The sequence below is a fragment of the Ovis aries genome, chromosome 7 (genome assembly GCF_016772045.2).
Source record: "Ovis aries strain OAR_USU_Benz2616 breed Rambouillet chromosome 7, ARS-UI_Ramb_v3.0, whole genome shotgun sequence".
Taxonomy (NCBI): domain Eukaryota; kingdom Metazoa; phylum Chordata; class Mammalia; order Artiodactyla; family Bovidae; genus Ovis; species Ovis aries.
In genome coordinates, this window is record NC_056060.1 from 78,866,276 (window position 1) to 78,924,145 (window position 57,870).

General features: G+C 43.7%; 2 non-coding genes across 2 annotated transcripts; one reads left to right on the forward strand and one right to left on the reverse strand.

Annotated features, from left to right (window-relative positions):
- Positions 1-5,691: 5,691 nt before the first annotated feature.
- Positions 5,692-5,796, reverse strand: LOC114115909 (U6 spliceosomal RNA). Its single transcript, XR_003590018.2, has one exon. It is a non-coding gene; the product is annotated as a U6 spliceosomal RNA (small nuclear RNA).
- Positions 5,797-17,722: 11,926 nt separating this feature from the next.
- On the forward strand, positions 17,723-17,794 carry TRNAC-ACA (transfer RNA cysteine (anticodon ACA)). Its single transcript has one exon. It is a non-coding gene; the product is annotated as a tRNA-Cys (tRNA).
- The last annotated feature ends 40,076 nt before the right edge of the window (positions 17,795-57,870 follow it).

The following is a 57,870-nucleotide window of genomic DNA, read 5'->3' on the forward strand; positions in this document are numbered from 1 at the left end:
GTATGAACGGGTAAAGGAGCTGTGGTGTGATGTATGCACCCATCTTCACCCATTCATCTATTGATGGACATCTAGGTTGCTTCCATATCTTGGCTATTGTAAATGGTATTGCAATGAACACTGGGGTGCATGTATCTTTTCATGCCATATTTTTCTCTGGATATACGCCCAGGAGTGGGATTTCAGAGTCATATGATAGCTCTATTTTTAGTTATTTTAAGGAACCTCCATACATCCTCCATAAAACTTCATCATCAAACATACACAGTCCCTGTGAGGTTAGATTATAAGCTTAGATTGAATTAAATTAGATGAGGATGCAAAGTCCTTCTTATCAGAAGCTAGCCAGCCACAGAGGCAGCCTCACTCCACAAGCTTCCTCAAAATTCTGGAAGCGGTGTACAGGGCACCTGCCTCAATCCCTGGGAGGCAGGATCTCCTAGAAGGTTGGATTTCTCACTCCATTATAGTAGGGCTGGGGTCATGGTTCCAGAAGCATGTACTTCTGACAATGTAAGTGCAAGTCGAGAGAAATATTCACAAACATGAACGGGCCTCTCCTGGTTCTGGACCAGACTCCACAGCCCCAAGGACACGTCCTCATGTGGAGCTGAGCAGAGTCAACACCCAGGAATCCTCAGGCATCACCTGTGCCCGGCTTGCCAGCATTCCTTTTGTCACAAGAAATCATACAGTACTGTGGGTGGAGACTTGCCTGGTGATCCAGTGGTTAAGAGTCCGCCTTCAGTGCAGAGGGCTGCAGGGGGGACATAGGATGGATCCCTGATCAGGAGCTAGGACCCCACATGCCCCGGGGCAAGTAAGCCTGTGCACCACAACTAGAAAAGCTCCTGTACACTTCAGCTAGAGAAAAGTCCCGGCATGCTGCAACAAAGACCCAGTGTAGCAAAAAAAAAAAGAAGAAGAATTTACTGTGGGTGATGAGCAATGCTTTGAGAACTGGGCAGAATGCAAAGACTCATTCCCCTGCTGTCCCTGCTGGGACCCCACACTCAGGAAAGCCATCTGGGTGAGGTCAGATGAGCATGACCAGAGGAAGCAAGGGGCAGGTGGGCAGGGGCTTAACACTCAGCTCTAGAGTATGATTCCTGTGCCACCCTGGGCTAGTTACCCAGCCTCTCTGGGTCTAATTCATCCTCTCTTCTGAAGACAACCCTTCTCATCCTTGGCTAAAATCACTTGATGAACTTCAAAAAGACAACCATACCTGGACCCCGAGCCAGATGGACAAAATTAGACTCTCTGGCGGTAGAACCCATGAACCGGTAAGTTAGAAACATTCCAGGTGATTCTAATGTGCACGCCTATCTTTTCGCTTTCCCCGTTTCTAATCCACTGGTTTGGCAATCAGATAGCCAAGCTTCTAGGATGGAGTGGCATGGAGACCGGTAGTGATGAGACCGATTTACGTGGTTCCAGAATTCAAATTGGAGTCACAGGAGCAAATTACAAGGAGGCAGATTTAGGATGAGACTCAGAAGAAATTTCTGACCATTCCTGAAATGCCTTTTCTGGAATTGGCTTCATGATGATCAGTCTATGAACCATATAAGATGATTCACTGTGTATAAATTTATATTGAACATGCCTGATTTTGTAGAGATAGATAAATTACCTAGCTTAGCAGACTTTACTCCAAATAGCTTTTGATTGTTTCCCAAAATCAAACCCATCCCCAAGAGCGATCACAGAGTCACTTCCCACAAGTTCCTTAACCTCCGAGTGTCCGGGACTCCCTGCCCTAAGACAACTGGGAGGCTCACCCACTTGCCTCACCTGGGTGAGATTTCAGTGAAATAAGAAAGGAATGTGAATGCTCCAGATTCTGCTGGTTGAAACTAAATGAAGGTGAATCCTCATGCCGTTGGCGAGGATCTGAAAAATGGCATTCATTCCTGGTTCTGAAAGTAGTTATAAGCCTGGACTGGAGAGCTCTCGGCCTAGGCTGGACTCTAGCATCATCACCCAGTACTGACCTGACTTGACCTCCCTGGATCGCAGTTTCCTCATCTATTAATGGAATTGGGAGGGTCAACTGGGAAGTACTTACACAGATCTTAGCACAGAGTCTGAAATTTGGCAAATGCTCCATACACACTGATACCTTGTTAATCATTATCACCCTTGAAGTAAATCCCTACATTTTGACTGTTTTGAAGGGGACCAGGCTTACATGGATGTGTAAGTCTTGGAATGTTTGTTAGAAAACCTGCCCCACCTCTCTGTTGTCACAGCTTCAGAAAGTGTGTTGATTTCCATTCAAGTCCCAGGCCTTTGGCTCAGGAGCTCCACTCCTGTATATCTTGTCTGAGCGCGAGAACAGAAGCCAAGGCAAGTGTTTGCTTTGGAACAAAGAAGGAACAAGGATGGGTTTCTGGAGGCACTCGCCATTCCGAGGAAGGAGTCATTAGTTTCTCATAAGGTGAAGTGGTGAAGCGGAGTCCATTTTCCTCAGCTTTCTTGCACAGCTCCTGTGGGTCAGGAGAGGGGTGGAGGGAGGACCAGGGCCCTCCACAACCAGGCCTAGATTTTGAAAATGGACTTGCATATCTTTTGTGTTTTCCAAGGTTAGGCTAAAAACATATCCAGGTTGCTTGCTCCCGTCTTCTTCTTCATAACTGGATGAGTGCGTGCGTGTGTGCATGTGTGTGTGTATGAGTGAAACACAGTATGTGTGTAGGGCAAATACTGCTGGGGAAGGTGTCCAGGTGAGCAATCCTGAGTCATTGGCTCTGGAAAATACCACCAGCGCCCGGATATAACTTTCTAAAGGCTCCTCTCCCTCACTGTGGGATTCAAGAAACTGCTTTCCTGATGGAGCTAAAAGTATCAGCCTGGTTGCAGAAACCCACACACAGAACCACCCCCCGAACACACTCAGCCATCACTGAGAAGGGATAGCTGATTTTCCACAGGCGTTTTGTTTCCCCTCCTTCAGCATTCAGATTCACGTTTTGCTTCTAGAACCACCATCATTTCATTAAACTTCACTCAAAAACAAGGGGGCAGGCACCCACAGCTCAGAATTTTGTTTTGAATTAGTTTTCTTATTTTGTTGTTGTTAGAGTCAAAGCACAGACCAAGTGAGATTCAGAGGTGCTGCTGCATGTTGATATCCCCAAAGGTTTCCTTCGTGCCACTTGGCACCAAGAGGCAAGAGTAGCTTCCTCCCAGCACCCCCACGCCCACTCCCATCTCTCCCCTTCTCCCTGCTGTGGATGGAGGCTGCTGGTGGCAATGGTTCAGGGAGCGTGGAGTTGTCACAGCCTGTTGTAAGCAGAAGGTGGATGCCAGGGGCTGTCAATGCTTTATCTCTCAACAAACACACGTTACCGCCCTAGGATTTCCATGGAAAGAACTGGGAAGTGTGGAGAACTCATAATACATAATACCTGCTGCTGAATAAGGATTGTGTGCTTCCATGAGAAACTACTAATATCACTGCTATGCTCCAGAGGTCCATGGGAAGGTCTAGTCAGGTAGCCTTGTGTGATTTTGCCAAGAATAATCATCTTGCTAGGGGTGGGCAAGAATCAAACATTTAGAGAGTCCCTTCCAGGAGCCAACATTGAGCTAACAACTTGACACAAGTTCTGTTATTAAATCTTCGCCACAGCCAGGTGAGACAGGGGAGGGGAAACCGAGACTCATATTGCATTTCGGTCAGGAGAGGTGAGGCTGTGCTGTAGTAACAAACAGTTTGAAGAATCTCAGTGGTTCTATGCAATTAGAGTGTACTTGCCACTCACAGAAGCCTTCCATGCAGTTACTCCAAAACGCTGGCTACTTTGACCTTTTGGCCCACCATGCCAACTCAAGGCCTCCACTGCCATTGCCACGGCAGGGGAAGAGAGACACTGGAAGATTGTGCCTGAGTTTCTCCTTCAGCCCAGAAGTGAACTGCTGCTGCCAGTTCAGTTGCCAGAACTAGTACTATGTCCCCACACGCCTATTGAGTCTTCCATGTGCCAGGAAGGGCACAGGATATCGGTGAGCGTAGGCGATACTGACCACAGGGAGGTTTAATACCTAGCAGGAAGTAGTGGGATTTCCCTGATGTCTCAACAGATGAAGAATTTGCCTGCAATGCAGGAGACACAGGAGATGCGGGTTTGACCCCTGGGTCAGAAAGATCCCCTGGAGGAGGAAATGGCAAACCCACTCCAGTATTCTTGCCTGGGAAATCCTATGAACATGGGAGCCTGGTGGCTGCAGTCAGAAGGGTCACAAAGAGTTGGACACGACTGGGCAACCAAGCACAAGGTAGCAGCTGGCAGAACTAAGGTATCAAGTGAGCTCTGCCTGGAATCAAAGCTCAAACTCTGTCCACGACACTGGGAGCCAGTAAGAGGACTCTTTCCCTCCAGGCTCAGTTAGCAAGCAGGTCTGTGTGAGCATCCTTGCATAACCTGCTGGGGAGGAAAGTGAAAGTGAAAGTCACTCAGTTGTGTCCAGCTCTTTGTGACTCCATGGACTACAGTCCATGGAATTCTCCAGGCCAGAATACTGGAGTGGGGAGCCTTTCCCTTCTCCCAACTCAGGGATCTTCTTCCCAACTCAGGGATCGAATCCAGGTCTCCCTCATTGCACGCAGATTCTTTACCAGCTGAGCCACAAGGGTGCCCAAAGGTAGTCATTAAATAGCAGTAATAAGTCCTTGTATTTGTACAAAGCCTCCCTGGTTTTCAAGGCTTCTTAAAGTATGTTGGGTCACCAAATCCTTAAAACAACATAACCAAACAAAAAGGGAAAATTTTCAAACTGAACATAGCAGAGCTAGTCATTGAATAACGCAGACTAGAACTTAATTTATATACAACCTCATTTGAAGCTCTTCCCAGCCCATCCTACTCTCTGTAAGTTCAGTCTGGAAAGAGCCTTCCTTTCTACCCAGACTGTCACCCCTCCTCTAAAACGCCACTCTCAGGACACCACACCCTCGCTGGATCCTCTTCTGGGGGATGTCATCATTAGCGCATGCAAAGCAATTAATGTGTCACACTGTACAGACTTAGGTTTAAGAACATTTGAGATAGAATTAACTTTTTAATTTTTATTGGATTATAGTTGTTTTCAGATGTTGTGTTAGTTTCTGCTGCACAGCAAGGTGAATCAACTGTATGTATACACAGGTCCTCTCTTTTTTGGACTCCCTTCCCATTTAGGTCACCACAGAGCACTGAGTAGAGTGCCCTGTGCTATACAGCATGTTCTCATTAATTATCTATTTTATGCATAGTATCAACAGTGTATGTATGTCAATCCCAATTGCCCAATTCCTCCTACTCCCCCTTTCCTCTTTTTTTAAAAAAATTTAATTTATTTAAATTGGAGGCTAATTACTTTACAATATTGTAGTGGTTTTTGCCATATATTGACATGAATCAGCCATGGGGTTACATGTGTTCCCCATCCTGAACCCCCACTCCCACCTCCCTCCCCATCCCATCCCTCTGGGTCATCCCAGGGCACCAGCCCTGAGCACCCTGTCTCATTCATCAAACCTGGACTGGCGATCTGATTCACATATGATAATACACATGTTTCAGTGCTATTCTCTCAAATCATCCCACCCTTGCCTTCTCCCACAGAATCCAAAAGACTGTTCTTTACATCTGTGTCTCTTTTGCTGTCTCTCATGCAGGGCCCTCTTCCCTCTTGATGCCCATAAAAATCACGGAACACTTGACAGACTTGCACGTCATCCTTGCGCAGGGGCCATGCTCATCTTCTCTATGTTATTCCAATTTTAGTATATGTGCTGCTGAAGTGAGCTACATTTGAGACAAAATATAGATAACAGGCAGAGTAGGGTGAATGAGAGAGTCTAGAAAATCTGTCTTGAGAAGCCACTAGCTTGTTGAGATGTGAATAAAGAGGGAATTCATTTCAGATGGAAATTCTTTCTTTTAATTCTCATTCCTTTGTTCTAATCCATCGCATTTTTGTTTTGCTTTCTGACCAAGTTGCACAGCTTGTGGGATCTTGGTTCCCTGACCAGAGATCGAACACAGGCCCTCAGCAGTGAAACCATGAAGTCTTAACCACTGGACCACCAGGGAATTCACTAGTCTATTACATTAAAAAATTTGCTAAGTGCCTTTGCATGTACTATTTCATTTAACTTCCTGAACAATTCTGTTAGGGAATTGAGAACTTAGTCAGATCTTTCTTCTCACTGGACAAAAAACTGAAACCTACAGAAGATGAATGACTAGTCAAACGTCAGAGCAGGCCAGAGCCTGAACTCAAACAAAGAGGCAAAATTGTTAACGAGGAATAATGGTCGATATTGATGCAACAGTGGTGAAACTATTACATTTAGAGCTAGCTGGCAGTCTATAAATTAATACATTTTATAAAAACCAGGTTTTTAGTATGAAATACTTCATACATACAATGGAGCTTAAATACACATATATGATATTTAGAATAATAAAACACTATATCTACCACCCTGCTTATGTCCAGTGTTCTAAAACAATAGGTCACTTCAAGCTATAAAAATGACATACTCAGGGACTTCCCTGGTGGTCAAGCGGTTAAGAATCTGCTTTACAATGCAGGGGATATGGGTTTGACCCCTGGTCAGAGAACTAAGATCCCACATGGCACTTAAGCCAGTGTCTTCTAGGGCCTGCATGCCACAATGAAAGATCCTACCTGCCACAACCTAAGACCTGATGCAGCCAAATAAATGAATATTAAAAAAAAAAAAATGACATACTCTTGGCTCAAAATTCAAATCACCCAGAAGATGGAAACTTTAAGTCTCTTTTCTCATCCTGTCAACCTCTGAATCCCACTCTCCAAGGATAACTGCTGTCAACAATTGGACCCAAAATCTTAATTACATTCATTCTGGAAACAATCCAGATATATACATATCAAGAGTCATAAAAATGTCTAACTTTTGGTCCCATCACCCCACTGTAGGCATTTATCTCAGGAAAAGACCTCTCAGGATGCCCTTCTCATGGCCAAGCTCATTCCCACACAAGTCTGTGCCCTTGTTATTTTCTCTGTCTGGAAGCCTGTCCCTCCAGATTTGCTCATGGTTGGAAGCCCTTCAAGTCTCAGCTCAGGTGTCAATGCCTCTGACAGGTTGCTGGTGGTCACCTCTCTAGACTGGCTCCATTGGAACCAAGTGGCACAGAGTGGGAACATACATTTCGAGTTGAGAGGATAAATGTCCTCTCAAAACCACCACCAGACTACTCAGATAAGGAGTATACTTGACTCACTTTGGAACCCAGAAGCTACTTCTGCAAAGAAACAGTCCTTGCAGGGGGTTTCAAGACTTTTAAGTAGCCGGCAGTGTGGGAAGCACCAGCCAGGGGCCATCCTGTCGTTTCTTCCCGCATCAGAAAGGCTGCCTTTCAGATGTAGATAGCGCATGGTGGGCCATCTGCCCTCCCTCTCCACCCTGTTCATTCTTGGCTTCTAAAACAAACAAGTGGTGAAGAAAATCTGCTGGGTGAGAGTCTCTGTCAAAACAACACCTAGTCCTACTTAATTAAGATGAATAATTTGAGCACTCTCAAATCAGACAAGGGAAACATGAAGATTTTCCACAAAAACAGAAATGTGGCCAAGTGGGAGGGATCCTCAGAAGCCTCCACATTCTGAGTTGGGGGTGGGGGTGGAATGTCTTGCTTAGCCTGGGGGTAGAGAGGTGGGAGAAGAGGTGAGAAAGGGAAGCCTAGATCTTAATCTAGTACCCAAACCCTCTTTTTTTCCTCACAGCAAAGTAAAACATATTTACTATAGAGGAGTCAAAAGAAAAATCAAACCTCACATAATCGGGCCATCCAGAAAGGCAGTATTTTGTAATGTGCGGTGTTTTGTTTTGTTTTTTTTTTTGTTTTTTCTTTAGCATAATTATATTTTGAAAAAACAAATGTGGTTATGCTATATACTTACTGCCTTTAAACTGCTTTTTTCACTTAATAATATACTGTGAACATTTTCCCATGACATCCAATACTACTCAATGCTGTTTTGTTTTTTTTTTTAAACAGCTATTTAGTATCTCCTTGTATGGCTGTATCATCAACCAGCACCCTGTCACTGGAGATTTAGGTTGTCCCCTGTTTTTATAGGCGGCTTGTTAATGGCTGTTTTTCAAATGCATCCTTGGTTATTTCCTTCAGGACTAATTCCCAGAAGTGTTAAAGGGTGTGTAAAATTCTAAGAGTTTTTATATACAACTGCTGTGGACAGTACATTCATATGTTGAAGAGCATTAATAAATGTGGTTGCCTACCTTATTTTTGGTCTCTTCACCTCTATTTTTACAGAATGTAGTGACAGTGAGCTAGGAATAATACACAAAGTTTACATTCAGATGGGAATTTCTGTCTTCAAAGGAACTTATATTTTAAAGAAAACCTCATTTTTGATCTGGACAAATATGAAGCAAATCAATTAAACATAAAAAAATGATTTATTAATTGATCAGATAAAGATAGAAAATTAATGGGAGACCCTGATCTTCCTTGTTTTCTCTCATTACTAAACTAATTACTTAATTATTTAATGTGTTAACTTTGCCATGTGTACATTTCTGTTCCATGTTTGCCTTTTATGGCAACGCTAATGACTGGTTGCCCAGTAGCCCTTTCCAACCTCCTTTTCTATTTTCTGCTTCCTACTATGGAAAATGAAAAAGCCAAAACATCCCAGACTCCCTAGCAGGAGAGGGTGACAAATTTTTGCCCAGTAAGAACCGAGGGGACATCTCTTGCAGGGATCTGGGAAAGTTTTTCCCCTGTTTGACAAAAGGAGAGAGTTCACAAAACAAGTTCTTATCACCTTGCCCCTGAACCCCATTCCCAGTCATTGAATATTGTCATGTTGGTGCATAAGACTCTAGGAGCTGTGGCAGCCATTTTATAACCATGAGGCAATACGTGTCAGAATAAAAAAAAAAACAAAACTCGAATAATGGTTGGTCCTCAATTATATCAGGGAGGCTGTTGAATATACCCTAGATTTAGCTCTCCAAATACGTATCTTCATGGCTTAAGTTAGTGGTTCTCAACATTAGTGGTTAGATTAGCACATCAGAATTAGTTGGGAATTTTGTTAAAGTAAGACTGATTCCTTAGGTTTGAGGTTCTATATTTTTATCAAGATCCCAGTGATGCTGCTGGTTCATGGACCACACTTTGAGTAGCATCATTTTATTGGCATTAGGCTTCTTAGTTGGTACATCCTTTTTCTGGGTTCAAAGATCACCCTTATTATTTCACAGGTGTGGCTTTGGAAACAATGAAATGGAAGGAAGAAGTCTTTCCTGATGAGGGTCCATTCAGTTCAGCTCAGTTCAGCTCAGTTCATTTCAGTCGCTCAGTCGTGTCCGACTCTTTGCAGCCCCATGAATCGCAGCACGCCAGGCCTCCCTGTCCATCACCAACTCCCGGAGTTCACTCAGACAGTGTCAGACTTTATTTTGGGGGGCTCCAAAATCACTACAGATGGTGACTTCAGCCATGAGATTAAAAGACGCTTGCTCCTTGGAAGAAAAGTTATGACCAACCTGGATAGCATATTGAAAAGCAGAGACATTACTTTGCCAACAAAGGTCCATCTAGTCAAGGCTATGGTTTTTCCAGCGGTCATGTATGGATGCGAGGGTCCATTAGCCCCTCTGAATCACCAGCTCCCCAGTCAGGACTGGAGGATTCCTAAATTAATGCAGCATCCAGGAGTGAAGTCCTGGGTCCTGAAGTTGTAGACTGTTTTCAGATGTGCTGTCTTGCACTTGCTGTCCTGGTCAGATAGGCTCTTCTGACCAGACCCCCCTAGACAGATTCAGCCTTAGAAAGAGGGGCTGTAACTAGAGCTCACGCTTTCTTTCAGGACCTTCCTCAACCTGCTGCCATCCTGGCTCTGCCGTTCAGGTAGCATCTTTCTCTTTGGTTGCTAAAGTCAGACTTCTGAAAACAGTGATGGTGAAAGTCCAGGCCACAGAGAAAGAAGGCTGGCAGAAGCCCTCCATCTCCTTCAGGTTATCTATGTGTTTACCCTCTCCTCCCTCTTTCCTTCCAGTCTCAGGGAAGACATGCCAGCCTCCTGCCTGACACAGCATTCCCCAGTCTGTCACCTCTGCTGTGCTGAAACCTCTCAGCAAGGTCATCCGTGACCGTTCCCGTTCTCCTCCCTGCAGGCCCAGTGGGCTAGTTTCTCACCCTGTTTCTCTATTTCCTTCTACAGGAAAATCCCTAGGGTATATTGGCTTGCCCTTGACCTCCACTTCTTCCCAGCTCACTTTTGTGAGGCCTAAGTCCCCATCACTCCTCTCAGCTCTCTTGCCAAGGTTGCCCATGACCTGCAATTTAGCAATCTAGGAATTTTAGGTTGGTCCCTATCTTACCGGCCAATCATCACAGTTTGTGGCACAGTTAAGCCCTCCCTCTTTCCTGCCTGTCTGAGCTTGCTCACGTCAGCACACCCCACTTACCTGACTTCACCTTTATCGGCTCCTCTTTTACAGTCTCCCAGACTGGTTCAGCCTCCTCTTCCTGAAGACCTCTCCGTGGTAGAAGCCTGGGCCCTGGTCCTCACTCCCCTTCTCTCCTTTCTAAGTTTCTCCAGGATCCCACCTCTTCCATGGCTGTCAGTTCCATCTACAGCTGATGAAATTTATCTCCAGCCTTACCTCCCAACCCTGGCCCCGCCCCTGGTCCAGACTCATAGCCTTATATCTTCAATTGCCCACTCAACATCTCCACTAGGGTAGCTAGCTAATGGGCATCTCAAACTTTATGTGTGCCAAACAGAGTTCTTTTTTGTTTTAATTTTTTTTTTTGGACCATTTTTAAAGTCTTTATTGACTTTGTTACAACATTGCTTCTGTTTTTCGTTTTTGATTTTTTGGTCATGAGGCATGTGGAATCTTAGCTCCAAGACCTCCTGCATTGAAAGGTGAAGTTTTAAACTCTGGACTGCCAGAGAAACCCCCCAAACAGAATTTTTAACTTCCCTTCACCTGCAGCATTGACTTAGAAGCTCATGTGGCAGATCTAGGAATTACATTGCCTTCTCTTTGTTCATTTGTTATCGTTCAGTAGCTTAGTTGTGTCTGACTCTTTGCAAACCCATGAACTGCAGCATGCCAATCTTCCCTACCATTCACTCTCTCCAGAATTTGCTCAAACTCATATCCTTTGAATCGGTAATGCTATCCAACTCTCTCATCCTCTACCACCCATTTCTTTTGCCTTCAATCTTTCCCAGTATCTGGGTCTTTTCCAATGAGTCGGCTCTTCTCATCAGGTGGCCAAGGTACTGGAGGTCCAGCTTCAGTATCAGTCCTTCCATTGAGTATTCAGGATTGATTTCCTTTAGGATGACTGGTTTGATGTTCTTGTTGTCCAAGGGACTCTCAAGAGTTTTCTCCAACACCACAGTTCGAAAGCATCTAGTCTTTGGCACTCAGCCTTCTTTATGGTCCAACTCTCACATCCATACATGACTACTGGAAAACCATAGCTTTGACTGCTACTGCTGCTGCTGCTACTGGCACTTCAGTTCAGTTCAGTTCAGTTCAGTCGCTCAGTTGTGCCCGACTCTTTGCGACCCCATGAATCGCAGCACGCCAGGCCTCCCTGTCCATCACCAGCTCCCGGAGTTCACTCAGACTCACGTCCATCAAGTCCGTGATGCCATCCAGCCATCTCATCCTCTGTCGTCCCCTTCTCCTCCTGCCCCCAATCCCTCCCAGCATCAAAGTCTTTTCCATGAGTCAACTCTTCTCATGAGGCGGCCAAAGTACTGGAGTTTCAGCTTTAGCATCATTCCTTCCAAAGAAATCCCAGGGCTGATCTCTTTCAGAATGGACTGGTTGGATCTCCTTGCAGTCCAAGGGACTCTCAAGAGTCTTCTCCAACACCACAGGTCAAAAGCATCAATTCTTCGGCGCTCAGCCTTCTTCACAGTCCAACTCTCACAGCCATACATGCAGGACCAGAGGAAAAACCATAGCCTTGACTAGACAGACATTTGATGGCAAAGTAATGTCTCTGCTTTTCAACATGTTATCTAGGTTGGTCATAACTTTTCTTCCAAGGGGCAAGTGTCTTTTAATTTCATGGCTGCAGTCACCATCTGCAGTGATTTTGGAGCCCCCCAAAATAAAGTCTGACACTGTTTCCACTGTTTCCCCATCTATTTCCCATGAAGTGATGGGACCAGATGCCATGATCTTCGTTTTCTGAATGTTGAGCTTTAAGCCAACTTTTTCACTCTCTTCTTTCACTTTCATCAAGAGGCTTTTTAGTTCCTCTTCACTTTCTGCCATAAGGGTGGTGTCATCTGCATATCTGAGGTTATTGATATTTTACCTGCCAATCTTAATTCCAGCTTGTGCTTCTTCCAGCCCAGTGTTTCTCTTGATGTACTCTGCATAGAAGTTAAATAAGCAGGGTGACAATATACAGCCTTGACGTACTCCTTTTCCTATTTGGAACCAGTCTGTTGTTCCATGTCCAGTTCTAACTGTTGCTTCCTGACCTGCATACAGATTTCTCAAGAGGCAGGTCAGGTGGTCTGGTATTCCCATCTCTTTCAGAATTTTCCACAGTTGATTGTGATCCACGCAGTCAAAGGCTTTGGCATAGTCAATAAAGCAGAAATAGATGTTTTTCTGGAACTCTCTTGCTTTATCCATGATCCAGCAGATGTTGGCAATTTGATCTCTGGTTCCTCTGCCTTTTCTAAAACCAGCTTGAACATCTGGAAGTTCACAGTTCACATATTGCTGAAGCCTGGCTTGGAGAATTTTGAGCATTACTTTACTAGCGTGTGAGATGAGTGCAATTGTGCGGTAGATTGAGCATTCTTTGGCATTGCCTTTCTTTGGAATTGGAATGAAAACTGACCTTTTCCAGCCCTGTGGCCACTCCTGAGTTTTCCAAATTTGCTGGCATATTGAGTGTAGCACTTTCACAGCATCATCTTTCAGGATTTGAAGTAGCTCAACTGGAATTCCATCACCTCCACTAGCTTTGTTCATAGTGATGCTTTCTAAGGCCCACTTGACCTCACATTCCAGGATGTTTGGCTCTAGGTGAGTGATCACACCATCATGATTATCTTGGTCGTGAAGATCTTTTTCGCACAGTTCTTCTGTGTATTCTTGCCACCTCTTCTTAATATCTTCTGCTTCTGTTAGGTCCAGACCATTTCTATCCTTTATTGAGCCCATCTTTGCATGAAATGTTCCCTTGGTATCTCTAATTTTCTTGAAGAGATCTCTAGTCTTTCCCATTCTGTTGTTTTCCTCTACTTCTTTGCATTGATCGCTGAAGAAGGCTTTCTTATCTCTTCTTGCTATTCTTTGGAACTCTGCATTCAGATGCTTATATCTTTCCTTTTCTCCTTTGCTTTTCACTTCTCTTCTTTTCACAGCTATTTGTAAGGCCTCCCCAGACAGCCATTTTGCTTTTTTGCATTTCTTTTCCATGGAGATGGTCTTGACCCCTGTCTCCTGTACAATGTCATGAACCTCATTCCATAGTTCATCAGGCACTCTATCTATCAGATCTAGGCCCTTAAATCTATTTCTCACTTCCATTGTATAACCGTGAGGGACTTGATTTAGGTCATACCTGAATGGTCTAGTGGTTTTCCCTTCTTTCTTCAATTTAAGTCTGAATTTGGTAATAAGGAGTTCATGATCTGAGCCACAGTCAGCTCCTGGTCTTGTTTTTGTTGACTGTATAGAGCTTCTCCATCTTTGGCTGCAAAGAATATAATCAATCTGATTTCGGTGTTGACCATCTGGTGATGTCCATGTGTAGAGTCTTCTCTTGTGTTGTTGGAAGAAGGTGTTTGCTATGACCAGTGCATTTTCTTGGCAAAACTCTATTAGTCTTTGCCCTGCTTCATTCCGCATTCCAAGGCCAAATTTGCCTGTTACTCCAGGTGTTTCTTGACTTCCTACTGTTGCATTCCAGTCCCCTATAATGAAAAGGATATCTTTTTGGGTGTTAGTTCTAAAAGGTCTTATAGGTCTTCATAAAACCGTTCAACTTCAGCTTTTTCAGTGTTGCTGGTTGGGGCATAGACTTGGATAACTGACATTCAATGGTTTGCCTTGGGGAGGAACAGAGATCATTCTGTCATTTTTGAGATTGCATCCAAGTAATGTATTTTGGACTCTTTTGTTGACCATGATGGCTACTGCATTTCTTCTAAGGGATTCCTGCCTTCAGTAGTAGATATAATGGTCATCTGAGTTAAATTCACCCATTCCAGTCCATTTTAGTTAGCTGATTCCTAGAATGTCGACGTTCACTCTTGCCATCTCCTCTTTGACCAATTTTCCTTGATTCATGGACCTAACATTCCAGGTTCCTATGCAATACTGCTCGTTACAGCATCGGACCTTGCTTCTATCACCAGTCACATCCACAACTGGGTATTGTTTTTGCTTTGGCTCCATCCCTTCATTCTTTCTGGAGTTATTTCTCCACTGATCTCCAGTAGCATATTGGGCACCTACTGACCTGGGGAGTTCCTCTTTCAGTATTCTATCATTTTGCCTTTTCACAATCTTCATGGGGTTCTCAAGGCAAGAATAGTGAAGTGTTTTGCCATTCCCTTCTCCAGTGGACCACATTCTTTCAGGTCTCTCCACCATGACCTGCCCGTCTTGGGTGGCCCCATGGACATGGCTTAGTTTCATTGAGTTAGACAAAGCTGTGGTCCTAGTGTGATTAGATTGACTAGTTTTCTGTGATTATGGTTTCACTATGTCTGCCCTCTGATGCCCTCTTGCAATACCTACCGTCTTACTTGGGTTTCTCTTACCTTGGATGTGGGGTATCTCTTCACGGCTATTCCAGCAAAGTGCAGCAAACCATGCAAAACTCGGTAGGATGGAGGAACTAGGGGGAAAAACAGGAGTGTTAGTAAGACTGGACCTGCCCTCAGAGGGTGGAAGAACTGAAGCAGGGGTCTGATCCCTACATCGGGACAACTGTCTGAGTTAAAGGAGAAACATTTAAGGCTGAGAGTGAAACAGTTGATCTGTGGCAGCCTAAATGGAATGAGAATCAGACAGTCCTTGCCACAGCCATACATACCCCAGACAGGGACACTAGTCCCCTGGAACTTTCAGTGGCTGGGAGCTGGAGTTTAGGAATTGTGGAGCGATCCCAGGGCGAGGGCTGCTGTTGACCGTGGAGAGATGGATTTAGGGGATGTGAGGGAGGCGATGATGGTGGGAAATATCTGGGGAGAAAAGTTCAGCAGCCATGGAAGCAAGGCGATACTGCTGAGTCACGTGTTGGGGGTGGAGCCACCACCATAGTCTCTCTCTCCCCACACCACCAGCATCAGTAGCTGAACAGTAGAGAGGCTGGCCCATCAAACACCTGATGCACTGAATTACAGAGCAGGACTCCACCCAGGGTGCCCCTTTAAGTGCCTGACCTGCCAATTTACAGAGTAGGACCCCAGCCAGGGGGGCCCCTCTATGTGCCTGATGTGCAGAACAACAGAGAAAGATCCCAAGCAAGGGAGCCCTCTAAGTACCTGAATAGGTGGAGCTATGGAGAAAGGCTGGCCAAAGAGGCCTTCTAATCACCAGCTACAAGAGGCTCATAAAAAGACTCTGATAGAGCCACAACTCCTGCGGTGGAGGCAGTCTGTGTCCCTGCACAGTAGGTGCCACCAGAGTCCCCACAAGCCAAGCAGCTTGAGCCATCTTTATGCTCAACTCTCACTGGGGCGAGCTGCCACAAGCAAAAATAGTCTTGCATCTAGGCATGCAGGGTCACTTCGGTATTGTCTGACTCTGCAACCCTGTAGACTGTGGTCTTCCAGGATTCTCTGTCAAGGTGGGAGGTTCTCCAGGCAAGGAAACTGGAGCATATTGGCCACTACTGGTTGCCATACCCTTCTAGAGCCCTATATTTCCTGCTGCCCTAGCTGCCAACTCCCCTGAGTATCTGGTGCTGCCAGAACCCCTGCAACCCAAGCAACTGCATCACCTCTAAACCTGGCCCTCACAGGGGCAAACCCAAGTCATCCAGGGCAGCCTCAGGAGCAAACCCCAGTGGACGACCCACATGCAGAGGTGGAAATAAAACTACAATTGAAATCCAGGGGCAGTGTGGCAAAGGAAGAAGACCCAAAACCTTCCTACCAACTGTACAAGCTGCAGTTAAATCCATATGATCAACTAGGCACTCTTTGTCTATGGAATATATAAAAGGTCATTGAGAGCTCCCACAAAAGAAAATGCACTAGTTCTGATAGCTGTGGACATTGGAGGCAAGAACACACAGGAGTAGGACCAGATTAGAATCTGAGCTGCCCCCACACCAGGTCCAGAGATCAGCACAGTTTTGGAGGGCATCCTTAGGAGGTGAGGTGGACTGTGACTCCCAGGGAGGGAAAGGACTCTGACAGCAGTGACTCAAGAAAAACATTCATTACTCTTATGTTTTAACTTGTTCTGTAGATTCTTTTGGATTTTTTTTTTCTTTTTTTGTTCCCTGCTCTATTGAAGTTGTCAATTTTATTGGCACTATGAAATCTAATTAAGCTTTTTTTTCCCCTCAGTCACATTTTCTTTTCCACATTTTTTATTGTTGTTATAAATAGAGGTTTCTGCCTCTGCGTTGGGCTTTTGAAACTCTGTGGAGTTTTCCTTTTTTTTTAATTTTAAATTTTTAAGCCTATTATATCTTTTCTACATTTATTCCTTTGTTTGCTTTTCTTACTGTTATTTTCCTCTTGCATAATCTTTAATGTATATAAATCTTCTTTATCTACCTCTATTTAACTTTGCATATGTATTCTTTATTTCTTTTCTTTCTTTCCTTTTCTCTCAACATATTTGTTAGCTTTATTTTCACTGCTTTATTCACCAGTTGGCACCTTGCTTCAGTTTTGTTCTCCACTTTGTGCTTTAGTTAGTTTTGTTCTTAACTGTTAAATATAATTTTTTATTTCCTTTGTTCGCTGGGTCAATCTACTGCACTTTATTTTTGTTGGCATGTTTTGACTTTGCTCATGGGTGCATATGTATATGGGAGAAGGCAATGGCACCCCACTCCAGCACTCTTGCCTGGAGAATCCTACAGACGGAGGAGCCTGGTGGGCCGCAGTCCATGGGGTCTCTAGGAGTCGGACACAACTGAGCGACTTCACTTTCACTTTTCACTTTCATGCAGTGGAGAAGGAAATGGCAGCCCACTCCAGTGTTCTTGCCTGGAGAATCCCAGGGACTGGGGAGCTTGGTGGGCTGCCATCTATGGGGCTGCACAGAGTCTGACACGACTGAAGTGACTTAGCAGCAGCAGCAGCATATGTATGTATGTATATTCCATTATTTTAATTATTATTTGCCTGATTTTGTTAGTGTCATTTGTCTGGGGTTCATCTTTGGTTTCTTGTTTTTGGATGTTTATTTTAATCTTACTTAATGCCATAACAAACCACTTGTGGAATCTTCATTCCTGACCAGAGATCAAACCCTGAGCCTTTGGAGTGGGAGCACTGACTCCAAGACCCCAGACTACCAGAGAAATAACCCTAGGGGTTATCAAATAGTGAGAACTCGCACAAAGGAAACCACTTGAATACAAGAGCCAGCATCACCCAACCACCAGTAGCACCCTGTGCAGGATGCCTCATCTAAACAATGAACAAAACAAAAATACAAACCCAATCTTCAGCAAAGACTTCCCTGGTAGCTCAGATGGTAAAGCATCTGCCTACAATGCAGGAGACCCAGGTTCGATCCCTGGGTCGGGAAGATCCCCTGGAGAAGGAAATGGCAACCCACTCCAGTGTTCTTGCTTGGAAAGTCCCATGGACTGAGGAGCCTGGTAGGCTACAGCCCATGGGGTTGCAAAGGATTGGACACGACTGAGTGACTTCACTTAATCATCAGCAGACAAGATTACCACTTCACTCAGCCTTGCCTATCAGAGGAAAAACAAACAAACAAACAAAAACTCAGCACAAATCTCAACCTATATGAAGCTTACACAAACCACTGGACCAACCTTAGGAGGGCAGAAACCAAAAGGAAGAAGGAATTCAACCTTGAAGCCTGGGAAAAGGAGACTGCAAGCACAATAAGATAATAATAATGAAAAGGCAGAGAAATACTACACAAATGAAGGAAAAAATGGAAACCCAGAAGTCCAAATAAATGAAGAAGAACTAGGCAAACTACCTGAAAGAGAATTCAGAGTAATGATAGTAAAGATGATCAAAAACCTTGAAAACAAAATGGAGAAAATGCAAGAATCAATTAAAAAAGACCTAGAAGAATTAAAGAATAAACATAGAAAAACCACAATTACTGAAATTAAAAATACTCTGGAAGGAATGAATAGCAGAATATCTGAAGCAGAAGAATGAATCAGTGAGCTGGAAGATAAATGGTGGGAAAACCTTTTGAAGAGCAGAATAAAGTAAAGAGAATGAAAAGAACTGAGGATAGACTCAGAGACCTCTGGGACAACACCAAATGCACCAACACTCAAATTATAGGGGTCCCAGAAGAGGAAGAAAAATAAAAAGGGCATGAGAAAATATTTGAGGAGATTATAGTTGAAAATTTCCCCAAGAAGAAAAGGAAATAGTCAATCAAGTCCAAGAGGCATAAAGAGTCCCATACAGGATAAACCCAAGGAGAAACACACCAAGACACATACTAATCAAACTAACAAAAACTAAACACAAAGAAAGAATATTAAAAGCAGCAGTGGAGAAACAACAAGTGATATACAAGGGAAACCCCATAGGCTTAACAGCTGATCTTTCAGCAGAAACTCTATGGGCCAGAAGGGAATGGCAGGATATATTTAAAGTACTGAAAAAAAAATCTACAACCAAGATTACTGTACCTGGCAAGGATCTCATTCAAAATTGGTGGAGAAATAACAACTTTACAGACAAACAAAAGTTAAGAGAATTTAGTACCATCAAACCAGCTTTACAACAAATGTTAAAGGGATTTATACAGTCAAGAAATTCAAGAGAAGGAAAAAGATCTATAAAATCAACCCCAAACAATTCAGAAAATGGCAATAGGAACATATATATCAATAATTACTTTAAATGTAAATGGATTAAATGCTCCAACAAAGACACAGACTAGTTGAATGGATACAAAAACAAGACCTATGTATATATATGCTGTCTACAAGAAGCCCACTTCAGACCTCAAGACACATATAGATTGAAAGTGAGAGGATGGAAAAATATATCCCATGCAAATGGGAAGCAAAAGAAAGCTGGAGTAGCAATCCTTATACCAGATGAAATAGACCTTAAAATAAAGAATATTACAAGAGATAAGGAAGGACACTACATAATGATCAAGGGATCAATCCTAGAGGAAGACATAATAATTATAAATATCTATGACCCAACACAGAAGCACCTCAGTGCATAAGACAAACATTAATAGACATTAGGAGAAATGGACAGTAACACAACAATAGTAAGAGACTTTAACACCCCACTCACACCAATGGACAGATCATCAAAACAAAAAATTAATAAGGAAGCACAAGTCTTAAATGATACATTAGATGAGATGGATCTCACTGATATCCTTAGGACATCCCATCCAAATGCAGAAGAATACACCTTCTTCTCAAGTGCACATAGAATATTCTCCAGGATAGACCACATCTTGGGTCACAAATCAAACCTCAGTAAATTTAAGAAAATTGAAATTGTATCAAGCATCTTCTCTGACCACAATGCTGTGAGACTAGAAATCAATTACAAGAAAGAAAAAAAAAACTGTAAGAAACATAAACACATGGAGATTAAATAACATGTTTCTAAAAAACAAACAGGTTACTGAAGAAATCAAAAGGGAAATAAAAATATTTATAGAAACAAATGACAGTGAAAACATGACAGCTCAAAACCTATGGGAGGCAGTGAAAGCAGTTCTACGAGGGAAGTTTATAGCAGTACAAGCCTACCTCAAGAAACAAGAAAAACATTGAATAGACAACCTGACTTTACACCTAAAACAACTGGAAAAACAAGAACCAAACCCCCCCCCCCCAGAATTAGTAGAAGGAAAGACATCATAAAGATCCAAGTGGAAATAAATGGAAAAGAAATGAAAGAAACAATAGTGAAGATTAGTAAAACTGAAATCTCTTTCTTTGAGAAGATAAACAAAATTGACAAACCTTTAGCCAGACTCATCAAGAAAAAAAGAGAGAAGAATCAAATGAACAAAGTTAGAAATGAAAAAGGAGAGGTTACAACAGACAATGCAAAAATACAAAGGATTATAAGAGACTATTATGAACAAATATATGGCAATAAAATAGATAACCTGCAAGGATGGACAGATTCTTAGAAAAGTTCTATCTTCCAAAACTGAACCAGGAGGAAAGAGAAATTATGAACAACCCAATCACAAGCACTGAAATTGAAGCTGTGATCCAAAATCTCCCAAAAAACAAAAGCCCAGGACCAGATAGCTTCACAGGAGAATTATATCAAACATTTAGAGAAGGGCTAATGCCTATCCTTCTAAAACTCTTTCCAAAAAATTGCAGAGGAAGGAGCACTTCCAAACTCATTCTATGAGGCCACCATCACCCTGATACCAAAACCAGATGAAGACAACACACAAAAAGAAAACTACAGGCCAATATCACTGATGAACATAGATGCAAAAATCTTCAACAAAATTTTAGCAAACAGAATTCAGTAACACATCAAAAAGTTCATACACCATGATCAAGTTGGGTTCATCCCAGGAATGCAAGGATTCTTCAGTATATGCAAATCAATCAATGTGATATACCACATTAACAGATTGAAAGATAAAAACCATATGATAATCTCAATAGATGCAGGAAAAGCCTTTGACAAAATTCAGCACTCATTTATGATTAAAACGCTTCAAAAAAACGGGCATAGAAGGAACCTACCTCGGCATAGTAAAGGCCATATATTGTTAAGCCTATAGTGAAAATGAAAGTGAAGTCGATCAGTCGTGTCCGACTCTTTGCGACCCCGTGGACTGTAGCCTACCAGGTTCCTCCATCCATGCGATTCTCCAGGCAAGAGTACTGCAGTGGGATGCCATTTCCTTCTCTAGGAGGTCTTCCCAACCCAGGGATTGAACCCGGGTCTCCTGCATTGCAGGCAGATGCTTTACCATCTGAGCCACCAGAGAAGACTGGTAAGCCTATAGTAAACATTATTCTCAATGGTGAAAACCTGAAAGCATTCCTCCTAAGATCAGGAACAGGACAAATGTGTCCACTTTCACCACTATTATTCAACATAGATCTGGAAGTCCTAGCTACAGCAATCAAAGAAGAGAAAGAAATAAAGGGAATCCAGATCAGAAGAGAAGTAAAGTTCTCACTGTTCACAGAGGACATGATACTATACACAGAAAACCCTAAAGATAGTATCAGAAAATTACTAGAGCTAATCAGTGAATTTAGCAAAGTGGCAGGATGCAAAATCAATACACAGAAATCACTTGCATTTCTATGTACTAACAGTGAAAAATCAGAAAGAGAAATTAAGGAATCAATCCCACTCACCATTACAACAAAGAGAATTAAATGTCTATGAATAAACTTTCCTAAGGAGACAAGAGAACTGTACACAGAAAATTATAAGACACTAATGAAAGAATCAAAGATAACATAAAAAGATGGAGATATATTCCAGTTCCTGGGTAGGAAAAATCAATATTGTGAAAATGACTATAGTGCCAAATACAATCTACAGATACAATGTGACCCCTATCAAATTACCAATGGCATTTTTCACAGAACTAGAACAAAAAATTTCATAATTCATATGGAAACACAAAAGACCCCCGAATAGCCAAAGCAGTCTTGAGAAAGAAGAATGGAGCTGGAGGAATCAACCTACCTGACTTCAGATTATACTACAAAGCTTCAGTCATCAAGACAGTACGGTACTGGCACAAAAACCGAAATATAGACCAATGGAACAAGATAGAAAGCCCAGAAATAAACCATGAACCTATGGGTACCTTATTTTTGACGAAGAAGGCAGGAATATACAATGGGGCAAAGACAGCCTCTTCAATAAATGGTGCTGGGAAAACTGGGACAGCTACATGTAAAAGAATGAAATTAGAATGCCATACACAAAGATAAGCTCAAAATGGATTAAAGACCTAAATGTAAGACCAGAAACCATAAAACTCTTGGGGAAAAACATAGGCAGAACACTCAATGACATAAATCAAAGCAAGATCCTCTATGACCCACCTCCTAGAGTAATGGAAATAAAAACAAAAGTAAACAAATGGGACCTGATTAAACTTAAAAGTTTTTGAACAGCAAAGGAAACTATAAGCAAGGTGGAAAGACAACCCTCAGAATGGGAGAAAATAATAGCAAATGAAACAATTGACAAAGGATTAATTTCCAAAATATACAAACAGCTCATACAACTCAATGCCAGAAAAGCAAACAACCCAATCCAAAAGTGGGAAAAAGACCTAAACAGACATTTCCCCAAAGAAGACATAGAGATGGCTAACAAACCCATGAAAAGATGTGCCACATCGCTCATTATTGAGTGAAGTCCCTCAGTTGTGTCCAGCTCTTTGTGACTCCATGGACTGTAGCCTACCAGGCTCCTCCATCCATGAAATTTTCCAGGCAAGAGTACTGGAGCAGGTTGCCATTTGGTACCACCTCACACTGGTCAGAATGGCCATCATCAAAACGTCTACAAGCAATAAATGCTGGAGAGGGTGTGGAGAAAGGGAGTGCTCTAACACTGTTGGTGGGAATGTAAACTGATACAGCCAATATGGAAGATGGTATGGAGATTCCTTAAAAAACTAGGAATAAAACCACCATATGACCCAGCAATCCCACTCCTAGGCATACACCCTGAGGAAAAAAAACTTGAAAAAGACGCATGTATCCGATTGTTCACTGCAGCACTATCTACAACAGCTACAACATGGAAGCAACCTAGATGCCCAATGACAGATGAATGGATTAAGAAGTTGTGGTACATATACACAGCGGAATATTACTCAGTCATAAAAAGGAAAGCACTTGAGTCAGTTCTGATGAGGTGGATTGCCGGGGTCCAGCCCCGGTGGATCCAGGGTGATTCGAAGGTGGGGGGACGGAGTCGGCGTCTTTGGAAAAATACATATTTAATCACAGATATAGAGAGATTAGAAATGGATAGTGTTGTAGGAAGATTAGTGGAGAAAAGGAGGCTGAATAATTTTGATTACATGGAATAGCATCCATGCTCCAGATGGGAATTCAGCCAGAAAAACGGGAGCAAGAAAGAAGCGACATGGGGGAATCAGTCTTTCCGGAAACTGATCCGATTTCTTTATTTTGGGGTTTGCTTACATACCTTTTGTTACACATAGGGATGAATACAGAGTCACGCGGGGGTCAGCAGTCCTGACCTTTATCAAAATCAGGTGCTTCACATAAATGTATTAAAAGAAAGGTCTTAGGAATATTACATCATCTTCTGGCCATGAGTGAGACCTGCTGACATTTTATGATCCTTTCTTTCTGATAACCAAAAACTTATTTCTTCCAAGGGTGTTTTTTCTTAAACCAGGCACCACCCTCCAAATAAAGTTGCATTCCTATAGGGTGAGGGTGTAGTGAGTTACAATCAAGAGAGGAATTTATTTAACCCAAGGTTAACATGATTAGTCTTAAAGGTTAACGCTTATTTCTCCTATATGCTTAAATGTTAATACTTATTTCTCCTATATGTTAGTTATATTCATTATAAGAGTAGGGAACATGGAGATTTAGCAGCAAACATCAGCCCAACAAATGAAAATCCTTTCACCAATGCTCCCCTTAAGATCTATTTAGTCTTAAGATATGATAAAGTTACATTCTTACATAGCAAGGACACAGTGATTTATAACAAAGTACAGTGATCTATTACAAAAGAGAAAATCCATTAACTCAAAAAGTCTAGTATTGCTAACATCAAAAACTACTATATTTCCTTTGCTATACTCCAAATACATTGATTAATATATTCCCAAGTGCCTAAGGATATGGAGGCCTGGCGGCAATCATTGACTCCACAAGAAGAAAAAGTCCTATGCTAATTAAGACTCTCAAAATACTCCAAAACTCTCTGTGCTGTTTACAGTTGAGAGGTAGTAAACAATCATGTGGCAGGAGTATGGATAATCCTGTCACACAAGCTAGTCTGTCAGCAGAGAGGTTTGACCTGAGACATCCTTGTCCCACCCAGAGCAGGGAATTAGCAGCAATTATTGACACAACAAATGAAAAAATCCTTCACCAATATAATTCCTAACCAACTATACTAATAATTTCTAACTCCCCAAAAGAATTTGCCTTTAGTAAGTCTAAAACATCTCGTGCCTCTCAGGTTGGGAGGCTGTAAGCAATCACCTGTGGCCGGACAAACCTATACAGGTGGGCTAGATAACCTTCAGAGGAGTCCGTAAGCTGAAACACTCTTGTCACACCCAGGAATTTTTATTGCCTTGGAGCTGCGCGTTTACTCCTTCTCTGAGAGAAACGGTTATGGGGGAGAGCCCCCGTAAAGTCAGAGGTGTAGGTGAGAGCATAAAACAGACTCTGGCTTTGGGGTTAGATGCTCAGGAACAGGGGGTTTCCTGAGGCTTGATCACGCCTTTGCATATGCCAAGCCTCCTTCCTCATGACCTTTGCCATGGGCGGAATTCCTCACGCTGGCCCCCGGCAGTGGATGAACCTAGAACCTATAACACAGAGTGAAGTGAGTCAGAAAGAGAAAGATAAATATCGTATTCTAACACATATATATGGAATCTAGAAAGATGGTACTGAAGAATTTATTTACAGGGCAGCAATGGAGAAACAGACATAGAGAATAGACTTACAGCCATGGGGAGAGGGAAGGAGAGAGTGAGATGTATGGAAAGAGTAACATGGAAACTCACATTACCATATGTAAAATAGACAGCCAATGGGAATTTGCTGTATGGCTCAGGAAACTCAAACAGGGGCTCTGTATCAACCTAGAGAGATGGGATGGGGAAGGTGATGAGAGGAAGGTTCAAAAGGGAGGGGATTTATGTATACCTATAGCTGATTATGTTGAGGTTTGACAGAAAACAACACAATTCTGTAAAGCAATTATGCTTCAATTAAAAAAAAAAAAAAGTCTTCCTTCCGAGCAAAACACTCACCTCTTCCAATCACCCCTCCTCTCTCACCTCCCTCCGCCTCACGCTGGGCTCTGGTGATGAAGGGCAGGGCTGCTGATGAGGGGCATCACCCAGAACCAGGCCAGCTCTGGAGCTGGCTGTGTCAGGCTGGTTCAGTCTTCCCGGCAAACCTACCAGTAAGGCTTGTTACAGGTAAGGAAGTGAGGCCCACAGAGCTGGAGTGTCTGGCCTTGAACCCAAATCTTAAGATCTATACTGTCTCCATCTAAGAGCTATATAGGGGCAGAAATATGGTCCAGGGAGCCCCTTGAGGGCTTGGGAGGCCTTGGATAATTGCTGCCCAAGAATTAGAATCCCTCCATTGGCTGGGGGTTGAGGGGGAGAACTCCCCACCCTGACAAATTCTCTGGGTCCATGTGCCCTCCGGTCCACCTAAGATCCTTGCTCTCTCTACCTGCTCTAAGAGCCTGGGTGCTCTGGCTTTACCTCCCCTACCAGACCCTGAGACCTAATAGGGGTAGGGGACAGGATCCCTCCTATGCACTTTATTGCATGTCCCCAGTGCAGAGCACACTCCACCACATCAGGCACCAGAGAGCTGTTGGTGGTGTGGGAGTTCTGAGGGGGCCTGGGGACTCACCCCTTATTGGAGAGGTGGTATAGACAGGCTTTGACAGTGTGGATCCTAACAAACTGTGGACAACTCTTAAAGAGATGGGAATACCAGATCACCTTATCTATCTCCTAAGAAACATGTATGCAGGTCAAGAAACAACAGTTAGAACTGGACATGGAAAAACCAACTGGTTCAAAATTGGGGAAGGAGCCTGTATATTATCACCTGCTTATTTAACTTCTATGCAGAGCACATCATGTGATATGCCAGGCTAGATGAATCACAAGCTGGAATCAAGATTGCTGGGAGAAATGTCAATAACTTCAGATATGCAGATGATACCACTCTAAAGGCATAAAGTGAAGAGGAACTAAAGAACCTCTTGATAAGGGTGAAAGAGGAAAATGAAAAAGCTGGCTTAAAACTCACCATAAAAAAACTAAGATCTTGGCATCCAGCCCCATCACTTCATGGCAAATAGATGGGGAAAAAGTGGAAGCAGTGACAGATTTTCTTTTCTTGGGTTCCAAAATCACTGCAGATGGTGACTGTAGCCATGAAATTAAAAGATGCTTGCTCCTTGGAAGAAAAGCTATGACAAACCTAGACAGCATATTAAAAAGCAGTTTGCCAACAAAGGTTCACATAGTCAAAGCTATGGTTTTTCCAGTAGTCATGTATGGATGTGAGGGTTGGACCATAAAGAAGGCTGAGTGCCGAAGAATTGACGCTTTCAAACTGTGGTGCTGGAGAAGACTCTTAAGAGACCATTGGACAGCAAGGTGATCAAACCAGTCAATTGTAAAGAAAATCAACCCTGAATATTCCTTGGAAGGACTGATGCTGAAGTTGAATCTCCAATACTTTGGCTACCTGATGTGAAGAGCTGACATTGGAAAAGACCTTGATGATGGGAAAGATTAAGGGCAGGAGGAGAAGGGGACGGCAGAACATAAGATAGTCAGATAGCATCATGGACTCAATGGACATGAATCTAAGCAAACTCCGGGAGATGGTGAAGGACAAAGGAGCCTGTTGTTCTGTCGCTAAATCACGTCCAACTTCTTGAACCCCGTGGGACTATAGCCCACCAGGCTTCTCTGCTCATGGAATTCTCCAGGCAAGAATACTAGAGTAGGTAGTATTCCCTTCTCCAGGGCATCTTCCCAACTCAGGGATTGAACCCAGGTCTCCTGCATTGCAGGCAGATTATTTACTATCTGAGCCACCAGGGAGACCTCAGGGGAGCCTGGTGTGCTCCAATCCATGGGCTCTCATGACTTAGTGACTGAACAATACAAAAACAGAGAAGCCAGGAGTCAACAGCACAACCCAGATTAGCTGAATGGCCCTGGACTCAGCCTGTCTGTGCCTCAGCATCCTCAGCTAGTTATATATTTTATTTCTGGCCTGCCCCTCGCAGCTTGTGAGATTTTAGTTCCTGGACCAAGGAGTGCTAGTTTCTTGGCAGTGGAGTCCTGACCACTGGACCGCCAGGGAATTTTGTATCCTCCAGGGAATTTTGCATCCTCATTTGTAAAACGGAGAAATTCATATTGTGCCTACTTCATTTCTATGAGGAGCGTTGCTCTGAGATAAAGCATGTAGAGAGACTGGAACAGCACAATAAATTATCAAAATTTTGTTCTAACCATTGCTGTTGCTCTCGTCATCTTCTTAGTATTGGTGGTGCCTATTACCCATTTAGGCTCTGGGCCAGCCCTGACTCTGAGCTTAGGCTCTTGACCTGGACTTCTCTTGCCCTTTCTTAGTTCTGGGAGGGTCAGGCAGGTGACTTTTACAGCCAATGACCCAGAAAACATGGTACCCAGGAAGCCAGCGGTGCTCAGCCTTGGTTGCATGTTAGAATCTCCTGGGGAACTTTGTGAAATTCCAGCAAGCTGCTAAAGTTGGAAACCAGTGCTTGAAACTCATTCCTTATGCACAGGGGAGGCAGAGACTCGGCATGAGATTCAAACCAATTTGACTCGTGACCTACCAGCTACATGACCTTGGGCAAGTTCCTCAAGATCCTGCTGACTCAATTTCTTCACTTGTAAAGTGGAGGATGGTTTCAAGCTCACAGTGAGGTTTTGAGGAATTCCACTAAGTTAAATAGGCTGATATGTAATAGGAACTTAATATAGCTTATTATTTTTAGTCCATAGCTCAAAGTTGCCCTTGTGGATTGAGTACACTTTCCAATATGCCCAAGGAGGTGGAACCCATCCCTAACCCACATCACATTTTTAATTACTTTTCTGGGGCTACATAAATTGTACTGTAAGCCTTTTCAGTTCCCCTCTTGAGTCTCACCATGGTCACCAAGTTTTTTGAAATTATAATGCTTAAAATGTTGCCCTTGGGTGCCGTCTTAGAAGTCCCTGCCTGTCCTCTTTGGTTCTGATTGCAAGGCACTGCTGCTGTGGGTGGGCTCCAATGGGGCAGGATTTCCTCATTTGGAATCTTCAGATTCCTGGTTTAGAAATGGGAGAAGAGTGTCCTCAATGCTTTCACCCAGGAAAAGCAGCACAGTCTGATTAAAATATCAATACTATGTTTCTTTGCTTTGGGCTAAAATTAGCTCACCCTATCATGCTGATTGGAAGCCCTGGCAGTTGAATGCCTTTGGTTAATCAAAATGCAAAAATCAATTAATGATTACTTATTATCAAATTGAAGAAAGTAGGGAAAACTGCTAGACCATTCAGGTATGACCTAAATCAAATCCCTTATGATTATACAGTGGAACTGAGAAATAGATTTAAGGGCCTAGATCTGATAGATAGAGTGCCTGATGAACTATGGAATGAGGTTCGTGACATTGTACAGGAGACAGGGATCAAGACCATCCCCATGGAAAAGAAATGCAAAAAAGCAAAATGGCTGTCTGGGGAGGCCTTACAAATCGCTGTGAAAAGAAGAGAAGTGAAAAGCAAAGGAGAAAAGGAAAGATATAAGCATCTGAATGCAGAGTTCCAGAGAATAGCAAGAAGAGATAAGAAAGCCTTCCTCAGTGATCAATGCAAAGAATAGAGGAAAACAACAGAATGGGAAAGACTAGAGATCTCTTCAAGAAAATTAGAGATACCAAGGGAACATTTCATGCAAAGATGGGCTCGATAAAGGACAGAAATGGTCTGGACCTAACAGAAGCAGAAGATATTAAGAAGAGGTGGCAAGAATACACAGGAGAACTGTGCAAAAAAGATCTTCACGACCCAGATAATCATGATGGTGTATTCACTAATCTAGAGCCAGACATTCTGGAATGTGAAGTCAAGTGGGCCTTAGAAAGCATCACTATGAACAAAGCTAGTGGAGGTGATGGAATTCCAGTTGAGCTCTTTCAAATCCTGAAAGACGATGCTGTGAAAGTGCTACACTCAATATGCCAGCAAATTTGGAAAACTCAGCAGTGGCCACAGGACTGGAAAAGGTCAGTTTTCATTCCAATCACAAAGAATGCTCAAACTACCGCACAATTGCACTCATCTCACATGCTAGTAAAGTAATGCTCAAAATTCTCCAAGCCAGGCTTCAGTAATATGTGAACCGAGAACTTCCTGATGTTCAAGCTGGTTTTAGAAAAGGCAGAGGAACCAGAGATCAAATTGCCAACATCTGCTGGATCATGGATAAAGCAAGAGAGTTCCAGAAAACATCTATTTCTGCTTTATTGACTATGCCTAAGCCTTTGACTGTGTGGATCACAATCAACTGTGGAAAATTCTGAGAGAGATGGGAATACCAGACCACCTGACCTGCCTCTTGAGAAATCTGTATGCAGGTCAGAAAGCAACAGATAGAACTGGACATGGCACAACAGAATGATTCCAAACAGGAAAAGGAGTACGTCAAGGCTGTATATTGTCACCCTGCTTATTTAACTTATATGCAGAGTACATCATGAGAAACTCTGGACTGGAAGAAACACAAGCTGGAATCAAGATTGCCAGGAGAAATATCAGTAACCTCAGATATGCAGATGACACCACCCTTATGGCAGAAAGTGAAGAGGAACTAAAAAGCCTCTTGATGAAAGTGAAAGAGGAGGGTGAAAAAGTTGGCCTAAAGCTCAACATTCAGAAAATGAAGATCATGGCATCTGGTCCCATCACTTCATGGGAAATAGATGGGGAAACAGTGTCAGACTTTATTTTGGGGGGCTCCAAAATCACTGCAGATAGTGATTGTAGCCATGAAATTAAAAGACGCTTACTCCTTGGAAGAAAAGTGATGACCAACCGAGAGAGTATATTCAAAAGCAGAGACATTACTTTGCCAACAAAGGTCTGTCTAGTCAAGGCTATGGTTTTTCCTGTGGTCATCTATGGATATGAGAGTTGGACTGTGAAGAAGGCTGAGCGCTGAAGAGCTGATGCTTTTGACCTGTGGTGTTGGAGAAGACTCTTGAGAGTCCCTTGGACTGCAAGGACATCCAACCAGTCCATTCTGAAGGAAATCAGCCCTGCGATTTCTTTGGAAGGAATGATGCTAAAGCTGAAACTCCAGGACTTTGGCCACCTCATGCGAAGAGTTGACTCATTGGAAAAGACTTTGATGCTGGGGGGAATTGGGGGCAGGAGGAGAAGGGGACGACAGAGGATGAGATGGCTGGATGGCGTCACTGACTCAATGGGATTGAGTCTGAGTGAACTCCGGGAGTTGGTGATGGACAGGGAGGCCTGGTGTGCTGCGATTCATGGGGTCGCAAAGAGTCGGACACGACTGAGCAACTGAACTGACTGAACTGGTTAAGTGCATTTTTCCCCAACAAACCTCTCAAAGCTGAGATTTCCAGAGAAAATCAGCTGTACAGGGCATCACTGGTAATAGGTGGTCAGACAATCCTTGGACAAGACAAGACTTGACCTAATTCATATTCAGACCTCAGGACTCAGGTTAAAACCCAGTGCTAGGGCTGTTCTGATGGGAAGGGCTGACCTTTGTACTCTGAGGAAATCGGGAAGTCACGCCCACAGAACCTGTCTGCCACCCTGAGGAGGAGTGAGAGCTGAACTACAGGGAAACCATCATGGTAGAGGGCTTCCCTTGTGGCTCAGCTGGTAAAGAATCCGACTGCAATGTGGGAGACCTGGGTTCTATCCCTGGGTTGGGAAGATCCCCTGGAGAAGGGAAATGCTACCCAGTATTCTGGCCTAGAGAATTCCATGAACAGTCCATGGGGTGGCAAAGAGTCGGACACGACTGAGCCACTTTCACACATCACATCATGGTAGAACCTTTGCCTTAATAGACATGATTAATAAATAATCTCTCTGAGCTCCCAAGATATGCCAAGCATTTGACATATTTTCTCTTGCCCAGTTCTCCCAACAGCCCTATGAATTAGGTACTAATGTTTCGAGAGACAGTATCTTCATTCATTTAATACTTTTTTTTTCCCCTTCAGTTCAGTTCAGTCGCTCAGTCATGTCTGACTCTTTGCGACCCCATGAATTGCAGCACACCAGGCCTCCCTGTCCATCACGAACTCCCGGAGTTCACTCAGACTCACGCCCATCAAGTCAGTGATGCCATCCAGCCATCTCATCCTCTGTCGTCCCCTTCTCCTCCTGCCCCCAATCCCTCCCAGTATCAGAGTCTTTTCCAATGAGTCAACTCTTTGCATGAGGTGGCCAAAGTCCTGGAGTTTCAGCTTTAGCATCATTCCTTCCAAAGAAATCGCAGGGCTGATCTCCTTCAGAATGGACTGGTTGGATGTCCTTGCAATCCAAGGGACTCTCAAGAGTCTTCTCCAACACCACAGGTCAAAAGCATCAATTCTTCGGTGCTCAGCCTTCTTCACAGTCCAACATTCACATCCATACATGACTACAGGAAAAACCATAGCCTGGACTAGACAAACCTTAGTCGGCAAAATAATGTCTCTGCTTTTGAATATGCTATCTAGGTTGGTCATAACTTTTCTTCCAAGGAGTTGCTGCTAAGTCACTTCAGTCGTGTCCGACTCTGTGCAACCCCATAGACAGCAGCCCAACAGGCTCCCCTGTCTCTGGGATTCTCCAGGCAAGAACACTGGAGTGGGTTGCCATCTCCTTCTCTAAGGAGTAAGTGTCTTTTAATTTCATGGCTGCAGTCACCATCTGCAGTGATTTTGGAGCCCAAAAAACTAAAGTCTGACACTGTTTCCACTGTTTCCCCATCTATTTCCCATGAAGTGATGGGACCAGATGCCATAATCTTTGTTTTCTGAATGTTGAGCTTTAAGCCAACTTTTTCACTCTCCTCTTTCACTTTCATCAAGAGGCTTTTTAGTTCCTCTTCACTTTCTGCCATAAGGGTGGTGTCATCTGCATATCTGAGGTTACTGATATTTCTCCCAGCAATCTTGATTCCAGCTTGTGGACTTCTTCCAGTCCAGAGTTTCTCATGATGTACTCTGCATATGAGTTAAATAAGCAGGGTGACAATATACAGCCTTGATGTACTCCTTTTCCTATTTGGAACCAGTCTTTTGTTCCATGTCCAGTTCTAACTGTTGCTTCCTGACCTGCATACAGATTTCTCAAGAGGCAGGTCAGGTGGTCTGGTATTCCCATCTCTCTCAGAATTTTCCACAGTTGATTGTGATCCACACAGTCAAAGGCTTAGGCATAGTCAATAAAGCAGAAATAGATGTTTTTCTGGAACTCTCTTGCTTTATCCATGATCCAGCAGATGTTGGCAATTTGATCTCTGGTTCCTCTGCCTTTTCTAAAACCAGCTTGAACATCAGGAAGTTCTCGGTTCACATATTACTGAAGCCTGGCTTGGAGAATTTTGAGCATTACTTTACTAGCATGTGAGATGAGTGCAATTGTGCGGTAGTTTGAGCATTCTTTGTGATTGGAATGAAAACTGACCTTTTCCAGTCCTGTGGCCACTGCTGAGTTTTCCAAATTTGCTGGCATATTGAGTGTAGCACTTTCACAGCATCATCTTTCAGGATTTGAAAGAGCTCAACTGGAATTCCATCACCTCCACTAGCTTTGTTCATAGTGATGCTTTCTAAGGCCCACTTGACTTCACATCTCAGGATGTCTGGCTCTAGATTAGTGATCACACTATCGTGATTATCTGGGTCGTGAAGATCTTTTTTGTACAGTTCTTCTGTGTATTCTTGCCACCTCTTCTTAATATCTTCTGCTTCTGTTAGGTCCAGACCATTTCTGTCCTTTATCGAGCCCATCTTTGCATGAAATGTTCCCTTGGTATCTCTAATTTTCTTGAAGAGATCTCTAGTCTTTCCCATTCTGTTGTTTTCCTCTATTTCTTTGCATTGATCACTGAGGAAGGCTTTCTTATCTCTTGCTATTCTTTGGAACTCTGCATTCAGATGCTTATATCTTTCCTTTTCTCCTTTGCTTTTCACTTCTCTTCTTTTCACAGCTATTTGTAAGGCCTCCCCAGACAGCCATTTTGCTTTTTTGCATTTCTTTTCCATGGGGATGGTCTTGACCCCTGTCTCCTGTACAATGTCATGAACCTCATTCCATAGTTCATCAGGCACTCTATCTATCAGATCTAGGCCCTTAAATCTATTTCTCACTTCCATTGTATAACCGTGAGGGACTTGATTTAGGTCATACCTGAATGGTCTAGTGGTTTTCCCTTCTTTCTTCAATTTAAGTCTGAATTTGGTAATAAGGAGTTCATGATCTGAGCCACAGTCAGCTCCTGGTCTTGTTTTTGTTGACTGTATAGAGCTTCTCCATCTTTGGCTGCAAAGAATATAATCAATCTGATTTCGGTTGACCATCTGGTGATGTCCATGTGTAGAGTCTTCTCTTATGTTGTTGGAAGAGGGTGTTTGCTATGACCAGTGCATTTTCTTGGCAAAACTCTATTAGTCTTTGCCCTGCTTCATTCCACATTCCAAGGCCAAATTTGCCTGTTACTCCAGGTGTTTCTTGACTTCCTACTGTTGCATTCCAGTCCCCTATAATGAAAAGGACGTCTGTTTTGGGTGTTAGTTCTAAAAGGTCTTATAGGTCTTCATAGAACCGTTCTACTTCAGCTTCTTCAGCGTTACTGGTTGGGGCATAGACTTGAATTACCGTGATACTGAATGGTCTGCCTTGGGGACGAACAGAGATCATCCTGTCGTTTTTGAGATTGCATCCAAGTACTGCATTTTGGACTCTTTTGTTTACCATGATGGCTACTCCATTTTTTCTGAGGGATTCTTGCCCGCAGTAGTAGATATAATGGAATCAGTGAAGTAAAATGGACTGGAATGGGTGAATTTTTTCCCCTAGGCCACCCCATAGGGTAAAGTTTTTCCCTTACTCCCTTAGGCAGTAGTAGATATAATGGAATCAGTGAAGTAAAATGGACTGGAATGGGTGAATTTTTTCCCTTAGGCCACCCCATATGGTGTATGGAATTCCATATGGTATATGGAATCTTAGTTCCTGACAAGGGATTGAACCGATGACCCTGGGATCAGGAACATGGAATGTTAACCTCTGGACCACCAGGGAAGTCCCATTCAAGACTATTTATTGAACTCCCACCATATGCTCAGTCTTTTTTTGAGAGTAAATCTAACACAATCCTTGCCTTATGGAGTTTACCATCTAGTTGGAAGACAGACTGATAGTGTGTAGATAACACACAGATCAATGTATTAGAACAATTTTGGCCTCATGCCAGATTGAAGGGCTTCCCTGGTGGCTCAGAGGTTAAAGTGTCTGCCTGCAATGTGGGAGACCTGGGTTCAATCCCTGGGTCGGGAAGATCCTCTGGAGAAGGAAATGGCAATCCACTCCAGTATTCTTGCCTGGAGAATCCCATGACGGAGGAGCCTGGTGGGCTACCGTCCATGGGGTCGTAAAGGATTTCAGGCACCCCTCCTTTTGCTATCATATAAAACAGCTGCATAAAATATAAGTGAAACACTTGGAAATACACAGCTGATTTCAAAAAGAAGAAAGGCATTCCAGAGATAGTGTGAGAACTCCAAGCCAGCCTGAGGAGGGAGAGCTGAGCCTATTCATGGGGTTTTAACTAGATAAAGGCCATTTAAGTCCTGGAGCCTAGACTTCTAAGGCCCGTTTAAAGATAGGAGGCAGCCCTAGGCTGTTTGAGGCAGGAAAGCAGGAACTTATCCCTCTAAACTTATCCTTTAAAGGCTTAGAGACTTATAGGGAGAACCAGTCAGGAAAAAAAGAAGGCTGGGAAAACTCTAGCAACCAGGCCTGTAGGAGGAGCAACAGAATTTTCTCACTGTCATCAGCTTGGGTGGGAGAAAAGTTCCTGGGAAGGATGGAAGGTCCAGGCATGCCCCACATAGTGGGGATAGCCAGAGTGCTCCCATTGTATCCCCTCCTTGGTGTGCCCTGGTCCTGGGACTCCTGTGCCAAAAAGTTAACATAAAAGTTAATCCAGAACTTAGGACCCTGACAGAAGCAAAATCTAAAGTACTCTGTGAGGATATTTTCACAGACATCCCACAACAAAACAACTCCCACTAAAGATGAGAGCCCACTCAAAAATCAGTTCCCAGATGGAAACAAGCCACAATAAGAAATTAACAGTAAATACAAAAACATTTTTAAAAAATACAAAAAAATTCACCCCCTAAGAAGTGGCAATAATACAAAAAACTTGAAAGCATACATATTTGAAGTTATTATTAAGAATTTTTTAAAGAAAAGAAACAATTACAAAGAATAGGATACTTTGAGGGGGGGAATTGATGGAACACAAGCCAAATAGAAGTTTTAGAATGAAAACCACAGTTTTAATAAATCATTTATTAAAATGGATAGATTAAACATCAGAGTCAGGCACAGCTAAAATGAGCAGGTTGGATGATACCTCTGGAAAAAAATCACTCTGACAGTATTACAGTGAGAAAAAGAAAAATAGAGAACCAGGCATGGCTAAGAGACACAGAGGGGGAAAGTGACAAGACCTAGAGCACTCTTGCCTGGAAAATCCCATAGACGGAGCAGCCTGGTAGGCTGCAGTCCATGGGGTTGCCAAGGGTTGGACACGACTGAGCAACTTCACTTTCACTTTTCTCTTTCATGCATTGGAGAAGGAAATGGCAACCCACTCCAGTGTTCTTGCCTGGAGAATCCCAGGGACGGGGGAGCCTGGTGGGCTGCCGTCTATGGGGTCGCACAGAGTCGGGCACGACTGAGCGACTTAGCAGCAGCAGCAGCAGAACACTTTAGCTAGCATACTCAGAAGAACAGAGCGAATGGGAGACAAGCAATACTTGAAGAAATAATGGCTGCTGCCGCTATTTAGTCGCTAAGCCATGTCCAGCTCTTTGCAACTCCATGAACCCCATGGAGCTTGCCAGACTCCTCTGTCCATGGGGTTTCCCAGGCAGGAATACTAGAGTGGGTCGCCATTTCCTTCTCCAGGGCATCTTTCTGACCCAGGGATTGAAACTGGGTCTCCTGCTTGGCAAGTGGATTCTTTACCACTGAGCCACCTGGGAAGCTCAAATAATGGCTGAGAATTGATCAAAATTAAAGAAAAACCTGAAATTCAGATAAGCACCCCAACCCAATTTCTGAGAATAACACAAATTCACACCTTAAGCACACAGTGGAAAATGAAGAGAACAGCAAAGCTAAGCAGATAATATTAGAAAATGTCATAGTTCTCTGAGGGAGGAATTCACAGCCCTAGAATAGCATGTAAGTAGGAAGGAGAAGAGGGCAGAGGGTGCTGATCTTGCCTAGAGGTCGGGAAAAGCATGACGATTAATTTTACATGTTAACTTGGCTAGGCTATGGTACCCAGTTGTTTGGTCAAATATCAGCTAGATGTTTCAGTGAAGATGTGATTAACATTTACAGGGACTTCCCTGGCAGTTCTGTGGTTAAGACTCCCCACATCCACTGCAGGGGGCATAGGTTCAACGCCTGGTCGGCACATTGATCCCACAGGCCACGAGGTGTGGCCCAAAAAGAAAAAATAAAACATTTACCATCAGTGAATTTTAAGGAAAGCAGCACTTCATACTGTGGGTGGGCCTCATCTAATTAACTGAAGCCTTTACAAGCAAAGGCTGTGGTTTCAGAAGGGATTCCTGCTTCAAGGCTGCAACATAGAAACCTTCCTTGTCTGAGTTTCCAACTTGCTTCCCTGTGGATTTCAGACTCAAGACTGCCACATGAACTCTTATGAGAATTTCCAGTTGGCTGACCTGCCCTACAAATTTTAGACTTATCTGTCCCTACAACCATGTGAGCAAATTCCTTAAATGTCTCTATATATCTACAGAGATAGAGATGGGGATGACAGAGACACTCTCTGTTTCTTTGAAGAACCCTGACTCATACAGAGGGCTTCCTAAGGCAGCTGGGTGTTCGAGTGGGTCTGAAGGCTGAGGACACATTAGTTACACGAGAGAGGGACAGAGGGAGAGGAAGAGCTTTGCAGGAAGAAGTGATGGCTCAGGCCCAGGCCACGCATCCAGGGACAGATGAGACCCATGAAACATGATCACACCAAGCCTCGAACATATCTGGGGCTTTTTCCTAGAAGCAGCCAAAGTCTGGGTGCAGTTATTAGTGGTGAGCGCCCACAGTTGCAGAGCAGACGTGCCAAGGCTGGGGTCTTAACCAGGTGTCTCTGGCCCAGAGTCCATGTCGAAATTTCTATAGCACCACCCCCCTCTCACAGAAACCTGTTGAGGACGTTTGCCGTTATCCATCTGTCCAGCACATAGTCTGCCCTTCTTTTGAAAGCAGCACCCACATTTTCTTTTTAGGAGGAATTTCTCTCCTCCTGGGCATCTTGGTGGGGCTGTCAATCCAGCTCCCTCACTTTGAGCCCAGAGTGGAGTGACTGAAAGATGGACACGGGGCTGGAGCTCCCTGCCCGCAGTGGTGGGGCCCACCGCTGTCGAAAGGACCTGCTGTGGAGAGCGCTGTACCATCCCTAGTTTAATAGGCTGGTCATTTTCCTCCATTTCGTGTTAAATTACATGCCTAACTATTAATTCCCTGGAGTGATTCTGTATTCACTTTAGTCTGAGAATCGCTGAATGAGAGGAAGGCAGGTCCTTAGGCAGAAGTCTGGGGCCTTCCAAATACCACCCACCCTGAGTTGACCACCATCTCACTTGCCACAGGGTTGACTCTACATTCTTTGAAGTGAGGCTTCTTTAGCCTGCAGAGTTTATGAAACATTTGCCATTTGCCAAGTCCAGGAGCTGACCTGAGGGCCCTATGTGCATAGCGCCTCTGTCCTAGACCCCAGCCAGTGACAGTAGTCTGGGTCCCAGATCCTCAGGGCACAGTGCCCTTGACCAGTACCAACCTGACTCCTCTACAGCCTAAGACTGGGGCTGGATTCTGGAGAGAATGTCTCTTAGGAAAGGAGGACAGGGGGCTTCCTGGTGGTCCAGTGGTTAAGACTCCGTGCTTCCACTGCAAGGGGCACAGGTTCGACCCCTGGTCAGGAAAGGAGGACAGGAGCTCCTGGGGTGCAGCCAGGGATCTGGAATCTAATGTCTTCAGCCTCTAGCATTGTCCCTGACACCAAGGCTCAGCCCACGATGCAAGGGTGCAGAGTATAGAGGAAGGACAGAGAGAGAAGCTTCCTTACCTTCCAATTCTGAGAAGACTGAAAACACTGGGATCCTTTGTATAAGGCTGACGTGCAGCCAGAATGTGCCAGAATTATTTAAATACTGAGATGCTTCCATGCTGGTTGGTAAGTAGCCACAGCCCTGAGCTCCCCAAACACCCTCAATGCTCTGGCTGCCCCTGTCCCTCCCCAGAGGCCCTCCCCCACCTCCAAGACCCTGCAGTTCTGTTTGATCACTGCCCTTGCGTGCCAGTTCCTGTATGGAGTGTCAGCCTGCTCATGGGCTTTCCGTACACAAGATACCAGCTGTTTCCTGGCTGAGGGGTTTGGCATGGGAACTGGCAAAAAAAAAAAAAAAAAAAATCCACTTAGCTAAGACTGCAGGGTTGACCCATATGATAACAGCCACAGTGAAATCTTGGCATTTTTATGCAGGTTCTCATGTGCCGGGAATGGCTGGGGTGGAGTACGAGGGATACTGTACTGCCGGAGCTTTAACCCTGGCCCTAGGTCCTGGTCTGGTTCTGAATATTCCAATGGTGTGACCTTAAGCAATTTATCTAACCTCTCTGAGCTTCCACAAAATATCCACTGCACAAGGTTGCCAAGGAGATGAGCATATTGAAAATTTAGGAGCTCGGCCCCCTGCCTCAAGGTCCTGTGCTAAATCCAGACCTGTAAATATAGCAGCAGAGGACTGCCCCCGCTTGCTGGCTCCTGTGGTTCCCAGAAGTACCACCAGTCCCTGGTGATGGTTACCAGGATGCCGGCTGTATCCAGGTACTCCCTTGGCTGAGAAGAGTCTCCCCGCCCCACCCCCACCCCACTCTGCCTCCTCTGAGAGCCTGTGGATAATAAGCAGGAAGCAGTTGGAGGCGCTGGTGGCCCACATGCCTTTTCTCTGCCCTGCCTGTTTCCTGGAGATCGGGGCTCGTTGTTGGGCGGCAGGGAAAAGTGGTCACCTCCCACTATGACTCATCACTGTGTAGCGGGTCTAGTCTGCCTCCAGCCCCCTCCCACCCCAACACTCACACACACTATACAGTCAGGAACACGTACACTTACATTCAGACAAACGCTCACATATTCATATACACTCACACATACACACACACCCCTACACCCATCTTCCATGCACCCACACGTATACACACACTCATACATATTCATGTTATACTCACCCACCCACAGACACCTTCAGATGCACACACATCTGCATGTTATGCTCACACGCGGATTCACAAGAAGGTGAAAGAAGTGCAGTACATGAAATAGGTTGTTTGCTCATTTAAAAAAAAGTATGTTAGGGATTTGTTTTAATATGTAATAGAAAAACGACAAACCCGTCAAGCTAGGGATTTCACAGCACAGATTGTTTAGGACAAAGCTAAAGAAGATAGGAAAAGATTTAAGTAAAAGGGAGTGAGTTGCTTTAAAGGGAAATGCTGACTAAATCATGGCAAAAGCCTTAGAAACATGGTGGAGATGGGGGTAGAGGGTAAGGGCTCTGCGCAAAGTATGTGGGGAGCAGGGGCGTGCCAGCCATGGAGGGAGACTCAGGGACCCTCTAGACGGAGAGAGAAATTTATCAGTTTTTTTCTTTCATGGCTGTACCATGGGCCAGGACCTAGGGCCAGGGTTAAAGCTCCGGCAGTACAGTATCCCCTATATTCCACCCCAGCCATTCCCGGCACATTTTCTTTCTTTCTGTACCCTATCTAAAAAAATCTGCCTGCTCCAAGCTTGTGAAGATAGTCTCCTATGTTTTCCTCCAGAAACTGTAAGTTTTAGCTTCTTATGTTTAGATTTGTGATACATTTTGAACTAATTTTTGTGTGTGGTACAAGATAGGGAGATTCAATAGCCATGAATTTGAACAAACTCCAGGAGATAGTGGAGCACACAGGAGCCTGGCATGCTGCAGTCCATGGGGTCACAAAGAGTCCACAACTTGGCAACTGAACAACAACAACAAAATTGTTATTCTAGCACAGTCTGCTGATATACCCATTGAATTGCCTCAGTGTCTTTTCCAGAGTCAGTTGACTGTGTTTCGTCTGGATCTGTTTCTGGACTCCCCTGTTCCACCCATGTATTTGTTTATCCTTTGCCAGTACCACACTGTCTTGATGATCATAGTTTTATCAAAAGTCGTCAAATCAGCAGTGTAAGTTCTACAATTTTTTTCTTCTTTTGCAGGATTATTTTGTTTTTTACAGGCCCTTTATATCCCTATACAGACTTTAGAATTAGCTTGTCCTGATGGGATTTTGATTAGAATTGCATTGGATTAGAGAACATTGACCTCTTTACAGTATTGATTCTTTCAATCCATGAGCATGGCATATCACTCTATTTAGTTCTTTACTTTCTGTCAGCAATGTGCTGTTGTTCCTAGCGTACAGGTCTTACACATCTTTCATTTTTATGTCTATCTGTCTCCCTCCCTCCCTCTCTCTCTCTGTGTATATATATATACATACTCTGTATATATATATATATACTTATTTTTTAGGTTGCATGCATTTTTCACATGACCTCAATGTCCTGGTATTATGGATCTCATTGGTTTCTTAGGTGCTACTCTCCATCCTCTATTTTAAGATCTGTCTATGTTGCTGTATGTACATTTCATCACTATCTGCAACTATTGCATGACAGGTCTGATTGATATTCTCTGTTTACCCCTTCACCTTCCTCCTTCCTGTTCTGTGCACCCTTAACTCTCCAAATTTCCACTGGATTGGCCAACAGGGGGCACTATCAAGAGATCCGGGGGCAGGAAGAGGTAGGGTATTTGCTGCCTGACTCCTTTCTTGCAAGTCCAGTTTGCCACTAGCTGCAATCCTCCACGTAAGCCAGAGTTTTTGTCAGGTGGCCCTCCCTTAAGGCTCCACTTCTGGTTGATTCAGGTTGTTCTTTCCACTTGTTCCTCTTGCTAGAGACTGGGGCTTTCCCATTCATTCCTTACTGGGTTCCCTGAACCATGCCCATACCTTGCCTGAAGACCATCTTGGGTCACCCCTTTTGAAGCCTGCATCTGCTTCCTGTAGGGACCCAGTTGATGCAGTCATCTATGGTGTAAACCACACTTTGCCTACTCCATTGAAGCAGACCTTCAGTGCCAATGCTCCCAGCTCTCCATTATCGTTAAACATTACTATGTTGAACTGCTTCACACAGTGTTACACAAACTTATGCAGCAGTTTGAGAATTTATACAGGCTACTTGCCCAGGAGCAGGTCCTAGGTAGGTCTGTACCTCATTTAACTAGACACCGTGTGGTTATGCTTCAGAATAGTAGCATCAGCTGATAGGCTCACCTGAAGTTCATAGGAGTTCCTGGCTACTCATATTGGATATGACGCTGGGCATCACTCAGCTTTCTAATTTTGCCAGTTCATTAGGTGTAAAGGGAAATCTCATTGTTGTTTTAGCTTGCATTTTTCTGAGTACTCATGAGAGTAAACATCTTTTCAAGTGCTTTCTAGTTTGGGGATTTTCTCTTTCTCTATTTGTACGCTTATCATTTTCCTCAGGGATTTAAAATTTAAAGCACCATGCAGGCAGCAGTGGGTAGGCTGGACCCTGGGCAAGTCTGTTTGCGATCTTTACACATGGCAAAGGTTTCCTCTGCCTTTCCTTTACCCCTTACTCTCCAGTGGTTCCCCTCTTTGCTGTGTAACTCTCTCCTCTGACCCTCAGCATCAACCTTAGCAGGACAGGTTCAGTCACTAGCAAAAAGTCATTCCATCTCAGACACTCAGCATTTTTCATCTATAAAATGGAAACTGGCGTAATCACTGTGAGTAGCTTTATTCATTTAAGTGAACTGAACACTAGACAGGGTTAGACATAAACACCCTTGAAAAGCTCACAGGTAAGTAGCTCAGGAGGTAAAGAATCTGCCTGCAATGCAGGAGACCTAGATTCGATCCCTGGGTTGGGAAGATCCCCTGGAGAAGGAAATGGCAACCCACTCCAGTACTTTTGCCTGGAAAATCCCATGGATGGAGGAGCCTGGCAGGCTACAATCCATAAGGTTGCAAGAGCTGGACACGAGTTAGTGACTAAAGACAGAGAGAAGTGTAGTCCAGTGAGGCTCATACTACGAAGGCAGCCTTGGCTAGAGGTGGTGGGTACAGAGAAGTCATTGTGGGATAAAACATGTGAAGTCATTTTGAATAATAAATAGAATTGCTAGCATTTAAGCACTTAGAGTGTGTCAGGCGCCATAGCAACTGCTTTACATACATTGTTTTATCTAATCCTAACAACAATTCTTTAGCAGTGATTCTAAAAGTGTATTTTGCTGGCCTCTGGGGGGTCCCAAGACTCTTTCAAGGGATCCTATAAGGTTTAGAGTATTTTCATTATAATACTAAGATATTATTTGCTTTTTTTTTTTTTTTTTTTTACTGTGCGCTTACGGCACAAAAGCTATGGTGAACAAGACTGTTGATGCCTTAGCATAAATCAAGGCAGTGGCACCAAACTGTACTAATGGTCATTGTTTTCTTCACCACCACACAGCTGTGGAGAAGAGATTTCAGTTTCACTAAAGAATGTCCTTGATGAAACAGTAAACAGTATTAATCTTATTAAATCTCCCCTAGTACATGTCTTTTTACTCTTCTGTGTGACAAAATGGGAAACAGAAAGTACCTCTACTGCCTTCCAAGTACAACCATTGTCTCAGGAAAAGTACTCATATGACTGAGTTGTGAGCTATATCACCCACTTTTTACATGGAACATAATTTTTATTCAAAAGAATGCCTGAGAGACAAATCACGGTTATTCATATTTGAACGTTTGGCACACGTTTTGTTGAAAATACACACAAAAAAAATAGACAAAAATGAGCCTGCTACTTCAAGGAAAACAACAGTATAGCAGAATTTTGTAAAACTTGTATCTACCACTATGATCGCAACAGCTTCTCATGAAGACTTCTCTGATGAAATCAGGGATGTTGTTAGCCATGTGGTTTTTCTAGGTTGATAAAAAAATGTGTCAGCTTTTGGAAGATTTGGATATTCAATAAAAAGTACTCTCTAAATGACTAATGCACAAAATTATAAAATCATGCATAGGGAAAAAAAGATTCACTTAAAGTATAAGATAGACCTATGGATTTTAATATGACAGACTATGAAAAGATTATTGGATAGTTTTTCTCAGTAATTTTTTTTTGTTTTGGAAAGTTCAAGTAACTTTGAAAAATTGAAAATAATGTTCACATATAATGGACTGGATTGTTTTTTAAATTGGATTTATTTTTTTGCTGCACTGCGTCTCTGTTCCTGTGAGCAGGCTTTCTCTAGTGGTGGCAAGCGGGCGCCCCATTGTTGGCGGCTTCTCCTGCTGCAGAGCACGGGCCCTAGGGCACATGGGCTCGGTAGTTCTGGCACACGGGTTTAGCTGTCTCTTGGCATGTGGACTCTTCCTGGACCAGGGATCGAACTCATGTTCCCTGCACTGGCAGGTGGATTCTTTATCCCTGGACCACCAGGGAAGTCCTGGATTGGATTGTAAAATGTTTATTTTATTTTATTATTTTTTATTGAGGTATGGTTGATTTATAATATTATATCAGTTTCAGGTGTACAACATGGCTATCGCTATTTTTAAATGAATAAAGATGTTTTCATTTCTCAGTTTTAATGTTTAATATGATAAATCTATGAGTAAATAAATATATTTATAAATTATAAATAATGTGGTAAATATATGGCTATCTAAATATCCAGCTATAAACCAAACAAATACAAGCTCTTTGTGGTCTTTCATACTCTGTGTTCATACTGTTGTTTTCCTGGAAGTCACAGGTCCTAAGGCCAAAACCGCTGCCTTCGAGGTAAAATTATTAACCAAATCTATGGCTGAGGAAACTGAGATTTAGAGATTAAACCACTTGCCTGGGTCACATCATCCCTGGGTAGTGATGTCAAAACCCAAGTTCTGTTCATTGCACTGTGGTTGTTTAAAGGCATGACATGCTCTAGCCATTCTGAAGCTCTGAGCTATGCCCCTGGCTTACATTACCTGTCTTCTGTTTGTATAGGCGGAGAGCTTGCTAATGAAGCATTTCTGCACAGGTTATTTAATTTAATCTCTGTGAAGACTTTGAGTGGGAGGCTGGGCAAGTGTCACTGTTCCATTGTACAGAAGAGGAAATTGAGGCTCCCAAGATTAAGTAAGAAATTGATCATTGTGGGCACTGATGACTTATGAGAGAGGGGTAGGAGAATGATTATTTTTACTTTATATTCTTTTATGCCTTTTGAATATTATACATATGCATGGATTAACTATTCAAATAATCCCATTAAATGGCTTTTGTAAATGAGGTCAAGCAACTTTATGAAGGTCCCAGAACTAGTAAGTGATGGCACACTGGGATTCCAGCTCTAGTCACTGGGCTCCAGAATCATATCTTAACCATAATGCTTTCTGCCCTCCTAGAATATGCTGTCTTCTGACTTTAAACACTGTGAAGCATGGACATGAACGCAAAATATTTGTCTCATTATTAATAATAGCACTAGACAGAGGGCCTTTTGAGAGGCTGAGACTTGGAACTGTCAGGAGCTGCTTTTGTCTAATGAAGTGAGTTAGGCCAGTTAAAGGGGGCAGGGGTACCATCCTTGGACACTGGGGAAGGACAGCTCCTCTCCAACCCAGTGCTGATGAAGCAGAGAAAGCTGATCCAGTGAGAGAGCAGGTGAGAGACGATGGACCCCTGAAATCTATGAAGGCGGGTCACCCACTGATTTGCTGGTTCCTGAATCCAGATTTCCTTCCATCCTATTAACTACCACCTACAACCAACTAGGGCTTCCCTGGTGGCTCAGGTGATAAAGAATCTGCCTGCAAAGTGGGAGACCCGGGTTCGACCCCTGGGTTGGGAAGATCTCCTGGAGAAGGGAGAGGTTACCCATTCCAGTATTCTTGCCTGGGAAATCCCGTGGACAGAGGAGCCTGGCATGGGGTCACAAAAACAAGTGAGCAACTAACACACACACACACACACACACACACACACACACACAACCAACTAGGTGATGGGTTTCTGCTCCTGGAAACTAACCCAGTCCTCCAGTCCTGACAGAGTCCATGCATTAGGCATCTACTGGCCATGTACTTTGCTTTCACACTTGATCTGCTTCTCTGGCCAGGATTATTATTACAGCCCCCCAGCTGGTCTTCCTATTTCAGGCCTTGCCCTCTGCTTACTGTCTACACAGTAGCACACACAGGATGATTCTGCTAAAATGTTAGTTAGATCATTTCATTCCTTTGAATAAAATGCCCTAGTGGCTCTATCTCAGAGCAAAAGCCAAAGTCCTTTCTACAGCCTGTAAGACCCTAAACATTCCAGGTCTTGACTCCTCTGACCTCATCTCCCATCACTCTTCCCTCACTTAACCACAGTCACATGGGCCAGAGAGAGTCCAGAAATAAAGTCATATATCTATGGTCCATTGGTTTTCTATAAGATTCTCAAGCCATTCAGTAAAAAAGTCGTCTTTACAACAAATGGTGCTGAGAGAACTGGACATCCACATGTAAAAGAATGAAGTTGGACCCCAACCTCACACTTTATTTAAAAATTAACTCAAAAATGGTCAAAGATCTAAATATAAAACTATAAAAATCTTGGATGTAAATGCTTATGACTTTGAATTATGTAGTAGTTTCTTAATTATGACTCCAAAAGGCCACAAGCAACCAAAAAGGGGAAAAAAAAAATTAGACTATTATGCATTAAAAAAAACATCAAAAATAAAATGAAAAAAAAAGTGAAATGAAAAGCCACAGAATAGGATAGTGTACTTACAAATCATGTATCTAATAACAGTCTAGTATTCAGAATACAGAAAGAACTCTTAAACTCAACAATAAAGACAAACCACCCAATTTAAACATAGGCAAAAGATTTGAATAGACATTTCTCCAAAAAGGATATAAAAATGGGCCGATGTCAGTAATCATTAGGGAAATGAAATTCAAAACCAAAATGAGATACCACTTCACACCTACTAGAATGACTATAATACTTTTGTTTTAAAGAAAGAGAGTGGAAAATAATGAGTGTTGGCAAGGATATGCAAAATTCAGAAGCCTCATACATTTCTGGTAGAAATGTAAAATGGTGTGTATGGCCACTTTGGAAAACAGTCCTTCAAGTTCCTCAAGAAGTTAAAACATAGAGTTACTATATGACCTAGCAATTCCACAAGAGAATTGAAACATATGTTCACACAAAAACTTATACATGAATGTTCATAGTGGCATTATTTGTAATAGCCAAAAAAAATGAAAATACCCCAAGTTTCCATTAACTGATGACTGGATAAACAAACTGTGGTATGTCCATACAATGGAGTATAACTCAGTAATAAAAGGGAATGAAATCCTTGGATCTTGAAAATATTTATGCTAACTGAAAGAAACCAGACATAAAGGCCACACAGTGTACTATTTAATTTATTTGAATGTTCAGAATAGGCTAATCCATGCAAACAAAAAGTAGATTACTGGTTAATAGGGGATGGGGAAAGAGGGAATTGAGAGGTGCGGGGTTTCTTTTTGATATGATGGAAACATTCTGGAGTTCAGAAGTGGAAATGGTTGCACAATGCTGTCAGTATAGTAAATAACCAATGAATTATACACTTTAAAATGGTTTCAATGGTGAATTTTATGTTATGTGGAATTTATCTCAATATAAGAAAACAAGTAAATTGATTAAAAAAAAAATCTTTCCATAAAGAAAATTCCAGATCCAGATAGTTTCAGTAGTAAATCCTACCTAATATTTAATGAAGAAAATATATCAATTCTACACAGAAAATGAAAATGAAAATAAATAAAAAAGGAACACTTCCCAACTCATATTTTGAGTCAAGCACTACTCTGATACCAAATTAGAAAAAAATTTGATTATAAGATTGGAAGAAAAGAAATAAATCTCTAATGAACATAGACCCTTAACAAAATTTTAGCAAATCAAATCTAGCAACAGATAGAAAGGGAAATGAGGTATGACCAAATCAGGTTTATCCCAGGAATGGAAGGTTTGTTTACCATTTGAAAATTAATCAGCATAATTCACCATACCAGCACAATTAAAAAAAAAATACCGAACAACTGTATGATCATCTCAATAGAGTTGCAAAGATTTTTGACAAAATTCAAAAGCCTGTTAGTAAACAGGAAATAGACAGAACTTTCATAACTTAATAAAGGACATCTATGAATAATCTTCAACTAACATAATATTTAATGGTGAAAGACAGAATGCTTTCCCTCAAAGACTGGGTAAAGGGCAAAAATGACCACCTTAGCCCTTGTTTTCAACATTGTACTGAAGGCCCTAGATAGTGCAATAAGGGAAGTAAAACAAATAAAAGACATATAGATTGAAAAGGGAACTATCTTTATTCAAAGACAACATGATTGTCTACTTTGGAAGTCCTAAGGTGGCTACAAAAAGCTAACAGGGTCACATGATACAAAGTCAATGTACAAAAATCAAATGTATTTCTGTGTATTAGCAATAAATAGTTAGAAACAAAAATATAAAATGCCACTCACAATAACACAAAAACTTAGTATCTCAGGGATATATTTAACAAAATATATGAGGAACTCTATATAGGAAACTATAAAATATTCCTATGAAAATTTTAAGTGAGGAAAGTGAAGTTGCTCAGTCATGTCCGACTCTTTGCGACCCCATGGACTGTAGACTACCAGGCTTCTCTGTCCATGGAATTTTCCAGGCAAGAATACTGGAGTGGGTTGCCATTTCCTTCTCCAGGAGATCTTCCCAACCCAGGGATTGAACCCAGGTCTCCTGCATTGTAGGCAGAGGCTTTACCATCTGAGCCACCAGGGAAGTCTGACCCGACTAAATGAATGTTAAATGGACAGATACACCATGTTTATGGATTGAAAGCCTCAATATTGTTAAGATATCAATTCTCCTCAAATGAAGCTATATTTGAAAAGCAAATTGTTCTACGAAATCCCAATAAGATGCCAGTGGGCTTTTTTCTTTTTTTTCAAAGAAATTGAAAAAAAGCTGACTACATCTATATATAAAATAGGTAAATAATAAGGTCCTATTGTATAGCACAGAGACCTATATTCAATATCCTGTAATAAATCCTGATGAAAAAGAATATAGACAAATAATGAATCATTTTGCTGTATACCAGAAACATCCACAACATTGTAAATCAACTTTACATCAATTAAAAATTTAAGAATTGGGAGGGGACATGGGTAAACCTATGGCTGGTTCATGTTGATGTTTAGTAGAAACCAACGCAATACTGTACAGGAATTATCCTTCAATTAAAAGTTTTAGAAAATTAAATAAAAAGAAAATGTATGTGGGAATAGAAAATACCTAGAATAACCAAAACAATTTTATAAAAATTGAAGAACACGGAGGGACTTCCCTGGCAGTCCAGTGGTTAAGACTCTGTGCTTCTACTGCCAAGGGGCACAGGTTCAATCCCCAGTCTGGGAAATAAGATCTCATATGTTGCATTAGTGCAGCCAAAAAAAAAAAAGAAGAACAAAGAATTCCCCGATGGTCCAGTGGTTAGGAGTCTGTGATTTTACTGTTGAGAGTGTGGGTTTAATTCCCGGTCAGAAAACTAAGATCCTATAAGCTGTGCAGTGAGCCCAACACGTAAGAGCAAAGTGCAGCTAAAGAAAAGAATAAAGATAGAAGACTGACTTTATCTGATCTCAAGACTTATTACAAAGCTACATAATCAAGACAATGTGGTATTGCTATAGATCATAGATCAATGGAACATTATAGAGCCAGAAATAGGCCAATACGTATATAAACAGTCAGATGTTTTACAGAAGTGCCAAGGTTATTTTATGTAGAAACAGCGTTTTCAACAAATGGTGCTGGAACAACCTGATATCCAACTAACTTCAATGCTTCCCTCGCGCCTTCTTATACAAAAGTTAATTTCAAAATTAATACTAGAAATACAATTGATTTTTGTATATTGACTTTATATAATGTGACCTTGCTGTACCCACTTGTTAGTTTTGGCTAAGGAGATGGACAGTCAGAATGGGGGAAAAGTGGGGTGGGGGGGTTATGTGTGAGGCTGGCTAATTTAGAACAGGTGGTCAGGGAAGACCTCCTGGGAGAGGTGACACCTGAATAGATTTGAAAGAGGCAGGGAAACCAGACATGGAGTTCTTTGGGAGGGGGAGTTGGTGTCTCCCAGGCTGCCAGAATTTATACTCACAACAAAGCTGGCAGCAGAATCAGGGGCTGAGCCCAGGTCTGCCCCTTGGAAAAAGTCTGAGAGAAGAGGCTTCTCTGGGGTAGGGGCAATGCAGCCAGTAACACACAGACTACTCGGGTAGCAGGCTGACTGCCTGGGGAGGGGAGTGCCTACCGTCTGGGTGGCGCGGCATATGGAAAGCTATTTGTCGCCTCCCTAGGGTGGCAGGACACCAGCACTCTAGCTGGGGGGCCAGTAGCTTCCCCCATGTCTCCTCGGACAGAGCATATGTCACAGTGTGATGCTTTATATATTCATTCACAGGAGTTCCTTGGTGGTCCAGTGGTTAGAAAACTCTGTGTTTCCACTGCAGGGGGCCCGGGTTCAATCCCTGGTCGGGGAACTAAGATCCCACAAGACACATGGCACAGCCGAAAAAAAAAAAAAAAAAAAGAAAATAGATATTCATTTACTTATCTGTCATTAGTGTCATGAAAACATGAGCTCCATGGGGACAGAGACCCGCAAAGAACAAGCAGGTGATTCACACAATTTCTGTGTGATGAGGGACTTCCCTGGTGGTTCAGTGGTTAAGACTCTGCACTTTCAATGCATGGGACATGGGTTTGATCCCTGATCTTGGAAGTAAAATCTCACATGCTGTGTGATGTGGCCAAAGGCAAAATAAAACAGGTCCATGTGATGAGCAATCTGGCAAGCTCTCCATCCCCCTCTTAAGAGAGGAAGTCGAAGTGGAAGGCCAGATGGCCTGGCCCAGGGGTAGTTCAGGCTCTGGGAAAATACTTGGGCTGAGGGTGATTCATAATTCCCATCCCACACAGTGAAACCAGAGACTAGGTTGCTTATCCTTTACTTCATTCAGTGCTCACAGATGCCCTCTAAGGTAGATTATGCTCTCACCATTCCCAGATTAAGAATCCCTGCCTCAGTGTTGAGATGCCTTTACAAGTTTACATAGCTGATAGATGGCAAAGCTGCTTCTCTCCAGGACCCAGAGTCTGTCTTTCCACCCTGAGCTGTAGAATGGGGTTTGAAGTCACAGGTGGTTGTTATGGTGATGGGGTGGGATGGCAAAGGTGAGCTCCAATAGGTGTTCTGACTGACTGCTGGCATCTGTTAGACACCAGAAGCCCTTGGGCAGGAGAGGAGACTTGGGTCAGATCCTGCTCCACTCGGACAGCCGTCTTGCCCTAGAAACACTGAGCATCACACGACTCTCTGATCTGGTCAAAGGTCCCAGGGCCAAGAGTAAATCCATTCAAATGGAGGGAGAATCCTGTGACAAAGGGGGTCATTATCCACAGGCCTAGCTTGGAGCACCTGTGAATTCACAGGGGAACAGCACATCTAGTGAGTCATCAGGTATAAAGCCCCCGGTACTGTGTCTAACACACAGTAGGTGCTCAATCTTGGGTTGCTATTATTATGATAAAGACAATATCCTTATGCAGAAATTAGTAATAAATTGGAAAGCTGAATTTCCTTCTGGGCTGAGAGTTGGAGAGCTCCCCAGGGCCAGGGTTGTGGGAACCAGATGAAATTTGTTCCTAATGAGGGTTCTGTGGAAGCTCAGCAAGTAGTTCTATCAAATTAACAGGCCCAGCGGACACAAGGGAGCAGATTTCTTCCTGAGCCTGGGCCCTGCCATCCCTCAGCCCTTGGAAATCAGATTATCGGGTGGGCAGGGCCAGGGAGGAAACTGAACTAAATACAATTACCAGCCCTGGCTTGTCCATCTGAGCCTGGAACAGGGCAGGGAGGAGGGGAAGGCAGAGGGGAGTCAGAGCCTCGCTCAGGAAGTTACAAATCCAAGGAAGTAGACAGGACAGGCCCATCCCTGCTGCAGGGCCTTGTTTCCATGAGCCCATCCTGGGATTGTCTCATCTCCATGCTGTTCTCACAAAACACCAGTAACAAGGGCCTCCTTCCTTGGAGATAAGTGCAATAATTCCTTTTATAGCTATGATCCCATCCAGCCTCGGCTTGAATCTCCCTAGTGATGGGGTGTTTGTTACCCATCAAGGTCTTCTGTTCCATTATTGATTCAAAAGCAGCCAACTGTAGGCAAAAGCCACTGATATCTGGCCTTAGATCTGGCCACAGAGTAGATGTAGAACAGTGGGTGGGCTTGGCCACATTTCCTCACCTGTGAGATTTGTGGCCTTGTGGGAGGCACTGGGCGGATGTTCTCCATGTCCTTCCACGCTCTCCCATTGTGAGTTGTGACTTTCCACGAGGACTCTGGCTCATCGAAGGACATCAGCCCATCACGGTCTCAGGAGTCGGACCTGGGTGTTGCCTTGGCTGTGGTGGTCCAGGCAGAGCCACCCCTTCAGACTTTCCTGCCACGACTGCAGGAAACTGCTCTTGCCAGATGAGAACAAGACAGCCTTTGCCCTGAGTGCTGATGATGAGGGCTACCCTGCATGGAGGAAGCCGGCCTGACACAAAGCAGACACACACGGAGGCAGAGCCGAGAGAGCTGCGGGGGAAAGGATAGGGCCTGAGAAATGCCCACTGTGTCCCAGAACTTTTCGGTTATGGGGGAGCCGATAAATTACCATCATTGTTCCATGCAGTTGGTTTAAGCTGCCTTTTCTGCCATGACCAGCCTCTTAATGGGCAGAGAAGCCTTAAACGTATGGAGATTTTTCCTATGAACTGGCTATACCTCAGGAAAATAATAAATTTTATTTAAAAAGTGAAAAAAAAAAAAGTGTCTTCCTAATAGGAAACTGGCTTCTCAGAGTTTCGATTCAATGGCTGTGGTTACGGCACTGGCCATTCACACTCTGTTTCCACAGGAAGCGAGACCAGGGACCTGCTGACAGTCTCTCATCTCCCACCCAGGTCAGCAGTAAGCTAGGAGGGGTAGGGGTTGTTCTCAGCTCATCCAGAGAAAATGAAGCAGAGGAAGAGGAGGAGGAACAGGAGAGGGGTCCCAACAGCTCAGCTCATTACTGAGCCACCGCATTCCCTTTTCGGCTCCTACCGAAGTTGGGTTTAAGTTGGGTTTCTGTTCCTTGTATAGACATCTGACTCCTAAAACCATTCTTTCCATCTCTGCTCCCGAGCACCCAATACTGTCTGGCACATAAGCGACTCTCAGTTAAGATTATGACTTTACTTCCCATGATTTGGAGCCTTCTATCGATTTCACCAAATTCAAGAATGTGTTAGTGTATGTGGTTGTCTCTTTGTAGAAGCAGGTTCGATTTTTGGAAGGCAGATTCAGCAAACGTCTCTCAAGTACTATACCAGAGTTTTCACATATATTACTTCATCTTCTATCCAAACTGCTGTAGGTAATTCTATGCGCATTTCAGAGAAATGTTAAGCAGCATTTTAAAGTCACCCAGCTAAAACTGACGAAACCAGGAAGAGAAGATATGTCTTCTTAGAATGACGCTGTTGACTAGTGATAAACTTACATCTAGTTAAGAGAACACAAAAGACCTTGCAGGTCCCTTTCAACTTCCATTGTGAGAACCGCCCACCCCCCCCCCCCCCCCCCCCCCCCCCACCCCCCCACCCCCCCACCGCCCGCCGCCGCGGCCACAAGCTGGCTGTGACCCTCTTTGGGCAGCGGCAGATATGGTCTGCAGGTAGCTAGTCAGTCAGTCCTGCCCTGGAGTCAGCTTTGAGTCAGTCCCAGGGAGCCTTTGCCAGTGCTGGTTTTTGAATTAGAAATTGTTCATTGTGTTCTTAGTAACCTCAACTTAGAAGCTGCTAAGTTGTGTCTGACTTTGTGCGACCCCACGGACTGCAGCACGCCAGGTTTCCCTGTCCTTCGCTACCAACGTCCATCGAGCCAGAAGGGCCAGAGGCAAATGTGCACATTTGAGGGAAATGGGCAGCGGGCAGGGTTAAGGTAGGTGAACCCAGTTCCCTGTGAAACCAGAAGCACAAAGAGGAAGAAGTTACTGGCAACCACGTGAGCATGCCCTCCCCCTCTGCCTGCGTTCAAAGTGTACAACAATTGTTTTATATATATATATATATATATATATATATATATATACACCCTGAGTTGTACAACCATCACTATAAGTTTAAAACATTTTCATCTCCCAGAAAGAGACCTTATACCCATTAGCAGTCACTCCCCATTTGCCCTCAATCTCCCTTCCCCCAGTGCTAGGTTATTTAATCCACTTACTGTTTCTTTAGGTTTGCTAATTCTGGACATTTCATAAAAATGGAATCACACATTTTGTGGTCTTTTGTGCAGGTTTCTTTCACTTAACATAATGTGTTCAAAGGTCATCCATGTTGTAGCATGAATCAGTGCTCAATGGCCAAATATCACCACATTGTATGGATATACCAACTGATAGAGTCATCAGTTCATGGACATTTGGGTTGTTTCTACTTTTTGGTTATCAGGGATCATTCTGCTACGAACATTCACGTACAAGTTTTTCTGTGGTCCTGGTTTAGTTATATATTCATCTCTGTTTCCCATTCCCAGGTTCCTTCCCACATAGGTAACTGTTTCAGTTTACGTAATGTTTTTTAGTTTATGTGTTTCTGATAAATGATTCCTCTTGGGCGTGTGCACTTTTAATCTGCTCACATGGTGGTATTATATTGTAATTCGTTTTCTGTACTTCTCTTTACTCAGCTCTGTGGTTTGGGGATCCATCCCTGTTGCCACGAGCATCATCTGGCCCATTGTGCTATCTGCTGTGGGTCCTTAGACTGGACCCCCACTTCCACTTCATTGTCCACTTTGCTGGCACCACACCCAAACCTACAGCGGACATCTGGTATGTGTCCCCTTCAGAACCTGGTGAGAATGGCTAAAACACATGTCGGAGAGAGGATTCCTGGGACGTAGAATATGTGCGTACTTACTTTGAGTGGTGCCTGACTATGAACAGTCTCCGCTGCTGGCAGACAAGACTGGGGCTGCAAGGAGTCAGAATTGTTCTTTTCATCCATTTTCCCCACACGGAAATAATAGCCTAAACAGATATTCATCCCGACTTGCAAAGCCTCAGGACATCAGTACTGAGATGCACCATGCCTACTGAATGACAGAGATAGACACACCTTTTTATTTCCTGTCTCACATCTCTTTACTAAGTTTCTAGGACACTGACTACATTTATACCTCCTGAGCTCATAAAGCGAGGTTGTTCTTTATCCCTCGTGGATAAAATTTCTGAAGAAAAACTACTGTTTCAAAAATTTTGTTTTGCTCTTGGGGTGCAAAGATCTTTGACCCTATAAGGACCGTCTTCTTTTTTTCTAACCAGGAGGTGAGTGGGAGGGGACTGGCCCCTTAACCTCTCCCGGCACTAGGAGCACTGAGGAACCGGGAAGAGAAGGAAGGATTCAAGGGATCAGCTGGGAATTTTCTCTGGGGTTTCTGCTGACTTCCTGGAGAGAGACTAAAATCCTTATGGATGGTGGAAACTGCGAAATTTCTTCCCTGGGAAAATGTCCTGCATTTTGGGAGGATGGACCACCTGGGCAAAGCTCGAAGCTAACACATCCCTTGGAGTCTCCTAGGGGCTGGTCTCTTTCTGTTTGTTTGTTTTGGCTGTGCTGCGGGGGATGCAGGACCTTAGCCCCTGACCAGGGATCGAACCCATGACCCCTGCCGTGGAAGCGCAGCAGGGAAGTCCAGGTGGTTCCTTCTTAAGGGACTAGCTCAGAGCTTACCCTACATCCCTACACCCAGGGGTGCATCTTTTCACAAAGCACGTGCGTGTCATCAGAAGTCATTCGCAAAGAGTCCATTTGTATGTAATGTGAATCCCTTTGTCCTCATTCTGGTTCCCTGAGTTCGGATTTCTCATAACTGGCTTTTCTTAAGTGAAGGCCGTCCTCCTGCTGGACAGACCAAACCCCTGTTGGACTGTCCCAGTAAGTCGCTGGCAGGGCCTGGTGGACAGCTGGAGCGGTTGCTGCGCCCGTGAGGGTTTAGTGCTCTCTCTGCCTGTCGTCACTTCTTTCCCCTCACTGGCTCCTGGTTTTCAAATTCTAGCTCTGCGAAGTGGCTTCTGTGGCTGGCTTTATTTGAAAGTATTTAGGACAAAGAGAGAACCCAGCATTTCAAAACACTGAGCCTCACTTCCACGTCGCTTTCTCATAAATGCTGAGAGGGAACAGATTAGGAAGAGGAGATGACGCCTTTGGAGAAGTCACCCTGATTTCCCACTTCCATCTGTCCTCAGCACTTTGCTCAATACTGGCATCATAGACATGGGGTCAAAGGTCAGCAGGTCAATGGTCCTGGAAGAAGACAAGATTACCATTATTCCTTAAAACAACCCATTTTTAAAATTTTTGTTTTTTTTTTTAAATATATTTCTGGCTGCACTGGGTCTTTTTGTTGCGCACAGGCTTTTCTCTAGCTGCGGGGAGCAGGGGCTGTTCTCTAAGCTGAGGTGCGTAGGCTTCTCACTGAGGCCACTTCTCTAGTTGTGGAACCCAGGCACGCGAGGGCTTCAGTAGTTGTGGTTCCTGGGCTTAGCTGCCCCACAGCATGTGGGATCTTCCCCAAGCAGGGATTGAATTGTGCCCCTGCATTGGCAGGCAGATTCTTAAACACTGGACCACCAGGAAGCCCGAAGACAAGATTATGACGAGACAAAGAGCGGCACTCTTTATCCAGTGCCTACTTCATGATGGATGTCGTGCTAATACTTGGGCCACTGGATGTGAAGAGCCGATTTATTGGGAAAGACTCTGTTGCTGGCAAAGACTGAAGGCAGGAGGAGAAGGGGATGACAGAGGATGAGATGGTTGGATGGTATCACTGACTCAATGGACATGAGTTTGAGCAAACTCCGGGAGATGGTGAATGACAGGGAAGCCTGGCGTGCTGCAGTCCATGGGATTCGCAGAGTCAGACACGACTGAACGACTGGAAAACAACAACAAATACATATATACATATACACACACACACACATATCCCTTCCCCACTAACTGTGACCATATTATTGCAAGGTAAGCCTTATCTCAACTTTGTGTAGCCTACAACCCCAGGCTACCTTGGACACCACTGTCTACCCCACTAAGACCCTCATCTCTCTCTGACTCACTCTTCTGCTATTCGAAGGTGACTGGGCTCTGCCTCAGAGCATGGGGAGGAAGAAGATTCCTTGGCACCAGGAAGGGGAAAGGGACGCAGGGCTGTTAGTTCCGTCTGTGTGGGACCGAAGGCAAGCAGCGGCAGGAGAGAAAGGCCCAGGAGTGGGCAGAAAGGGGCACAGAGTGTCTGGTCACCAGAAGGCAGGGATGATGCAGAGCTGTTTGCCAATCCCACCCTCTGACCCCTCAGTCCTTCACAAAGCAGGACCCACAGAGTGTCCCAGGGGGAGGGCGGAACAGCAGAAGCACCTGGGAAACTGCGCAGCTGACCCTCTCCTAGGCCTTGAAGTCACCCTGAGGGCTGAGAAGAAGATTCCCGCGACTGTCAGCCCGGTAGGGGTCACGGATGTGTGGTGGGCTCAGGTTTTCCCTCCACCTGGCCTGTGCAATGACCTGGTCCTTGTGCTAAAGGCTGGTCAGAACAGGGGAAGGGAGAGTGGGGAAGGGAACCCTGTAGCGAGGGAGTCCACGGTGCACTGAGCAGAAGGGTGAGGAGAGAATGAAGGAGACTGGGACTCAACATGCCTCCTTTTCTGGACTGGGAGCGCCACTGGAGGGGGCTGGCAGGACCACGCTGTGCAGCTGAGCGAATGGTGCCTCCCACTGCACTGGGAGGTGCCAGTCATGTAGACCACAGTGCAGATGGCAGCCCCTAGGGTCAGGCGCTCCACAGGCTGCAGGGCATAGGAGTAGTCATGCCCTCTGCACCTAGCTGCTGTTGTTTAGTCACTAAGCCATGTTTGACTCTTTCAGGCCCCAAGGATTGCAGCAGGCCACACTCCTCTGTCCTCCACTGTCTCCCAGTTTGCTCAAATGCATGTCCATTGAGTCAGTGATGCTATCTAACCATCTCTTCCTGTGCTGTCCCATTCTCCTTTTGCCTTCAATCTGACTCTGTCTGAAAAGCAAGAGTCTTTTCCAATGAGTTGGTTCTTTGACTCAGGTGGCCAAAGTATTGGAGCTTCAGCTTCAACATCAGTCCTTCCAATGAATATTCAGGGTTGATTTCCTTTAGAATTGACTAGTTTGATCTCCATGCAGTCCAAGGGACTCTCAAGAGTCTTCTCCAGTACCACAGTT